At 49.1% G+C, this 52235-nt stretch overlaps 2 protein-coding genes across 3 annotated transcripts in view; one reads left to right on the forward strand and one right to left on the reverse strand.

The window, feature by feature from the left end:
- Nucleotides 1-2076: 2076 nt before the first annotated feature.
- DLGAP5 (DLG associated protein 5) lies at nucleotides 2077-46299 on the forward strand. 2 transcript variants are annotated; one of them, XM_048486947.1, is made up of 21 exons: nucleotides 2077-2128; nucleotides 3505-3565; nucleotides 5866-6110; nucleotides 8453-8649; nucleotides 9533-9625; nucleotides 13603-13702; nucleotides 14803-14892; nucleotides 16189-16278; nucleotides 17142-17206; nucleotides 21088-21383; nucleotides 23378-23517; nucleotides 25545-25674; nucleotides 26211-26296; nucleotides 27089-27249; nucleotides 29449-29544; nucleotides 33045-33261; nucleotides 35890-36106; nucleotides 42775-42835; nucleotides 43495-43741; nucleotides 44267-44316; nucleotides 45575-46299. In XM_048486947.1, exons 3-21 carry the CDS (start codon nucleotides 5867-5869, stop codon nucleotides 45692-45694), a joined length of 2700 nt encoding a protein of 899 aa, XP_048342904.1. In that variant the 5' UTR covers nucleotides 2077-2128; nucleotides 3505-3565; nucleotide 5866; the 3' UTR covers nucleotides 45695-46299. The 2 variants fall into 2 exon arrangements, with proteins under 2 accessions (XP_048342904.1, XP_048342903.1); XM_048486946.1 differs by having other exon boundaries at nucleotides 2090-2171.
- Nucleotides 46300-48339: 2040 nt separating this feature from the next.
- The window catches only part of LGALS3 (galectin 3), a 31048-nt gene continuing 27152 nt past the window's right edge, over nucleotides 48340-52235 (reverse strand). The window contains exons 4-6 of the mRNA XM_048485983.1: nucleotides 51507-51595; nucleotides 49951-50119; nucleotides 48340-48617 (exon numbers count right to left, since the gene is read on the reverse strand). Of these exons, the coding sequence (XP_048341940.1) occupies nucleotides 48462-48617; nucleotides 49951-50119; nucleotides 51507-51595 (414 nt within the window). The 3' untranslated portion in view covers nucleotides 48340-48461. The remainder of the gene's footprint in view (nucleotides 48618-49950; nucleotides 50120-51506; nucleotides 51596-52235) is intronic.

A 52235-nucleotide genomic window follows, 5' to 3' on the forward strand; every position in this document is an offset into this window, starting at 1 on the left:
CCTTGACACAGAGCAACTCACTAGTATCGGGTCTTTATTGGTAGCTGCCGAACTCTGCTAATAATGTATTTTGCTTATCCTGCAATATATAGATATAATGCATATTGCTTATATTGCAATATACTTATATTGCTCATATTGCACTATACATATAATTGCTTATATTGCAATATACATACAATTCATATAATGTAGATTGCATATATTGCAATACACTTCTATCTGTTGTGACACTTTTGCTGGGCACTTTCGGGACAAAGTTGCCCAGATCCGCAGGGGACTGGATGCCACCGTTGAGCAGTTTTCAGTTGGGGCATCATGTTGTGATGGATCGGTTTCAGTTTTTGTGGTCTGAGGATAGTGGACAGGTTGCTCGCAGGGATGCAGCCTACCACTAACCTCCTGGACCCATGCCCAGTGGTGGGATCCAAAAATTTTAGTAACAGGTTCCCATGATGGTGGGATTCAAACAGTGGTGTAGCGCCAATGGGACTGGGCGGGGCACGACGGGGGCGTGGCCGGGCATTCCGGGGGCGGGGCATTAATAATTTCTCTGATACTGTAAAAAACTCTTACTGTAAAAAACAAGTTCCTAATTTCCAGCTGGTATCTTTCTGTCCATAATTTAAACTCATTATAGCAAGTCCTCTCGTCTACTGCCAACAGAAACAACTACTTCTCCTCTCATTGACTGCCTGTCAAATACTTAATACTTTCAAATACGTAATTTTGTTTCTAGAAATCAAAAGAAGGAGACTTTCCTTAAACAAGGAACTTGACCATATTTCTAAAACATGTTTTTACAACAGCCCAACGGGGAGAATTATCCCGTTTTCTACCTTCGCTAACCAGCCACATAGGAAACAACAGGACTTTATGATTTTTGGACCTAATGGAATTTCTAACGGAAAAGCAGACCCAATTAGTAACCCCCTCTCGGCACACACAAATAATTAGCAACCCACTCTCGGGAACTGGTGAGAACCTGCTGGATCCCACCTCTGATTCTGATGCCTGGTTAAGACCTTCCTATTTACGCAGGCCTTCAATGTGTGACCCCCAGGGTCCCCCTCATCCATGCCAGCTGAAGGGTGGGGGGCGGGTGGGGATTTTCAATGGATGTTTTTATTGATTGTTTGACAGGATTGTTGAAGGCTTTCAAGGCTGGATTCAACTGGTTCTGATGGGTTTTCTGGGCTGTGTGGCCGTGGTCTGGTGGATCTTGTTCCTAACGTTTCGCCTGCATCTGTGGCTGGCATCTTCAGAGGTGTATCACAGAGGGATGTCTTTTACACTCTGTGTCCAGTCCTTTACATTTACACTGTGTCACAATGTGTAACAGACTTCCCTCTGTGATACACCTCTGAAGATGCCAGCCACTGATGCAGGCGAAATGTTAGGAACAAGATCCACCAGACCACGGCCACACAGCCCGAAAAACCCACCAGAACCAGTTTGACAGGATGTTTTTATGGCGGCTATTAATGTTTATGGTTTAACCCCATTATGTAAACCGCCCTGGGAATTTTGTGTAGGGTGGGGTATAAATGGAACAAATAAATAAAATATATTGCACCGGCCAGCATGGAGAGGAGGGAAGGTTTTGCAACAGAGTTTTGCTGTTGCAGATTTTTGCAACAGAGTTTTTGTTGTTGTTGTTGTTGTTGTAACCCGCCCTGAGCCCTTTGAGATAGGGCGGGATAGAAGTATGAAAAATAAATAAATAAAATAAACGAGCCTGTTGCAAATGAGTCATCCCGTCCAGTTCTGAAAGGGTTAAGAGTTCCTCTCCTACCCTTGCCACTAGTGGCCGGCAGGGGGCGCTCCGTAACGCCTCTCTCCCTCCCTCCTCCCATCACGTTTCCCCAACCTCAGCCCGTACAAACCGGCTCCTCCCCCCTTAACGCTTCTGCTCTAAGCCCCGCCTTTCCCCGCTGATAGCCAATAACACGGCAAAAGCGGAAGCGTTCCTCTTCGGCGATCCAATCCGCTCGGACTTAACACGCAGCCAATGAGAGGCGACGCTATCGGAGCTCGAGGACGGGGGCTAGCCAATGATCGGCCTCGGGTGGCTTCGGCGCGGCCAATCAGCGAGGGAAGTTGAAATTTGAACTTCTGTTGTGAGCAGGTGAGGCTTAGTCGGTCGCTGGGTCGGTCGTGAGCTGATTTGGGTGAGTTGGGGGGCAGAGGTCAGCCCCCCCCCCCGGGGAAGGCCCTCCAAAAAGGGGTGTCGGGGAGGGGGGAAAGGTGGGAGCTGCCTCCTCTTCAGGGTGGGTCTTTGACGGTGTCGTTTATGGGGATCTAACGCTGCTCACAACAACCCTGTGAGGTCGGCTGGGCTGAGAGTTTGTGACGAGCCCAGGGCCCCCAGCAAAGCTTGCGTGGCAGAGTGGGGATTCGAACCCGAGTCCCCCAGTTCTTAGTCCAGCACTGTAGCCCCTGTGGCATGTATTTTTGGGAAAGAATGTAGTTGAAAAGGGGTTCAGGGTAGGGCTTCTTCCTGTTGTGATTTAGAACAGAGGAGCAGCCAAAATGTAAAAAGGGAGGGGGGAAGGGTTGGGCTTGAATCCGGAGGTCCTGGGTTTGAATCTTTGCCTGCCTTGCAAGCTTGGGCCTGGGGGCAGTTGCTTCAGGCCTCAGGCACTTCACGAGGTTTATAAATCGTATTGTCAAACTCTCTCTGAAAGCGTTTTATGCCCATGATCATCACTACATCCTCTGGCAGTGAAGTCCATGTTTCAATAATTTGCTGTGTAAAGAAGTATTTCCTTTTGTCTCTCCTGAGTCTACTGCCCATTAGAAGAAGAGTTTGGATTTATACCCCCCCCCCTTTCTCTCCTGTAAGGAGACTCAAAGGGGTTTACAATCTCCATTTCCCTCCCATCCCCCAACAAATACCCTGTAAGGTGGGTGTGGCTCCTGCTGGGTGACCTTGGGCTAGTCCAGGGGTAGGGAACCTGCGGCTCTCCAATTGGCCATGCTGGTAGGGGCTGATGGGAATTGTAGTTCCTGAACATCTGGAGAGCCGCAGGTTCCCTACCCCTGGGCTAGTCAAAGTTCTTCAGAACTCTCTCAGCCCCACCTACCTCACAAGGTGTCTGTTGTGGGGAGAGGAAGGGAAAGGAGCTTGTAAGCCACCCTGAGTCTCATTATAGGAGAGAAAGGCGGGGTATAAATCCAAACCCTTCTTCATTGGATATCCTTGACTTTTACTATTGGTTAGGTATTTATATAGGTTATAATCTGACCACTGAAAAGGAACAGAAAGAGGAATCAGAAATGCAATGAGATGAATATGAACAAGTGGAGCTCTGTGTTATTAATCTGTGATCCCAAGCAGTTTAATCTGAGCGAGGCCCCGTTTCCTTGCTGCTACAGGGGAGCAAACATGCTTTTAGACCTTGTGGCTATTGAGAAATGAAGTGTATAGGCTAGATATTAGCACAAAACAGCTGTGGACTTTCTGCTTTAGCAGTATCTGTATCTATTTTCCTTCTTCTGCAGACTCTCCTTCGAAGAAGAAGAATAGGATTTACTTTTGGTTCTTGTTCCTTTATATTTTCAGGTAAGCATGCCTCTTTTCTTTGTTTCCCACTTGCAGAATATTGACACTGATGTTATACAGAAGTCCTGCAAATGACTATGCAGGATATAGTAACCGACAAATGTTTAACTGCTTATACAAAAATCCCAGCCATCTTATCTAAAATTATAGCCTAGCACCTAGCAAATGGTCTCTATTTTAGGAATTGTTGAAGGCTTTTACAGCCAGAATCAACCGGCTGTTGTGGGTTTTCTGGGTTGTGTGGCCGTGGGCTGGTGGGTTTTGCTCCTAACATTTCTCCCACATCTAAGGCCAGCATCTTCAAAGACATGTCACAGCAGGATCTGTTTTTCCCCATGGTGCAGGGAAACGCGTCTTACCATGACGTAAGATACTGGCCATAGATGCGAGTAAAACGTTAGGAGCTAAAACTACCAGAGAGAGCCAGCATGGCGTAGTGGTTAAGAGCTGGTGGATTCTAATCTGGACAACTGGGTTTGATTCTCCACTTCTCCACCTGAGTGGCAGAGGCTTATCTGGTGAACTAGATGTGTTTCTGCACTTGTACATTCCTGCTGGGTGACCTCGGGCCAGTCCCAGTTCTCTCTAAACTCTCTCAGAGGAAGGGAAAGGAGCTTGTAAGCCACTTTGAGTCTCCTTACAGGAGAGAAAAGTGGGATATAAATCCAAACTCCTCTTCTACCAGACCATGGCCATAGAACCCAGAAAACCCCAGTTTACAAATGCATTTCTCCTCTTCAAACGACTATGTTTCTTTTACAGTTAACTCAGTCTGGGATCTTTAAATGCTGATAACTTCACGTGCTACTGAATCCTTTTTAAAAGATTAGATGAAACCATAAAATAAAAGTCTCCACCGGGGCATCGAAGGCATCTCAGCTGCCTTCCTCTGGGTGTTTCCAGATACCCTTCTGAATGTTTATTTTCTTTGCTTGTCATGGGGGAAATCACCATTCTGGTCCATGACAGCAACTAGGTGGCAGAAATCACAGAGTGGGAAGGGGCCATATAAGCTGTCTAGTCCAATCTACTACTACTTCTTCCAAGAGTTGTCCCACTAATGCAGGGTCCGCTGCTTGGATTTTTAAACGCCACTTCTCCCGACCAAGCGCGATCTCTGGGTGCAGGCCTGTAACATTAAGATCTGCATTTAGGGTATCTTGCCGTTGTTGCTTTGGCCGTCCACGTGGCCGCTGACCAGGAACTTCAGTGTGATCGGGGATGCTGGCAACAGTGTCTGGCGCTACTCAATATTGGATTAGCCTAAGCAGGGGTGACCACCTTATGGCACTCCAGATGTTCATGGACTACAATTCCCATCAATTGGCCATGCTGGCAGCGGCTGATGGGAATTGTAGTCCATGAACATCTGGAGCACCACAGAACATAAGAACAAGCCAGCTGGATCAGACCAGAGTCCATCTAGTCCAGCACTCTGCTACTCGCAGTGGCCCACCAGGTGCCTTTGGGAGCTCACGTGCAGGATGTGAAAGCAATGGCCTTCTGTGGCTGCTGCTCCCGAGCACCTGGACTGTTAAGGCATTTGCAATCTCAGATCAAAGAGGATCAAGATTGGTAGCCATAGATCAACTTCTCCTCCATAAATCTGTCCAAGCCCTTTTTAAAGCTATCCAGGTTAGTGGCCATCACCACCTCCTGTGGCAGCATATTCCAAACACCAATCACCCGTTGCGTGAAGAAGTGTTTCCTTTTATTAGTCCTAATTCTTCCCCCCAACATTTTCCAATGTATGCCCCCCTGGTTCTAGTATTGTGATAGATCCATCTATCCATCCCCAAATCTGTTTGGAGAGATGATGAAGTAACCAATTCACATTTTTGGGCAACCCCAAACCTTGTACATACTCAGCCTTGCCATATAATCTCATCCTCCGCCTTCTCTTTTATAAGCTTCTCAAACACTCCCTTATTTCAATTACCTCCCCTATCAAACATTGGGGTTTGGGGTGTGAATTTGCACTTAATCTACATTTTGCCCTTAGAATCTACCGTGCCATCAGAATGCGGACCCTCTTTTATAAAGTTGATCACGCCCTTCAAAGTGGGCTCTTTCCCCATTTTAAATGAACTCCCCCCTCCCCCAATAACCTGCCCTCCCCCAGAACTGCCCTCTTTCTCACCCTGGAATCTTCACTCCCCAGCATGTACCATAGGTTGGCCACCCCCGGCCTAAAGCATCCTTGACAGCTGTTCATCCAGCTGTTGTGTGTAAACTCCCGTTTGCGAAAGAGGGATAAAACTCCTCTCACCTCCACGTTTCCGATTTCGTTTTGAATCTAGAATGAGCAAAACGACGACCAACTTTGCTGCTCGGTACAAAAAGGATCTGAGCACAGAGGCTCTCAAGGCCAAACTCGTCCACAGGAAGTCTGTTTTGCAGAAGGAGAGCCGGCACGATCACTTCAATAAGGGCCGGCAGTTTGGGCTGGCAGATGTCAATACCCAACATGCGAGAGACAAGGAACTTTCCCGTCTGGAGGAGACCGGCGAAGTGCACTCGGCAGCGAAGAGCACAGGAAAGCCAAGTGAGTCGTAAGGTTGTGGGGCCCAGGTTGAATAAAGCACCAGGTTTTCACTCTTCGCATCCCTCGCTAATAAGAGGAACAAAGTGCATGCTCACACACATACATGCTGCTAGAGAGCCAGCATGGTGTAGTGCAGTGGTGGCGAACCTATGGCACAGGTGCCAGAGGTGGCACTCAGAGACCTCTGTGGGCACGCGCAAACAGAGTGCCCCCCACACACATATAGGCCGGCATGGGCCTCTGGGCTTGATTATTAGCATTAAACCTAAGACCTAGTTTTGGGGAAGCAGTGTAGGAAACCCTGATAAGCGCTGTTAAATCCCACTGATTTTCATGCGAAGAACTAAAGCGTGATCCTTTACCTGGGAGTAAGCTCAGTTGCTGGCAACGGGGCCTGCTTTTGAGTAAACCCTCCTAGGGTCGTGATTCACCCGTTGGAAGAGTTGCACGGTTGCTTCAAAGCAAAGCCACCGACTACCACCAAGCTTACTCCCGAGTAACGCACGCCTCGGAGCCAACCGTTTTGTCTAAACTAAAACCTCAGTATTCAGGTGAAATTGCCGTGTTGGCACTTTGCGATAAATAAGTGGGTTTTGGGTTGCAGTTTGGGCACTCGGTCTCGAAAAGGTTCGCCATCACTGGTGAACTGGGTAAGATCAGGGGTCTCTAATCTGGAGAACCAGGTTTGATTCCCCACTCCTCCACATGAACGGTGGACTCTTATCTGATAAACTGGATTTGTTTCCCTGCTCCTGCACATGAAGCCTGCTGGGTGACCTCGGGCTAGTCATAGTTCTTGAATTCTCTCGGTCCCATCTATCTCACAAGGTGTCTATTGAGGGGAAGGGAAAGGAGTGTGAGAGCCACCTGCTGTAGTGTTTAAAAGCGGAGGGGCTCTAATGTGGAGAACCAGGTTTGATTCCCCACTTCTCTATGTGAGCGGCAGGACCTTATCTGGTGAACCGGATTTGTTTCCCCACTCCTGCTTTTCTGCTGGGTGACCTTAGGCTAGTCTCAGTTCTTTGGAACTCGCTAATCCCTACCTACTTCACAAGGTGGTGTCTGTTGTGGGGAGAGGAAGGGAAAGGAGTTTGTAAGCCCCTTTGAGTCTTTTTACAGGAGAGAAAGGCAGGGTATGAATCCAAATTCTTCTTCTTCCTCTTCTCCTTCTCCCAGTTTTCTCTCAAAGCTACAGCCATTCTTTCTTTAAAAAACTGTTCTTGGATCTCGCCGAACTGGAATGACTTTGGTTGATATTGTTGCTTAGGAGCAGCAGTGGCGTAGGAGGTTAAGAGCTCGTGTATCTAATCTGGAGGAACCGGGTTTGATTCCCAGCTCTGCCGCCTGAGCTGTGGAGGCTTATCTGGGGAATACAGATTAGCCTGTGCACTCCCACACACACCAGCTGGGTGACCTTGGGCTAGTCACAGCTTCTCGGAGCTCTCTCAGCCCCACCTGTTTGTTGTGAGGGGGGGAAGGGCAAGGAGATTGTCAGCCCCTTTGAGTCTCCTGCAGGAGAGAAAGGGGGGATATAAATCCAAACTCCTTCTTCTTCTTCTCCTCCTCCTCCTCCTCCTCTCACTCTGGGCCTCTTTATGGGAAAACTGCTTGCTCGCGTTCCACTCGCTTGGTGTAAGGATAATATAGCTCTCTCTGCCTTGAGAACCCAGCTTCGCCGTCATGTAAACATCCAATTATATTATACTGTCTGTTTTAACTGGTTCCACCTGGCACTGGAGAAAAGGGTGGGGAGGGGCTCTTATGCGCTTATCAGTGGGCAGCTTGTGATGGAGTGCCAGACCTGTCTGTGGTTCCCTACCTGCCAATATCCTGCTATAGTTCTGTACTAAAGGATATCACGCCCCAATTCTGAGTTCTTCAATTGAGACTATAGTCACAGGCCTTGGGTTTGCACGGCTAGAGGGTTTGCAAGAGCGCGTTTGCGTGGCTAAAACCATTCTGAGGTTGTGGTGGGGAAAAAAACGTACCTCCTTGTGTTTGTTCTCCATCTGCTGCTTTCCTTTGCCCGTCACCCTTCCCTGTGCCGGATTACCTTAAACAGACCAGATACAGCATTAAACGACTATACAAAGAACACCACACCAAAACAAACCCAAAATCAGGGAAACTACGCAAGTATTCCTTGGATGCAGAGCTCTCTCAGCCGCACCTACCTCACAGGGTGCTTGTTGTGAGGGGGGAAGGGCAAGGAGATTGTAAGCCCCTTTGAGTCTCCTGCAGGAGAGAAAGGGGGGATATAAATCCAAACTCTTCTTCTTATGTGGATAGGAGTGGACTTTTTAATACAGGAGGGGCTTTAATTATCCCTTTTTACCCCACAGAACAAATCACGAACGCTAAGGCTTGCGGGAAGGAGCGCTTGGAAATGCTGAAGCGTTACAAAACCGAAAAAGAACTGCGCAAGCTGAAAGAACAAAGAGAGAAGCCCGTGTTTAAGTGTGGGCGCTACAAGCCGGAAATGCCGTGCTTTCTTCCGCAACCATCGCAGATTCCTGTGCCGAACAAAGCAAAGGAGAAGGTAAAAAAAAATCCCGTGTGTTGTCTATATCCCATAACTTGAACTGATTTTGGAGGGGTTGTGCAAACTCCCATGCAGTGTTTCCCTTATACAGAAGTGAACCCGAGTAGGTGATAGAGTCTTAGAATTTGAAGTGGGACTAAGCACTTGATCTCCTGCAGCTGTTTGGGAGACTCACCTAGCAAAACAGGATTTATGCTTGTTGGGTACAGAAGTCACAGGTTGCTGGCGTTGTCTTTTGGAAGCTTAGACTTCTGTCTTAAGTGGTTCTGCTTATTAGAAGGCTCACACCAGTATAAGAACATAAGAACATAAGAACTAGCCTGCTGGATCAGACAGAGTCCATCTAGTCCAGCTCTCTGCTACTCGCAGTGGCCCACCAGGTGCCTTTGGGAGCTCACGTGCAGGAGGTGAAAGCAATGGCCTGCTGCTGCTGCTGCTCCTGAGCACCTGGTCTGCTAAGGCATTTGCAATCTGAGATCAAGGAGGGTCAAGATTGGTAGCCATAGATCGACTTCTCCTCCATAAATCTGTCCAAGCCCCTTTTAAAGCTATCCAGGTTAGTGGCCATCACTACCTCCTGTGGCAGCATATTCCAAACACCAATCACACGTTGCGTGAAGAAGTGTTTCCTTTGATTAGTCCTAATTCTTCCCCCCAGCATTTTCAATGAATGCCCCCTGGTTCTAGTATTGTGAGAAAGAGAGAAAAATTTCTCTCTGTCCACATTTTCTACCCCATGCAGAATTGTATAGACTTCAATCATATCCCCCCTCAGACGTCTCCTCTCCAAACTAATTGTGATGGTGAACAGTCAGTAGCCTGTACAGTCTTACCGCCAGCTTAAAATCTTCTCCCTCTCCTCTCTTTGGACCGTTCCTAGGCGTCGCTGCTTCCAGTGCGGGTAACAAGATCGAAGGCGAAGAACGCCTTGGAAGAGAACACAAACCCCTCTTTGAGACCCCCGGCTTCTATGGTTCGTCATAGTTTTCTTCTTTAAACTGCTAGACTCTAGAGTGTTAAATGCAACTGTGAAAAGCTAGAGCTACACTTGCAGGGTCTTTTTAAGAAGAGGAGCTTGGATTTATATCCCCTTTCCTGTAAGGAGACTCAAAGGGGCTTACAATCTCCTTTCCCTTCCTCCCCTCCCCACAACAAACACCCTGTGAGGTGGGTGGGGCTGAGAGAGCTCAGAAGAACTGTGGCTAGCCCAAGGTCACCCAGCTGGCATGTGTTGGAGTTCACAAGCTAATCTGGTTCACCAGATAAGCCTCCACAGCTCAAGTGGCAGAGCAGGGAATCAAACCCGGTTCTCCAGATTAGAGTGTACCTGCTCTTAACCACTGGCCCTTAAGTAGGATTAGACAGTGTGTTAGGGATTGGCTGTTTTTAAAAACATTGAATATTTTTTTCACTGCTCCCAAAGTTACAGATGTTTACCGATGAGCTGTGGTCACTCCTTGAAGTGAAGTGTGATAGAATAGAGATCTGTGTGTGTCAAGAACAGGTCCCCCCCCCCCCCCCAGTTTTTCTAATAATGTCTTTGTGGTCTGAAAGGCTGCATACCCTTCAGACCAGGGGAGTCCAGCCCTGGCCCTCCAGATGTTTGTGAACTACGATTGCTGGCAGGGGCTGATGAGAATCCTAATCCACAAACATCTGGAGGGCCAGGGTTGGATGTCCCTGCTTTAGACCATAGGTGTCAAACTCGCGGCCCTCCAGATGTTATGGACTACAGTTCCCATCATCCCCTGCCAGAATCATGCTGGCAGGGGGTGATGGGAACTGTAGTCCATAACATCTGGAGGGCCGCGAGTTTGACACCTGTGCTTTAGACCAGTGATGGCGAACCTGTGGCACGGGTGCCAGAGGTGGCACTCAGAGCCCTCTCTGTGGGCACGCACAAACAGAGTTCATCATGTGGGGGGTGGAAAATCACTCCCCCCCCCACACACACACATCTAGGCTGGCCTGGGCCGCTGGGCTCGATTATTAGCATTAAAGCTAAGACCTAGTTTTGGGGAAGCAGTGTAGGTAACCCTGTTAAGCGCTGTTAAACCCCACTGATTTTCATGCAAAGAACTAAAGCGCGATCCTTTACCTAGGAGTAAGCTCGGTTGCTGGCAATGGGGCTTGCTTCTGAGTAAACCCTCCTAGGGTCGTGATTCACCCGTTCGAAGAATTCCATGGTTGCTTCAAAGCAAAGCCACCAACTGCCACCAAACTTACTCCTGAGTATTGCGTGCCTTGGAGCCAACCGTTTTTTCTTTACTAAACCCTCAGTATTCAGGTTAAATTGCCATGTTGGCACTTGGCGATAAATAAGTGGGGTTTGGGTTGAAGTTTGGGCACTCGGTCTCAAAAAGGTTCGCCATCACTGCTTTAGACCAACAACATGTCAGAGGCAGGCAAGGGAATGCCTACTCCCAAAGTCTCTTGCATTGGAAATACTACAAAGCCACTGTACGTTGGCTCCGACTTGGATGGGAGACCACCAAGGAAGCTGAAGGACAATTATCCATGGAATTCTTACCTCGGGGCTCTTTGCAGCTCAGTGAGGTTATAGTGGGGTCTCCTCGTGTTTCTCTGTTTACGCGCAAGGAGGCACTCAACTGTCTACTGCGCAGCTTGCTTGCAGAATCCCAACAGAATGGAAGTGCTGCTAGTGAGTGGAAAGAGGGGTGTATAATTGCTCCGACCTTGTTTAACATATACTTAAGGGACTTACCATTGGAACTTAAGGATATTGATGGACACAGCCCCAAACTGGGGAATACGCATCTACCGGCGCTTCTTTATGCAGATGATACTATTATAATGTCGTACATTAGTAGTAATTAACATAAATCATATGGCAGAGTGTGGTATTTTTATTTGTGAGCACAACGGTAACAATACAATAATATTCACTGTTATCCCATGAATTATTTTTTTTTTTCATTCAATAATCCTAAACCTTTTTTCTTTTTTCATTGGTATCCACATAGTTCAATTCATATAATTAGTTCTTGCAAATTGATAACAAAGTTCAATATTGCAGTCTTCAATTCATTGCTGGCAGGAACGCATCGCGACGAATTGTGCCTTCATCAGTGTTTAATTTGCCATTTATTGTCAGCATGAGGTAATAGATAACGCTTTCCAAGAAGCTGTTAGATCCTACCACACCTTCCTCTGGTAGCTGACTCTCTCGTGCACGTAGCTTCAACCAGAGAGAGAGTCAGCTACCAGAGGAAGGTGTGGTAGGATCTAACAGCTTCTTGGAAAGCGTTTATTACCTATAGAACACCTCATGTACAAGTAAATGGCAAATTGGCACTGATGAAGGCACTCAAGAGCTTAATTTCGTGCGATGCGTTCCTGCCAGCAATGAATTGAAGACTGCAATATTTATGACTGAACTTTGTTATCAATTGCAAGAACTTGGATTTATATGAATTTGGATTTATATGAATGTGGATACACCTTTGAAAGGACTATTGAATGAAAAAAGAGAAAAGGTTTAGTTTAGATTATTGAATGAAAAAAGAGAAAAATAATTCATGGGATGATACAACAGTGAATTATATTATTGTATGTTATGAGCATTGTTCCTTATTATACAAATAAGAAATACCACACTTAAATTGGCTGCCAGTGGGTTACGTGGTTTGTATGTTAATGCTTATTTAGACGTTACCTACATCTTTGTACACTAGGGTAGGCCTGTTACGTTTAATGAACAGATGCTACAGCTACTGCAAATGAAACAAGTTGGAACTGAACTTTGATAAATCAGAAGCGATGGTGTCTGCTAGATCATGGAAAAAAACAACCCTGGAAAGTAGCGACCAAAGAAATTGAACAAGTCAAGAAATACAAATACTTAGGTATTTTGTTTGCTTATAATCTTTCTTGGACAGCCCACGTTAAAACGGCATCAGTAAAAGCTACTCCAACTGTAAACGCTTTAGTGAATTTCTTTTATACCAGAGGACACCAATACATTCCAGCAGTAATCAAGGCATCCAATGCAAAAAGTAGTTCCGCAGCTACTCTATGGCTCCCCAGTTCTTTTCTTAGCTCAAAACACCAGTCTAGACACTCTACACCAGCGATGGCGAACCTTTTCGAGACTGAGTGCCCAAATTGCAACTCCAAACCCACTTATTTATCGCAAAGTGCCAACACGGCAATTTAACCTGAATACTGAGGTTTTAGTTTAGAAAAAACGGTTGGCTCCGAGGCGTGAGTTACTCAGGAGTAAGCTTGGTGGTAGTCGGTGGCTTTGCTTTGAAGCAACCGTGCAACTCTTCCAACGGGTGAATCACGACCCTAGGAGGGTTTACTCAGAAGCAAGCCCCATTGCCAGCAACCGAGCTTACTCCCAGGTAAAGGATCGCGCTTTAGTTCTTCCCATGAAAATCAGTGGGGTTTAACAGCACCTAACAGGGTTACCCACACTGCTTCCCCAAAACTAGGTCTTAGGATTAATGCTAATAATCGAGCTCCGCGGCCCAGGCCAGCCTAGATGTGGGGGAGGGGGGCACTCTGTTTGCGCGTGCCCACAGAGAGGTCTCTGAGTGCCACCTCTGGCACCCGTGCCATAGGTTCGCCACCACTGCTCTACACTCTAGTGAGTGGAAAGTCAGCGGAGTGTAGTTGTTAAAAGCAGGCGGATTCTAATCTGGAGAACCGGGTTTGATTCCCCTCCACCTGAGTGGCAGAGGCTTATCTGATGAACCAGATGTATTTCTGCACTCTGCACTGTTTAGGGTGGCAGCGGGTTAGACCATCCCTTTTGTGGAGTATCGGACATGCTTGCAAGGGAGGGAATAGCTGTTAGTCCTCTCCTCCTATAATTGCTGAAGAGACTCAACAGAGTATGTTTCACATGAAAAGAATGCGCTGAACTTCAGGACGAAAGGCTGATGAAGGGTTTGTGCATTTAAAATGTTCCTGCTCTCTCTGCAGGTCTTGCCCAAGTGTACCAGTAAGAGCTCTCGTCTGGAACCCCCTCAACATAGACAGCAGCACATCTATGTGGACAAACCTACCAAAAAAGAGAGTAAAGGTATGTATGGTAGACCGTGTTAATGCTGAAGAGGTGTAGGGTTAGATCTGGATCCTTTTTATACCCATCATAAACAGATATGGTAAATCATAGTATCAGAGAGCTGGAAGAGACCCCAAAGGCCATCAAGTCCAACCCCCTGCAATGCAGGAACGCACAATCAAAACACTCCAGTCAGATGGCTATCCAGCCTCTCTTAAAAAACCTCCAAAGAAGGAGACTCCAGCACGCTCCGAGGCAGTGCATTCCACCGTTGAAGAGCTTTTACTATCAGGGTGTGTTTTCCTGATGTTTAGATGATGCAATCTCTTTTCCTTCACCTTGAGCCCATTACTCCTGGTCCCTGTCTCTGGAGCTGCAGAAAACAAGCTCTCTCCCTCACCAACATGACATCCCTTCAAATATCTAAACATGGCTATCATGTCACCTCTTCACTTTCTCTTCACCAAACTAAACATCCCTAGTTCCATAAGCCTCTCTTCATAGGCCGTGGATTCCTGACCTTTTATCATTTTGGTTGCCCTCCTCTGGACCTGTTCCAGCTTGTCAATATCCTTCCTGAATTACGGTGCCTAGAACTGTACACAGTGTTCCAGATGAGGTCTAACCCATGCAGAATAGAGAGGTACAATTAGATCCCTTGATCTAGACACTAAGGGTAAGGGGTACCTGTAGGCATCATATGTTTGTATATCTCACTTCTCCCCCCCCCCCCTTCCCCTAGGAAGAAAGGGAACGTCCAGCTGGCTCGACAGAGAAGGCCCAGTGGAACAGCTCTGTTTTCAGGCCCTAGGGAACTGAGGCAGACTCTGCAGGGCCCGGGTTTCACTAGGAAGAGTGTTTTGCCAGGGCCGCAAAAGCCCGGGCCATTGTTGAAGCCAGCCGGACAGTCCTACGATGAACCAAGGGTCCGATTCAGCGTAAGACAGCTCCGTTTGTCCACGCTCTCTACTGTTTCCTGTTCCCCTTGATCGAGCATCTTGCAGCAGCCTCTGTGTAATGTTTTCTTTAAGCTTGAAACACGTCACTCGGTTCTACCAACTGAGAATATGAAAGACTCCCAAGAGCACATCCCATTTGCTTTTGTGTTGTGTTTTTAGGGGCTCAGCCTGCAGTGCCCACTAACACCAACGGCAGAGTTACGAGAGCGACAGCAGCTGCCGCATCCAAGGGTCTGCCGGGGATGGCAGGTGAGAAATGGGGCAAAGCTGCCTCACTTGGGCAGGCTGGTGTCTAGAGAAGTTGGCCTGGGTGTAACTGCGTCAGTTTGATACCTGCCTAGCTAGAAATCACTTTCCCCTGTCTGTTCCTTTTGGAGGGCGCTTCTGAGGAATGTGTGTATATGTTGTGTCAAGTCGCATTTGACCTTTGGTGATGCTATGAATTAATGCCTTTACCGGGATAACCCAAGGCCAGCCCAATGTTATCAGATCCCAGAAGCTAAGCATGGTCATGGAAGAGATCCCAAAGGCCATCAAGTCCAACCGCCTGCAATGCAGGAACACACAATCAAAGCACTCCTGACAGATATCCATCGAGCCTCTCTTTAAAAACCTCCAAAGAAGGAGACTCCACCACCCTCCGAGGCAGTGCATTCCACTGTCGAACAGCCCTGACTGTCAGGAAGTTTTTCCTGATGTTTAGGTAGAATCTCTTTTCCCTCACCTTGGACCCATTACTCCTGGTCCTAGTCTCCAGAGATGCAGAAAACAAGTTTGCTCCCTCGCCAGCATGACATCCCTTCCAATATCTAAACATGGCTATCATGTCACCTCTTAACCTTCCCTCCACCAACTAAACATCCCCAGCTCCCTAAATCTCTCCTCGTAGGGCATGGATTCCAGACCTTTTATCATTTTGGTTGCTCTCCTCTGGACCTGTTCAAACTTGTCAATATCCTTCTTGAATTGCAGTGCCCAGAACTGTACACAATATTCCAGGTGAGGACTAACCAATGCAGAATAGAGAGGTACAGTTATATCCTTCGATCTAGACACTATCGCAAGACAGCTCCATTTGTCCACACGTTTCACTGTTTCCTGTTCCTGTTGATCGAACATCTTTTTCTTTGCAGCAGCCTCTGTGTAATGTTTTCTGTAAGCTTAAACACGTCAGCAGTGGCGTAGTGGCTAAGAGCAGGTGCACTCTGATCTGGAGGAACTGGGTTTGATTCCCAGCTCTGCCGCTTGAGCTGTGGAGGCTTATCTGGGGAATTCAGATTAGCCTGGGCACTCCCACACACGCCAGCTGGCTGACCTTGGGCTAGTCACAGTTCTTCGGAGCTCTCTCAGCCCCACCTGCCTCACAGGGTGTTTGTTGTGAGGGGGGAAGGGCAAGGAGATTGTCAGCCCCTTTGAGTCTCCTGCAGGAGAGAAAGGGGGGATATGAATCCAAACTCTTCTTCTTCTTCTTCACTCAGTTCTACCGACCGAGAATATAAAAGACTCCAAGAGCACGTCCCATTTGCTTTTGTTTTGTGTTTTTAGGGGCTCAGCCTGCAGTGCCCACGAACGCCAACGGCAGAGTTACAAGAGCGACAGCAGCTGCCGCATCCAAGGGTCTGCCGGGGACAGCAGGTGAGAAACGGGGCAAAGCTGCCTCACTTGGGCAGGCTGGTGTCTAGAGAAGTTGGCCTGGGTGTAACTGCATCAGTGTGACACCCACCTGTTGTTGTTGTTATTTATAAACCGCCCTCCCCGGAGGGCTCAGGGCGGTGGACAGAACATATAGATAGAGCACAAAATAAAATCAATAATATCAAATTAATTAAATAAATCATTAAGTAGTGGCTCTATACATGTTAAAAACCAAACCCCATTAAAATGCAGCATCCTAATATCAGATACATAGATGGCGTCCTACTAACAAATCCCCTAAGAAAAGGGGGGGAGGGGAAGGCAGGATCCACAGATGTTATAAAAAGGGGGGGCCCATCACCGGCCGGTCTCCCCAAGGGCCCGGTGGAACAGCTCAGTCTTGCAGGCCCTGCGAAATTCATGAAGATCCCACAGGGCCCGCGTAGCTGGAGGTAGAGCGTCTCTGCCTAGCAGGAAATCACTCCCCCTACCCTGTTTCCTTAAATATCCGGAGGGCGCTTCTGAGGAATGTGTGTGCAGGTTGTGTCAAGTCGCCTTTGACCTATGGTGATGCTGTGAGAATGCTCTGACCTGGATAGCCCAAGGCCCACTGCGAGTAGCAGAGAGCTGGACTAGATGGACCCGGGTCTGATCCAGCTGGCTTGTTCTTATGTTCTTATAAGGCTGGCCCACTCTTATCAGATCTCAGAAACTCAGGGTCAGCCCCTGTTAGTATTTTAGACGGGCGCACTTGTTTGCCTTTCTGCATCCAAGGAATACTTGCATAGTTTTCCTGATTTGGGGTTTGTTTTGGTGTGGTGTTCTTTGTATAGTCGTTTAATGCTGTATCTGGTCTGTTTAAGGTAATCCGGCACAGGAAAGGGTGACGGGCAAAGGAAAGCAGCAGACGGAGAACAAACACAAGGAGGTACGTTTTTTCCCACCACAACCTCAGAATGGTTTTAGCCACGCAAACACACTCTTGCAAACCCTCTAGCCGTGCAAACCCAAGGCCTGTGACTATAGTCTCAGTTGAAGAACTCAGAATTGGAGCGTGATATCCTTTAGTGCAGAACTATAGCAGGATATAGGCAGGTAGGGAACCACAGGTCTGGCACTCCATCACAAGCTGCCCACTGGGGGCGGGGAGGAGGAGGAGGAGTTTGGATTTATATCCCCCCTTTCTCTCCTGCAGGAGACTCAAAGGGGCTTACAATCTCCTTGCCCTTCCCCCCTCACAACAAACACCCTGTGAGGTAGGTGGGGCTGAGAGAGCTCCGAGAAGCTGTGACTAGCCCAAGGTCACCCAGCTGGCGTGTGTGGGAGTGCACAGGCTAATCTGAATTCCCCAGATAAGCCTCCACAGCTCAGGCTGCAGAGCGGAGAATCAAACCCGGTTCCTCCAGATTAGATATATGAGCTCTTAACCTCCTACGCCACTGCTGCGCATAAGAGCCCCCCCCCCCCGCCCTTTTCTCCAGTGCCAGGTGGAACCAGTTAAAACAGACAGTATAATATAATTGGATGTTTACATGACGGCGAAGCTGGGTTCTCAAGGCAGAGAGAGCTATGTTATCCTTGCACCAATCGAGTGGAACACGAGCAAGCAGTTTTCCCACAAAGGGGCCCAGAGTGAGATAAGGAAGTAAGTGCCCAAAAGAGCAGGCATATCCCACACACAGAGTACCAAGGTCAGTTCCCAAACTCCCAGCAGGGAGAGCAGCAAAGCAGAACCTCCAAAGAAGGAGACTCCACCACACTCCGAGGTAGTGCACTCCACTGTCAAACAGCCCTGACTGTCAGGAAGTTTTTCATGATGTTTAGGTGGAATCTCTTTTCCTTCTCCTTGAACCCATGAGTCCTGGTCTCTGGAGCAGCAGAAAACAAGCTTGCTCCCTCACCAACACGACATCCCTTCAAATATCTAAACATGGCTATCATGTCACCTCTTAACCTTCTTTTCATCAAACTAAACATCCCCAGCTCCCTAAGTCTCTCCTCGTAGGGCATGGACTCCAGACCTTTGACCATTTTGGTCACCCTCCTCTGGACCCATTTCAGCTTGTCAATATCCTTCTTGAATTGCGGTGCCCAGAACTGAACACGGTACCCTAGGTGAGGCCTGATCAGTGCAGAATAGAGAGGTACAATTACTTCCCTCGATCTAGACACTATACCAGCCATTCTCAACCAGGGTACCATGGTACCCTGGGGTGCCGTGAGCATGTCCCAGGGGTACCACGGCAACACTACCGCGCCCCCCCTCCCTCATTTTTGTGGTGTCTCCCACCAGCGCCAGCAAGGACATGAAGCTGGCCCATGGGGCAGGGCCTGCCGCAAGGTCAGCAGCCACCCCCCCCCAGTGCTTCCCTTCACCCTGGGAGGGGAAGGTGGGGTGTGTGGCAAGCAGGGGCAATGGGAGGGGAAGGTGGAGGGTGGCAGCAGGGGTACCCTGAGATATGAAGAGTGAGGTCAAGGGTACCCTGACCTCGAAAAGGTTGGGAAACACTGCACTATACCAGTGGTGGCGAACCTATGGCACGGGTGCCAGAGGTGGCACTCAGAGCCCTCTTTGTGGGCATGCGCAAACAGAGTGCCCCCCCACACATCTAGGCTGGCCTGGGCCGCTGGGCTCGATTATTAACATTAAACCTAAGACCTAATTTTGGGGAAGCAGTGTAGGTAACCCTGTTAAGCGCTGTTAAACCCCACTGATTTTCATGCAAAGAACTAAAGCGCGATCTTTACCTGGGAGTACTCTCGGTTGCTGGCAATGGGGCTTGCTTCTGAGTAAACCCTCCTAGGTTCGTGATTCACCCATTGGAAGAGTTGCACGGTTGCTTCAAAGCAAAGCCACCGACTACCACCAAGCTTACTCCTGAGTAACGCATGCCTCGGAGCCAACCGTTTTTTCTAAACTAAAACCTCAGTATTCAGGTTAAATTGCCATGTTGGCACTTTGCGATAAATAAGTGGGTTTTGGGTTGCAGTTTGGGCACTCGGTCACGAAAAAGGTTCGCTATCACTGCACTATACTCTTATTGATACATCCCAGAACTGCATTGGCTTTCTTGGCTGCTGCATCACACTGCTGACATCTGAAAGAGTTCTGTTGGGGACTCTGGACAGCAGCTTCCAGTCTTCAGGCTCCATCCCTGAAGACTGGAAGATGGCCAATGTCACACCAATCTTTAAGAAAGGATCTAGGGGGGACCTGGGAAATTACAGGCCAGTCAGTTTGACATCTGTTCCTGGTAAATTAGTAGAATCTATCATTAAAGATAAAATTATTAAACATGTAGAAAAGCAAGACCTGCTGAGAAAGAGTCAGCATGGCTTTTGCAGAGGCAAATCCTGTCTTACAAACTTACTAGAGTTCTTTGAGGGTGTAAACAGGCATGTGGACAGGGGTGAACCGGTGGACATTGTCTACTTGGATTTCCAAAAGGCTTTTGACAAAGTTCCTCACCAGAGACTGTTGAGAAAACTCAGCAATGAAGGAATAAGAGGGGAAGTCCTCCTATGGATTAAAAACTGGTTGAGGAACAGGAAACAAAGAGTGGGTATAAATGGGAAGTTCTCACAATGGAGAGATGTCGGGAGTGGTGTCCCCCAAGGATCCGTTTTGGGACCAGTGCTCTTTAACCTATTCATAAATGACCTGGAAGTAGGAGTGGGTAGCGTGGTGGCCAAGTTTGCAGATGATACCAAATTATGTAGGGTGGTGAGAACCACAAAGGATTGGGAAGAGCTCCAAGCGGACCTTGATAAATTAGGTGAGTGGGCTACGAAATGGCAAATGCAGTTCAATGTAGCAAAATGTAAAGTGATGCACATAGGGGCAAAAAATCCAAACTTCACATACACGCTTACAGGGGTCAGTGCTATCAGTCACAGACCAGGAAAGGGATTTAGGCGCCTTAGTTGATAGTTCCATGGGAATGTCAACTCAATGCATGGCAGCTGTGAAAAAGGCAAACTCTATGCTGGGGATCATTAGAAAAGGAATTGATAATAAAACTGCAAAGATTGTCATGCCCTTATATAAAGCAGTGGTGCGACCGCACTTGGAGTACTGTGTCCAGTTCTGGTCGCTGCATCTCAAAAAGGATATTGAGGAGATAGAAAAAGTGCAGAGAAGGGCAACAAGGATGATTGAGGGACTGGAGCACCTTCCCTATGAGGAGAGACTGCAGCGTTTGGGACTCTTTAGTTTGGAGAGGAGGCGGCTGAGGGGGGATATGATTGAAGTCTACAAAATTATGCATGGGGTAGAAAATGTTGACAGAGAGAAATTTTTCTCTCTTTCTCACAATACTAGAACCAGGGTGCATTCATTGAAAATACTGGGGGGAAGAATTAGGACTAATAAAAGGAAACACTTCTTCACGCAACGTGTGATTGGTGTTTGGAATATGCTGCCACAGGAGGTGGTGATGGCCACAAACCTTTATAGCTTTAAAAGGGGCTTGGACAGATTTATGGAGGAGAAGTCGATTTATGGCTACCAATCTTGATCCTCTTTGATCTTAGATTGCAAATGCCTTAACAGACCAGGTGATCGGGAGCAACAGCTGCAGAAGGCCATTGCGTTCACATCCTACATGTGAGCTCCCAAAGGCACCTGGTGGGCCACTGCGAGTAGCAGAGAGCTGGACTAGATGGACTTTGGTCTGATCCAGCTGGCTTGTTCTTATGTTCTTATGTTCTTATGCCAGTCTGAATTGCCAATGCTGACTTTGATGGCCCCAAGGCCTGACTCAGCGCAAGGCGACATCACGTATTTCCTAAATTTCTGTTATGCTGTAGGCGTTACTTGTTACAAAAGAGGACAGTCCAGGGAAGCCGCTAGAAGAGAGGGCTAACTTCCAACTTGCTCCAGCTGGAGACGCTGAGGAGGCCGAGGCCTTTCCGGAGAAGGAAAATACCCCGGCGCTTTGCATCCCGGCTGTTCCTTCAAGAAGAACGCGTTCGTTTGCCCCTCAGAACTTCGTCTTTCAACCTCTGGAGGGCGTGACGTCTTACAAGGTCTCCCCGATGACCCCTTCTAGGGCCAGCTCGTTCTTTTCCGCCGATCTGACTTGGATTCCCACCAAGACCAGCAGGTAAGAGCATCGTGGCACAAACCCCAGCGAGTCCCGGCAAACTGGATAAAACTTAAAAAGATCATCGTTTCAATGTATTGTCGAAGGCTTTCACAGCCGGAATCACTGGGGTGCTGTGCGGTTTCCGGGCTGTGTGGCCGTATTCGAGTAGCATCTTCTCCCGACGTTTTGCCTGCATCTGTGGCTGGCATCTTCTGAAGAAAGGAGAAAATGCTACTAGAGAATGGCCATACAGCCAAGAAACCGCACAACACCCCATAATCGTTTCAGTAACCTTTCTTTGGTAGCCTTCATTACGGGAGGCAGAACACATGTTGGGTGGGGGTCTCATTTTTGGATCCACAGAACCACCTCTTTCCTGTGCTTTCCCCCCTACTTCCTCGTAGTCTCCGTGCCTCAGATTTCTGCGCTCCTGTGCTATTCCTCATATCTTCCCTGTAGTGTAGTTTGAAGTAGGACGTATGCATGCCTGTTTTCAGGAACTAGTAATACATATCTTTGGTTCCTTGGGAGAGTGCTACCCAAGCCATTTGGTAGAAATATGAGCCCTAGGAACCTGGGTTTGGGGGGTAAAGTGCAGAGAAGAGCAACAAGGACGATTGAGGGATTGGAGCACCGTCCTAATGAGAAGAGGCTGCAGCATTTGGGACTCTTTAGTTTGGAGAGGAGACGTCTGAGGGGGGATATGATTGAAGTCTACAAAATTATGCATGGGGTAGAAAATGTTGACAGAGAGACATTTTTCTCTCTTTCTCACAATACTAGAACCAGGGGGCATTCATTGAAAATACTGGGGGGAAGAATTAGAAGAAGAAGAGTTTGGATTTATATCCCCCCATATCCCCCCTTTCTCTCCTGTAGGAGACTCAAAGGGGCTTACAGTCTCCTTGCCCTTCCCCCCTCACAACAAACACCCTGTGAGGTCACCCAGCTGGCGTGTGTGGGAGTGTACAGGCTAATCTGAATTCCCCAGATAAGCCTCCACAACTCAAGCGGCAGAGCTGGGAATCAAACCCGGTTCCTCCAGATCAGAGTGTACATGCTCTTAGCCACTACGCCACTGCTGCTCCCTTAGGACTAATAAAAGGAAACATTTTTTCACACAACATGTGATTGATGTTTGGAATATGCTGCCACAGGAGGTGGTGATGGCCACTCACCTGGATAGCTTTAAAAGGGGCTTGGACAGATTGATGGAGGAGAAGTCAATCTATGGCTACCAATCCTGATCCTCCTTGATCTCAGATTGCAAATGCCTTAGCAGACCAGGTGCTCAGCAGCAGCAGCAGAAGGCCATTGCTTTCACATCCTACATGTGAGCTCCCAAAGGCACCTGGTGGGCCACTGCAAGTAGCAGAGAGCTGGGCTAGGTAGACTCTGGTCTGATCCAGCAGGCTCCTTCTTATGTTCTTATAAAAAGTCTTTCAGTCAAACAGGTGTGGATTTGGATACAATGTTCAGTCTTCCACAGGACCTGAAATATGTGGCAGAGTGGAATTAAGGACATATAGTAAAAAAATTGTGACCAGGAAAACTTGTTTCAAAGTATCCCGCCTCGTGAGCAGAGTAGATTTTGTTCAGCTTGAAATTCAGTGCTGTTCTCTCTTCCATCCTTCGATACAATGTCTACACTCCATTCCAAAAAGACCCAGACTTCATACCAATGAAACTCTAAGCTTGTCTTTGGCCCCAGACACAGGCAATTATGTACATCTCTGGGCGCACTTATACCTTGGAACTTCAGACTTAGTATGATTGGCTTCTTGCCCAAAGAATTAAGTACCAGAAGGTCAAGTATATATTCACGTTAAGGGCCAAAAAAATTCAGTGGTGAAAATCATATAAATTATCCTATTATATAAAAGGCTAGCTGTGGTAGCGACGACTCACTCCCAGCCAATCCGCACACACTAATCACTTCCAGCCAAGCTATCCAAATGCTGCAATGTCACATCTGTTCAAGCTGGTAACCGGATAACAATTGTCCTTCCTAGTGATGTCCCTACAGATGGTGCACAGGAAACTACACCACAGGACTATCGTTCAGAAAGCGGACCTTTCCCTGCGGCAGAAGTGATCAAGAACGATCCCCCAGAATGTCCGTCTGCTGTGGATCCTCAGGAGGAAAAGATGGGTATGTAGGAGGCAGCGGATCTAAAATGGCTCCTGGCTGAGCTTTCCGAATCCGTTCCGCCCTTCAGCGCCCGCGAAAATCTGCAGTTCAATTCCGGAAGGGTTTGATTCCGTTTAGGACGGTCCTTTAAAGAGACTAAACTGTGAGCTGCTGTTCTCTCGCATCTCCACCCTCAGTACCGGTCTCCCTGCACAGATATTTGAAGCGTTCCTTTTTAGATCCGTGTGCTTCAGTGAATTATCCATGGGATGAATGTTAAATCGGCAGGGCTCAGAATCAAGTGAAAGGCCGCAGGGCAACAGGAGGTGATTGTGTTTTGAGCAGCAATAATATTAAAGGTGGCTTTTTCGACTTAACAAGTTGCATCTTAGAATCGTATCATTCAAGGGCCCCCAACGGTGTCCCCGTGGGCACAATGGGGCCTGCACCACCCCCAAGTGGAAGTGGGTATGACCCGGCATGGGTTCCGATTGACTACTGGAGATTTATTAATTTATGTTTATTTATGAATTAAACTTGTTATACCGCCCACCCCCGAAGAGCTCGGGGCAGAGGTGGGATCCAGCAGGTTCTCACAGGTTCCCGAGAGTAGGTTACTAATTATTTGTGTGTGCCGAGAGGGGGTTACTAATGGGTGATTTTGCCATGTGATTTTGGCCTTAGTTACGCCCCTCCTCTCAACAGTAGCGCGCAGAATTTGAAGCAGTCTAGCAGGAGGTGCACCGGCGTGCGTGACAGCCTGCGCCTGCGTGCATTCGTTTCCCGCCCAAGGGCCGGCGCAGCGGCTGCGTCCTTGCCACAGCCCGCCCAGGAACGCCCCACCCCCAGAATGCCTGGGCCACTCCCCTGTCGTGCCCCGTCCAGCCCCATTGGCGCTACGCCACAGTTTGAATCCCACCACCATGGGAACCTGTTACTAAAATTTTTGGATCCCACCACTGACTTGGGGGGGTGTGTGTGTACAGAAGACAAAATCATCAAAAGGCTATAATTACGATAGAATAATTAGAACCAAATAATTAAAGTCAGCGTCAAAACAGAAGCCTAACATCAGGTGGCAACTCGAAAAAGAACCTCCTATCCTCCTGGGAGGGGACTGGGCACAGCATGGGGGAATGGTGGGGGAGGCAATCAACAAACAGTCCCTTCCCCCCAAAAAGCCTGGTGTAACAACTCCGTTTTACAGGCCCTGTGGAAGATCGTTCCACCAGGCAGGGACCAGGGCAACAAAAGCCCTGGCCTGGGTAGAGGCTAGTTGCATCATTGAGGGGCCGGGGACCACCAGCAAATTTGCCTCCGAAGGTCACAGAGGCCGAGTAGGGACATAAGGGGAGATTTGATTGGCTGTCCAGATTTTTTTTTAATGTTGCTTTGGCAGCATTTTCCACCACAGTGCAAGGATCTCCACTGAGTGACTGAAGGCGCCGTGTTAAGACGCGGCAATCCTTTTGTGCCTGTCTCCACCCCCTGCAGCAGCCATATTGCTGCTGCGCCAACCGTGCCATGTCAGGATTTGAGCCCACGGGCTCAGGAAGGTCGGGCATCCCTGGTGTAACTTCTGTCCTGGGGCTTTTGTGACGTACAAATCTGGATCAAGACCCAGAAGGCAGACAACTGGCCAGCTGGAAGCTCTTTTTAAGTTAAGAGCCCGTGTATCTAATCTGGAGGAACCGGGTTTGATTCCCCGCTCTGCTGCCTGAGCTGTGGAGGCTTCTCTGGGGAATTCAGATTAGCCTGTGCACTCCCACACACGCCAGCTGGGTGACCTTGGGCTAGTCACAGCTTCTCGGAGCTCTCTCAGCCCCACCCACCTCACAGGGTGTTTGTTGTGAGGGGGGGAGGGCAAGGAGATTGTCAGCCCCTTTGAGTCTCCTGCAGGAGAGAAAGGGGGGATATAAATCCAAACTCTTCTTCTTCTTCTTAACGGACGGGCAGCCTTAAGACGGGACGGCGCTGCAGCTGGGCTTCTCCCCGGGGTGCCTGCAGAGTCCCGTGGCTTTTGACTGTTCGAATTCCCTCTTCCGTAGAACATGTGACGAAAGAAGAGGCCACGGGCGTTACCGGCGAGATGGAGATCGATCAGCGCCTTGCCGACCTTCCTGCACCTGAAACTTCGGAGCCAATGGGAGAGCCGCAACACGATGTGCCTTATTTCAGGTGAGCCCAAAAGTCCACCGCCTCAAAAACACCTCCTGGCCGCCATTTTATTGTTGTCCTGGGTTTGTTTGTTTGTTTTTAACTTCTTAGATTGGTAGCTGTGAAACTTCAAAGGCTTGTGCTGTGATTCTCTAGGGGTCGGGTCTATGTAGCTGTGTAGACATGATACACACACCCCACCAATTAAAAAAAAAAACCTGATGGAAATACAGCATGAGACAGCCGGCGCAAGCTCAGAAAATGGGGTCCATGAGGAAGTTCCAGGACTCCGGAGAGGCATGGGAAACGTTTTAAAGAGATCGCACAGCAAGTGAAAATGTTTTCAGTATGCTTTCGAAAAAGAATCGCTAGGGAACAGCACGGAATTAAAATGTTTTCAGGCAGGAGATGAAACTTTTGGGGCTAAAAACCATGCAGAGCTCCGTGGAGGAAATGTTTTTATTCCCTCCCTCAAAGCATTTTATTTGGCTCGTGCGGAAAGAGCCCCTGAGAAATCATAACAGAGCAGTATCTGCTTCTTTCTTTCTTCCCCAAAGAAACATTCTTCACTCCGAAACAGAGAGGCTGACCTCGTGTTGTCGCGAATGGGATGGAACAGCCGCAATGGACATCCCAGAGGACGGTAAGAGAAGAAACTGTAAGCGTTACAGCTGTCATTTTCTTCGACTGCGTTGGCCCAAAGGGGGCCTACTAAGCTGTGACGCTGATAAACAGACCTGCCTGGGGGTAGAGACTAACTCAAAAAGGATATCGAAGAGATAGAAAAAGTGCAGAGAAGGGCAATGAGGATGATTGAGGGACTGGAGCACCTTCCTTATGAGCAGAGGCTGCAGCGTTTGGGACTCTTTAGTTTGGAGAGGAGACGTCTGAGGGGGGATAGGATTGAAGTCTATAAAATTATGCATGGGGTAGAAAATGTGGACAGAGAGAAATCTTTCTCTCTTTCTCACAATACTAGAACCAGGGGGCATCCATTGAAAATGCTGGGGGGAAGAATTAGGACTAATAAAAGGAAACACTTCTTCACGCAACATGTGGTTGGTGTTTGGAATATGCTGCCACAGGAGGTGGTGATGGCCACTAACCTGGATAGCTTTAAAAAGGCCTTGGACAGATTTATGGAGAAGTCGATTTATGGCTACCAATCTTGATACTCTTTGATCTGAGGTTGCAAATGCCTTAGCAGACCAGGGGCTCAGGAGCAGCAGCAGCAGAAGGCCATTGGTTTCACCTCCTGCACCTGAGCTCCCAAAGGCACCTGGTGGGCCACTGCGAGTAGCAGAGTGCTGGACTAGATGGACTCTGGTCTGATCCAGCAGGCTCGTTCTTATGTTCTTAGAATACCTGGCACTTCAATAGCAGAGATCTTCCAGTTGAATGCTTTTCTCATGTAACAAAACGCATCTTTCTTCAGCTCAAGATCTTGTCCGCACAACCGTTGGGCAAACCAGGCTGCTCCTAGGGGAGAGGTTCAAACAGTTCGAAGGACTGGTGGATAACTGCGAGTTCAGGCGTGGCGAAAAGGAGACGACGTGCTCGGACCTGGACGGATTCTGGGACATGGTCGCCTTCCAGGTGAGAATTCTGAGTTTTCGTCTCTGGCGTCCGATTCAGGCTGGCCTTCCTTTCTCCCAGTCCGTTGCTTGTAGCTGAGGGGGCGCAGATTAGATGAAAATCTCGCCCTGTTGTATGTTGGTGAAGCATGCATTTGTGCCTTCGTTAGTCTAGGCCTGAAAGTTATTATTATTGTTATTATTATTGTTATTATTATATTGGTACAAAAACAGTTCTACACAGCAAACAAGATCAATATGCTGGATTTTGTATTACATCACACGTCGGACACTTCCCAAGCATCTAGGACTGTGTGACGTATCGACGAATAATGCGTGCAGAGCCGAGTAGGGCGGCCTTTTGCAGCTGACATATGGTGATTTTGTCAGCGCCGATTGTTTTTAAGTGCTATCCAAGGTCTTTAGGCACTGTACCCAGTGTGCCGATCGCCACTGGGACCACCTTTACTGGTTTGTGCCAGAGTCTTTGTAGTTCAATCCTTAAATCCTCGTATCCTGTAAGTTTTTCCAGTTGCTTCCCATCAATTCTGCTGTCACCATTATTAATTTATTTATTTATATTTATTTATTTAATATACCGCCCCATCCTTGTAGGGCTCTGGGCAGTGTACAACATAATATTATATCCTCGGGATGGGGCCTCCCTTAACAGCGAACGAGGGAACACCTGGCTCTAACTGTTTTGCACTGAGTAGGTATCAGGTTCTGCGGCTGAAGTCAATAAAGAGTCCTGGATGCTGGCTCAGAAACTTTATTGGAAGCAACCTCGCGTACCTGGCTTCCCCAAAGCAAGTTCTAATCGCTCTTGCAACTGTCCCCCTTTTATCCCTGTGCCCCAGCCCGGGCCCCCCTCCCCCCTTTCCCACGGAATGTGAGAGAGACAGAGAAGAGCGGAAAAGCCATTTGGGAGGCAAGCAGCCCCAAGGCCGGCATTGCTAGAGATTAGACCCCTGGCACCCCCCTGGGGTCAGTGGAGGGGCAACCTTGCTTCTCAATAGTTGCAGCATCAAAGCACAAGAAAGAAAGAAAGAACGAACGAACGAACATAAGAAAGAGCCTGCTGGATCAGACCAGAGTCCATCTAGTCCAGCACTCTGCTACTCGCAGTGGCCCACCCGGTGCCTTTGGGAGCTCACGTGCAGGATGTGAAAGCAAGGGCCTTCTGCGGCTTTTGCTCCCGAGCACCTGGTCTGCTAAGGCATTTGCAATCTGAGATCAAGGAGGATCAAGATTGGTAGCCATAAATCGACTTCTCCTCCATAAATCTATCCAAGCAAAGGCCTATTTGCATAGGAGGGGGTTCCCCTCCCCAGCTAGGTGTGAAAGGTTGCACTGAAAGGCATGCCTTTGATGGCAGGAGAAAACGCACCTTGACAGTAGGAGCCTGTGGATCGGATCTGCTAGCTGAGGGCCTTTCTCAGAACCGTTGCCTGATGTCAGGGGTTAGAAGGTCAGATCACCTGAGACGAGACTTATGTATTTTCTAAACACGTAAATCAGACTTCTTCCTGTTTCCACCGCAGGAAAGCATATCTGCTAGTGAAGCGGATCTGCATGGTCCAAATTCATCTTCCAGATCAGCAGACTTCTTGAGAGCCAGCGTGGCGTAGTGGTTAAGAGCAGGTGCACTCTAATCTGGAGAACCGGGTTTCATTCCCCGCTCTGCCACTTGAACTGTGGAGGCTTATCTGGTGAACCAGATTAGCCTGTGCACTCCCAACACGTACCAGTTGGGTGACCTTGGGCTAGTATCAGTTCTTCGGAGCTCTCTCAGCCCCACCCACCTCACAGGGTGTTTGTTGTCGGTGGGGGGGAGGGAAAGGAGTTTATAAGGCCCTTTAAGTCTCCTAACAAGAGAGAAAGGGGGGATATAAACTCCTACTTCTACTGCTCTTCTTTCTTCCTCTTCTTCTTCCTCTTCTTCTATTCTCATCAGCCATAGGTGGAGTAGCTCATCTGCCTCGGTGGAGCATGATTTTCTGGGGCATGACGCATGAAATAGAGAATTTGGAACCAAAACTGGCAGTTCTGTGCTGACAGAGCGCTACGCAGCCCTGTATTTACTGAGAAAGCCTGCTCTTGTGTGTGTCCGTGTCTGTTTCGTTTTCACCCAGAGTACCTCCAAGAAAAATGTGGCGTCGATGGACCGATGCCTAGCTGTGCAACCTTTTCATCTGTCTCCTCCCCCCCTCCTCAATAGGTAGAAGACGTGAACAAAAAATTTGAAAGCTTGAGAAAGCTTCAGGAGAACGAGTGGCAAACGGTAGAAGACCCTTGGCCCGAGCAGATCCCCAAGGTATGAACGGCTTCTGGAGTTCTGATTCTGGGCGGACGTTTGGCTGTGGGGCGAAGTTACTCTGGGCTGGGACGGTGGGTGGATTTGGACTTGTAACATATCCGGGTCCTGAAAATGGAGACCACCCGTTGTTCTCGTCATCTTGCTGGGCTCCCACCCACCGTCAACGGCCGACCCTCACCAGTGCTTGGGCATTTATGTACCTCCCACTTCTCACCTCCATTCAGCAACTCAAAGCAACATTTAGGACTCCACTACCCCTTCTTCTGTTTCCCCACAACAACGACCCTGTGAGGCCAGGCCCAGAGTTTGCGGCACGCTCAGGGTCACCCAACGAGCTTCCACATTAGAAGTGGGGATTCCAACCCGGATCGCCTGTAGTTCTAGTCTGCGTCTGCCCACTACACCGCACTGCCTCTCAAGAGCCCTTTGTTTGTTCAAGGGCTGGGTGGGTTAATGAGTTAATGTCATGGGCCCCGCAGTGATAGAACGGCAGCTGCTGTATGTCTGAAAGAGCTAGTGTGGTGTAGTGGTTAAGAACAGGTGGATTCTAATCTGGAGAACCGGGTTTGATTCCCCACTCCTCCACTTGAGTGGTGGAGGCTTATCTGGTGGGCCTGATGCGTTTCCGCACTCCTTCGTTCCTGCTGGGTGACCTTGGGCCAGTCACAGTTCTCTCAGGACTCTCTCAGCCCCACCTACCTCACAAGGTGTCTGTTGTGGGGAGAGGAAGGGGAAGGAGTTTACAGGAGAGAAAGGTGGGTATAAATACAAACCACTCCACTTTTCATGAGCAGAGCCTAGGTTATTCCTCCAGTTTTCCACCAGGGGGCTCTACAATACAGTGATGCCCCGAATCCTCTTCTTCTACAGCATAGGTGTCAAACTCGCAGCCCTCCAGGTGTCATGGACTACAGTTCCCATCATCCCCTGCCAGCATGATGCTGACAGGGGATTATGGGAACTGTAGTCCATGACACCTGGAGGGCCACAAGTTTGACATCTGTGTTCTACGGGGAAAATCCATTCAGGACTCTGATTGGAGTGAACCCCTTCTTCCACTGCTATATCTATGACATGTCAGTGTGGTGTTGTGGTCATGAGTGTTGAACTAGGATCCGGAGGAGCCGGGTTCAAATCCCCACTCTGCCGGGGAAGCTCGCCAGGTGACCTTGGACCAACCAACAGGCTCATCCTAACGGACTTTGCAAGGTGGTGGTTGGGGTAAAATAAAGGAAAAGAGAACAACGTAACCTGGACAGATTTATGGAGGAGAAGTCGATCTCTGGCTACCAATCTTGATCCTCCTTGATCTCAGATTGCAAAGGCCTTAGCAGACCAGGTGCTTGGGAGCAGCAGCAGCAGCAGAGGGCCATTGCTTTCACCTCCTGCACATGAGCTCCCAAAGGCACCTGGTGGGCCACTGCGAGTAGCAGAGAGCTGGACTAGATGGACTCTGGTCTGATCCAGCTGGCTCGTTCTTATGTTCTTATGCTTTGGGTCTGTGCTGAGGAGAAATTTGAATCTCTTGGCAAAAATCACTTTGGTGTACGGAACATTCAAAACAGATCCCAAACGTTATCGCGGCGATCCGTCCGACAACCCTGCAAAGTAGAAAACATCTGCTCTTGTGAGGAAGTGAAACCTATCCAGGAGGGCTTTCAGCCGTCATTCACAACCCTTACGGTCATTTGTTTTATTTATTTACTTCACTGTTACACCCGGCTTTCTCCCTGCGGGGACCCAAAGCATTTTACATCGTTTTATCTTCACAGCAACTCTGTGGGATAGGTTAGACGGAGACCAGGTGATTGGCCCAAGGTTACCCGGTCGACGTTGTTCTCTTTTCCTCCATTTTATCTGAACGAACACATTGCAAGGCAAGTTCGACCGAGCGTTCGTGACCGACTCAAGCTCCCCCAGCAAGCTTCCAAGGCAGGGTAAAAATTTGAACCCAAGACTCCCAGGTCCTAGTCTAACTAACTTCTGTACCACACTGGCTGTTGCCAGCCATCTGCCAGGGAGGTGGAGGAGTTTTGAGAGAGCCTGAAATAAACCAGGTAACCTTTTGTTTATAGTGGCGTAGGAGGTTAAGAGCTCGTGTATCTAATCTGGAGGAACCGGGTTTGATTCCCCGCTCTGCCACCTGAGCTGTGGAGGCTTATCTGGGGAATTCAGGTTAGCCTGTGCACTCCCACACATGCCAGCTGGGTGACCTTGGGCTAGTCACAGCTTCTCGGAGCTCTCTCAGCCCCACCCACCTCACAGGGTGTTTGTTGTGATGGGGGAAGGGCAAGGAGATTGTAAGCCCCTTTGAGTCTCCTGCAGGAGAGAAAGGGGGGATATAAATCCAAACTCCTCCTCCTCCTCCTCCTCTTCTTCTTCTTCTTCTTCTTCTTCTTCTTCTTCTTCTTCTTCTTCTTCTTCTTCTTCTTCTTCTTCTTCTTCTATATTTATATTTAAATTTATAGCCCCAGGGTGGCGAACAACAATAATAACCCATTAAACCAACATCGTCAACATGTTTCAGCATAAAAAGACTTTCAAACAGCTTAAAAACAAAAGCATTGACAAAGATGGCGCCTTCCCATCCCTTACACGTCCCCAGGAGGCCACGACTGATTTCAATTCAAATCCGGCTGGCACGATGTAAAAGCCCAGCGGAACAGCTCCTTTTTATAGGCCCTGTGGAAATCATTCAAGTACCGCAGGGCCCTGATCTCACTCGGGAGTTTGTTCCAGCAGGTAGGGGCAGTGGTGGGATCCAAAAATTTTCGTAACAGGTTCCCATGGTGGTGGGATTCAAACAGTGGTGTAGCGCCAGTGGGGCTGGGTGGGGCACGACGGGGGCGTGGCGTTAATAATTTCTCTGTTACTGTAAAAAACTCTTACTGTAAAAAAAAGTTCCTGATTTCCAGCTGGTATCTTTCTGTCCATCATTTAAACTCATTATAGCAAGTCCTATCGTCTACTGCCAACAGAAACAACTACTTCTCTTCTACTTGACTGCCTGTCAAATACTTAATACTTTCAAATACTTAATTTTGTTTCTAGAAATCAAAAGAAGGAGACTTTCCTTAAACAAGGAACTTTACCATATTACTAAAACATGTTTTTAAACCAGCCCAACGGGGAGAATTATCCCGTTTTCTACCTTCGCTAACCAGCCACATAGGAAACAACAGGACTTTATGATTTTTGGACCAAATGGAATTTCTAACGGAAAAGCAGATTAGTAACCCCCTCTCGGCACACACCAATAATTAGTAACCCACTCTTGGGAACTGGTGAGAACCTGCTGGATCCCACCTCTGGGTAGGGGCCAGGGCTGGAAAGGTGGTGGCCAGGGCCCTCTTGGTGGCCAGCCGGATGTCTTTCGGGCCCGGAACCATTTTTTAAAAATCCAGCCTTCTTCTCCGTACATGGATGTTTGATTTGCGCCGAGTAGCATTAAGCTCTGGAGGAACAACCCTGAGTCCTACCCTTTCCTTGACTTTCAGAAGAAGACAACTTCCCAAAGGCCCAGCAAAGCAACGAGCCGGTCTGCCGGAAAGGCCGCTGCCCGAAAACGCCTCGCGACCATCAAGGCGATGATGAAGAATAAGATGAAACCCGAGGGGCTGGCGGCGAGCCGAGAAACACCCGAGGAGGAGGAAGGGAAAGTTTTCTTTGACGGAGGGTTTTTCCAGGTCGAGTCTCCTGCTAAACCTTTCCCAGGTTGGTTCAGTTTCCTTTGAGCAGCAGTGGCGTAGGAGGTTAGGAGCTCGTGTCTCTAATCTGGAGGAACTGGGTTTGATTCCCAGCTCTGCCTCCTGAGCTGTGGAGGCTTATCTGGGGAATTCAGATTAGCCTGTGCACTCCCACACATGCCAGCTGGGTGACCTTGGGCTAGTCACAGCTTCTCGGAGCTCTCTCAGCCCCACCCACCTCACAGGGTGTTTGTTGTGATGGGGGAAGGGCAAGGAGATTGTAAGCCCCTTTGAGTCTCCTGCAGGAGAGAAAGGGGGGATATAAATCCAAACTGTTCTTCTTCTTTGTATGGGATCTATCGGCGAAAGAGGCCTCTCTGTTTCAGAGAGAAGAAATAGAGGGCCACCCAGTCCAAACCCCTGCCATGCTGGAACACACAATCAAAGCACTCCTGACAGATGGCCATCCAGCCTCTCTTTAAAAACTTCCAAAAAAGGAGACACTCCCCCCTCACCCAAAAACAAAGCAGCACATTTTACTGTCAAACAGCCCTTACCGTCAGGAAGTTTTTCCTGATGTTTAGGAGGAGAAAGAAAGAGGAGTAGAAGTAAAAGTCTGGATTTATATCCCACCTTTCTCTCCTTGTTAGGAGACCCAAAGGGCCTTACAAACTCCTTTCCCTCTCCCCCCGCCCCACTCAACAAACACCCTTTGAGGTGAGTGGGGCTGAGAGAGCTCCGAAGAACTGTGACTAGCCCAAGGTCACTTGTACCTTGAATCCACTACTCCTGGTCCTAGTCCCGTGGTGGTGAACCTTTGGCACTCCAGATGTTATGGACTACAATTCCCATCAGCCCCAGCCAATTGGCCATGCTGGCAGGGGTTGATGGGAATTGTAGTCCATAACATCTGGAGTGCCAAAGGTTCGCGACCACTGTGACCTAGTCTCTGGAGCAGCAGGAAACCAGCTTGCTCCCTCTTCAAGATGACGTCCCTTCAAATATTTAAACGGGACTGTCACGCCACCCCTTAACCTTCTCTCCTTAACTGTCACATAAGGCCCACCTAACAAAGGCTGTCACATAAGGCCTAAGGAAGTCAACTGATGCAACGTTAAGGCTAATACACAATCACAGAACGCGTTGCATCCGCCGCTTTTTTGTTTATGCACTTTTTATGCACATAAAAAGGGGTGGATGCAACGCGTTCTGTGATTGTGTATTATGTCACATAAGGCCACCTAACCTGTCACATAAGGCCCACCTGACACCCCTGCTGTAAGGTGTTCAAGGCAAGAAACTTCCATCACCATCCCACTAACAAAGCAAGCCAAACATGCGAACTACACTCCAAAGGCAACCTAAATAATTTGGTCTTGCATGGGTGGCCTAAATAAGTCCAGCAGGACGCGGTGTCATGACAGAATGCACTCCGCGGGGTAGGGGCTACAACTGAGAAACCCTTTCCCCTAGGGCAGTGGTGGCGAACTTATGGCACGGGTGCCAGAGGTGGCACTCAGAGCCCTGTCTGTGGGCACGCGTGTACAGAGTTCGTCATGTGATAATAGTGTAATTATTTCAGGGTGATTATTAGCATTAAACCTAAGATCTAGTTTTGGGGAAGCAGTGTAGATAACCCTGTTAAGCACTGTTAAACCCTACTGATTTTCATGGGAAGAACGAAAGCGTAATCCTTTACCTGGGAGTAAGGTCGGTTGCTGACAATGGGGTTTGCTTCTGAGTAAACCCTCCTAGGGTCGTGATTCACCTGTTAGAAGCGTTGCACAGTTGCTTCAAAGCAAAGTCACTGACTACCACCAAGCTTACTCCCGAGTAACACGCACCTTGGAGCCAACTGTTTTTCTATACTAAAACCTCAGTATTCAGGTTAAATTGCCATGTTGGCACTTTGCAATAAATAAGTGGGTTTTGGGTTGCAGTTTGGGCACTCGGTCTCAAACAAGTTCGCCATCAATGCCCTAGGGCCGTGGTGGCGAACCTTTGGCACTCCAGATGTTATGGACTACAATTCCCATCAGCCCCTGCCAGCATGGCCAATTGGCTATGCTGGAAGGGGCTGATGGGAATTGTAGTCCATAACATCTGGAGTGCCAAAGGTTCGCCACCACAGCCCTAGGGGCAGCTAACCAAGCCATCCTGGGGCCATGTGCCTGCAAGAGACCCTTAGGGGATTGTAACTATCATGCGTGGTGTGGTGGTCAAGAGGAGGTGCGCTCTAATCTGGAGAACCGGGTTTGATTCCCCGCTCTGTCACTTAAGCTGCGGAGGCTTATCAGGGGAACTAGATTAGCTTGTGCACTCCCATACATACCAGTTGGGTGACCTTGGGCTGGTCACAGTTCTTTGGAGCTCTCTCAGCCCCACCCACCTCACAGGGTGTTTGTTGTGGGGAAGGGGGGGAAAGGGAAAGGAGATGGTCAGCCCCTTTGAGTCTCCTTACAGGAGAGAAAGGGCGGATATAAATCCAGTCTCCTCTTCTTGGTTGCCCTACCTTTGAGCAATGTTTTTCACTTTGTGCCCCAAAAATCTTTCCAACAACATAACGAAGGATTCAGATTTCTCTTTGGCGTGGCCGTTGTAAAGATCAAATCAAAAGTGCCGTTGTTCTTTCTTTTCCCTCCCCGACTCATTCCAGGCCACACCCCTAAATTGGCAAGCAGATCTTCCTGGCGGCCTTCCGGACAGGCAACCCCAAGATCTGCCAGCCGGGCCTTTCTTCGGAGTTGCGTGGATACCTGCGTGGCAAGACTCGGCACGCCAGAGGCACCCAGAAGTTGCCTTCCTTCGCCTTACCTGACTCCGTCGGCGGGCCCTTCTCAAATCAATCTCCTCAGCTGCGTTCCTGATCAAAGGTACACAGTCGGATCAAACTGGGGCTGGCCTGGCTGCTGCAGAAATTACCATCCATGCCTGGCAATGGCGTAGCTGCCACAGGGACATCTAGGGACAAATGCCCCGGGCGCACTCATGGGAGTCACGTGGAGGGGCGGAAAAATCACCCCCACACTTCCGGGAAGGAAGATGTAAGGAATTCCATAGAAGCAGAAATAAAAGGCTTTTTGGATGTAAAAGTCCGTTTATTAAGACATCTTAGAAAGCTCACGTACACGTAGTGGCAGGAATGACACTTCCCGCCAGAAGCACAGGTTATAACACCATTCACCCCATCCCCCCTCCTGCTTCCCATGGGAACGGAGTCTTCATCTCCCGCGCAAAGATAAAGTCTCCGCCGATGAAGCTGGCCCATCGCCCGGGCTGTGGAATGCACTCAAGGTTACTTCACCATCAACACTATTGAATCCTTTACACTCTGCCTCCCTTAAAGAAGACCCCTCCCCCCCAGGTTTATGCGGAAAGGCGCGGTGGAAAGCAGAAATAAGGGTGGGGGCGTCAATATTTTCGGAATAAACCCATTGATTATACCCAGAGGAATATCCCACCCACGAGACTAAATATTGCAAGCGTTTGCGACTAAAGCGAGAGTCCAGGATAGCGTCAATTTCGTAGTGCTTGTGACCATCAATAATAGTCGGTGGGGAGCCTCTCCGGCTGGTCGTGCCAGGCATCGGAAGCGGGAGCCTCCTTGAGCAAGCTGGAATGGAAGACAGGATGAATGTTACTAAGAGAGTTAGGCAAATCTAAGCGGGCAGTGACATCATTAATCACTTTAGTAATCTGAAAAGGTCCCACGAATCTTTTGCCAAGTTTGGAAAATTTATGCACGTCTCTAAGATTTTTTGTAGATAAATACACCCAAGAGCCCACACGCAGAGGGACCCCCCGGCGGTGTTTAACCGCTTTCAGCTTTTGGGAGGCCTTAGCTTGTTGTAAGGCGGTCTGGACCGTTTTCCCTCCCTCGGCTAGGGATGAAATCCATTGTTGAAACTCTGGAGGGTCCAAAGCTGCAGCGGGTAGTTGTGGCAACGGCGGGAAGGAGCGACCAGACACAATTTCAAAGGGGGTTTTCTTTGTACCGCTATGAACCGGCATTGTTATAGGCTTACTGCGAAAGCGGAATAAGCTCGCACCAATTGTCTTGGTGGTAGTTGGTGTAACAACGTAAATACTGCTCTAGGGTTCTGTTCGTTCTCTCCGTCTCGCCGTCACTTTGAACGTGGTAGGGGCGGCGACGGCCGGGGCGGCCCCCAACAACCCCAAAAGCGCCTGCCAGAACTTTGAGATGAATTGGGGTCAGCGGTCGGAGACCACCTTAACGGGCGGAATGGAGACGGTAAACATGTTGAATGAACAGTCGTACAACTTAGGAGCGGAGGGGATGGAAGCACATGGAATAAAATGGGCTTGTTTAGAAAATAAGTCCACCACCACCCACAAAACCGTGTTGCCATGACTTTCGGGCAAATCCGTAATAAAATCCATGGAGATGACTTCCCAAGAGGCGGGAGGCCACCGGGAGAGGTTTCAACAGTCCATGGGCTTTCCCGGGATGGTTTTGGCTTCTGCACAAACCGAAAGCAGCCCTTAATGTATGCCTCAATGTCCTTGCGATTGCGCGTCACCGGAACAGTCAACGGGCCAAATGCAGAGTTTTCAAAAAGCCAAAATGTCCAGCCGAAGCGGGCATCGTGGCAAGCTTCAAGAACTTGCTTGCGGAGGGGGGGAGGCACGCACCAACATTCCCCCCTCCGCCAAACTCCATTCTCCAAACGCAATTGGGAGTCACCTTCTTCCGCTGGAGGCTCGTGCAGCCCCGCCTCCTCGAAGTTCCCGCAGGGAAAGGAGAGACGAGACTAGGAATGGGGTGAAGGAGGAGTGGACGTTTGAGATCGGGTGACAGCCAGCCCCAACTGGGAGGGGGAGAGAACAGTGCGTGGAATGTCTCGTGAAGGCAGCTCCACCCCCTCCCCGGGTAGGAGCGAGAGCTGCGTCAGCCAGTTTATTGGTTTTTCCGGGGAAAAAATGGACTGTACACAAGAAACGTCAAAAGATGTCGGTCCAACGAAGTTGTTTTGCGGTCATCTTTAGCGCGGTGGAAAGAGCTGCCAGATTTTTGTGATCCGACCAAACCTGAAAGGGGTGTTTAGCCCCCTCCAGCCAGTGGCGCCAAGTGGAGAGTGCTACTTTAATGGCCGCAGTCTCTTTATCCCCTACAGTCCAGTTGAGTTCAGCACCAGAGAATTTCTTAGACAAATAAGCACACGGGACCAGCCTACCATCTTTATTTTTCTGCAACAGGGCTGCGCCAAGTGCTTTGTCCGAGGCATCTACGTGAACCACAAACGGGAGATCTGGGTCAGGGTGCTTTAGGATAGGTTCGGTGGTAAACGCAGACTTTAAGAGTTGAAAGGCTGTTTGACACTCCTCGGACCAGGAAAGGGGGGCCCCGGGCTTGGCGGACAGTGGATCTTTACCCTTAGTGCGTAAGAGGTCTGTGAGAGGGAGAGTCAGCTCAGCGAATTGGGGTATAAAGTCACGATAGAAATTAGCAAAACCAAGAAAAGATTGGAGCTCTTTGCGGTTGGTGGGGGCAGGCCATTGGAGGACTGCGTCAATCTTAGCAGGATCCATTTTCAAGCCCTCGGGCGAGATCCGGTAACCCAAATAGTCAATGGAGGTCTGGTGAAAACAGCATTTGGAGAGTTTGGCAAAGAGAGAATTGTCGAGCAAGCGTTTCAATACCTCTCGAACCAATGTTTCATGCTCTTCTATGGTTTGTGAGTAAATCAAAACGTCATCTAAGTATACCACAACTCCCTTGTACAATAAATCATGGAGAACTTCGTTGATAAGGGCCATAAAAGCTCCGGGGGCCCCACTTAACCCGAATGGCATTATCAAGTATTCAAACTGTCCAAACTTTGTGTTAAACGCAGTCAAGTGTTCATAGCCTTCAGCAATTCTGACCCTGTAGTAAGCTTCTCTTAAGTCCAATTTAGTAAAAATGAGCCTTTGCCGAGTGCATCTAAAAGGTCCTTGATCAAAGGCAAAGGATATTTATTGGACAGAGAGACCGCATTGAGACCTCGATAATCTGTGCAAAGCCGTAAAGACCCATCTTTCTTTTACAAACAAAACGGGAGCAGCGTGTGTGTGTTTGGTAACCCGCCGTGATGAACCTCGCGAGCGAGGTTCTTGTCCAAGAAGGCACGAAGTTCCTTCTCCTCATTGGGACTCATGCGGTAGATCCTACCTTTGGGCAGTTGCGCCCCTGGTTGTATAACGATTTTGCAGTCAGTGTCTCTGTGGGTGGCAACTGATCGCATTCCTGCTCCTGAAAACTCTGGCTAAATCATGATACGCAGGTGGGATGCCAATAGAATCAGGAGCAATCGCTGAAGAAGCCAGGGAGGGTGTGTCAGGAGAAGTTGGGTTTTCCCCCCAATTCATGTGTTCACCGCAGGGAGGGTCAGTGAATTCCAAGATCCGTTCTTTCCAAATGAACTTTGGTTCATGTAACAATAACCATGGCATGCCCAAAACTATGGAGTGTTTGGCCACTGGCGCCAAAATAAAACTAATTTTCTCCCAATGGTCGGCGCAACAGAGGAGAACCGGCTGTGTTTTGAACTGGGCCGGTCCTTCGTTCCCGAGGGCTGCCGTCCATTTGGGTGAATGGTATGGGCTTAGCCAGGGGAATGTGGTCCAGACCCAGCTCCGCTGCCACCCAAATGGGGCCGCATTAAACAGTGGGAGCAGCCAGAATCCACAAGGGCCGAGGCTATAATGCGAGTGTGTTTAGCGGGGTTGGCCAGAAACGCTTGGACAGTAATGGGAGCGCTGCCTTCACTCACCGCATCAGGAGTCGGGCCCATGTCCATGGGGGGGCTGAAGAAAGGCAAACAGCTGCTTCCCTCCTCTGGGTCGCCTTCGATGACCACTTTAGACGAGCCCGTCCGGAGGCGGCCCCGATCTCATGCGTGGTGGCTTGGCAGATGGAGTCGCGGCGTAGCTGGAGCGGTTGGTTTTGTTTCTTGGGACAGTTGGCGGCTAGATGACCTGGCCCTCCGCGAGTAAAGACACAACCCCAGTCGGCGACGGCGTTCAGAGGTGGTTTCGGTAGGGGCGGCTGGGCTTGGCTTGGTGGGCACAGTGGCGGGTTTTGGCGCGTGGGCGACCTCCGGCACGAGCGTATTCCAAACAGGACGCCACCTGGGACCCCAACTGGATCCAATCTGCAATAGTACGAGGAACCCGAATTAAAACACCGCTTTCAATGCAGCTTGCCGTCCACAGCATCCGAGAAGTATTCGCATTTCATGCGTTCAGGCCACTCAGGGAGGAAGTCGAGCAGCCGCCGCGACGAAATTCACGGGCAAATTCTGCAAACGGGCGGTTGCCTTGCTGGATAGTTTTGATGGTGCGGATAGCTTCATTCTCGGCGCCTGGATCTTGGAAGCGCGCTCTTAAGGCTTGGAGGAATGCGGGCACCGTCGCGAGAGTCTTCATCTTGCAAATCCAAAAGAGTCACGAACCAATCGGCTGCTGCCCCATCCAGGACTGAGCCGATGTCCCGTATTTTTTTCAGCTCAGACCGGTATAAATCATCATAGTCTTCCAAGTGGGCATTGAGTTGCAAAATGAAGTAGGAAGTTTGGAAGCGGTCCCATCAAAACGGGCTGGTATCGGGGTCCGAGAGTAGCCCCGTTCCTCGGGTGTTGGTGCCTGCTGGGGCGGGGGTTGCGCGGTTTGAGCAGGTTGGGCAGGCGGCTGTTGTACGGGGGCCGGAATCGGGGGCGCTGGCGGTGCCGCTGGCGTTTGGGTGGCAGGACCCAGGTACGTGGCCCCCCCTGGCGCCGGCGTGGTCAGTAACAGCATAAACTCCAACTTGGGGCTTCCTGATCTGCTGCCTCCTTAGCTCCCTCTCCAACGCAGCCAGCTCCCTTTCCTTGCGGGTCAATGCATCCTGGTGCGCATGCAGAGCAGCTTTTTCTCGTTCCAATTTAGCCAGTTCGTCCCGTTTAAGAGCTTCAGTGAGCTCGCTTTGCGTGCGCAGAGCCTGAACGCTTTCGCGTTGCCGTTGTAAATCCAGTCTGGAGTGTTCCAGGACTTTATCATGGACCGACAGATTCTGGGCATATTGTCGTTGGAGCGCATCTTTGGCACGGTCCAACTCGAGTTGGACTTCTTTGCATTGCCGTTCCCGGTCCCTCTGCAGGTTTTCGCGCTCTTGCTGCAACTGTGCCCGCCCCTCCTCCCATAGCTGACGTTCACGGTTCCATGCTTCTTGGGCATCCCGCAGTCGCCCCACTTCTTCATCCCAGGTCTCCTTCGATGGGAGAGGGAACAGATCCGGCTGGGAGTGCAGGCTTTCTTCGGACTCTTCGTCATCTGGAAGCGAGACATCGGAGACACCATAGCCACCGGTGGCTCCCCGGGGCACCTCAGGTGCGGTCGCTGGCCCGGGATCAGGGGGGTCCGGTTGGAAGACGGTACGGATACCCCTCCCAATCCCAGGTTTAGTCCCAGTATCCTTCGGACGGGCCCCAGTGCTGTGCCACGGTGGTTCTTTGGGAGCATCACCAAAATACGAGTCCAGGAATCGTTCAATGGATTCCTGGGTTGCCGCATGAAAGGTGGTCAAGCCCGTCTCCTCCATGACAGGTTGCATCTGAGGTTTGTAATCCACACGAAAACGGGTAGAGATCCGATCCACAGGCGCTCGATCCATAGACGGCTCATGGAAGTCCCCATGGTCGTCGTCACGTCCCTCGTTCCAACGGAGTAAAGGAAGACTCGTGCTGATACGAGGACGGGAAAGAGTCACCAGCGAGGCCCGTTCTCCTGCCGGTTCCTCCAGATCCAGAAGGGAAAGGTCGGAGCCCTCTTTGGGGGCTACCGCACCTCCCGCAGTAACATTCAACCTCTCCATGTCAAGACACCAGAGGTCCACTGCACTAGGAATATAGATGAATTAAAGATTCCTGCCACAATGTAAGGAATTCCATAGAAGCAGAAATAAAAGGCTTTTTGGATGTAAAAGTCCGTTTATTAAGACATCTTAGAAAGCTCACGTACACGTAGTGGCAGGAATGACACTTCCCGCCAGAAGCACAGGTTATAACACCATTCACCCCATCCCCCCTCCTGCTTCCCATGGGAACGGAGTCTTCATCTCCCGCGCAAAGATAAAGTCTCCGCCGATGAAGCTGGCCCATCGCCCGGGCTGTGGAATGCACTCAAGGTTACTTCACCATCAACACTATTGAATCCTTTACAGAAGAAGGGCATGGCTGGTCCTCGGCACGACATGCCCACATCGCCCGGGCCAAGGCCTGCCCAGACGATGTGCGCACGTCGCGCTGAGGCCCAGCCATGCCCTCCTTCCCAGAAGTGGCTGGGATCTCCTAGGTCCTAGTCCAGTACTCTAACCTCTATCCTATAGGCGTCTTCTGTTAGTTCATCCCCCATATTGGATGCTGACATAATGGATGAGAAACGGTTCAAGTCTTCTGACAGGGCATCGCAAGCACCAGTCCAAGATAAATGCTGCAGGAAGCGTGAACAAGAGAGGCTGTTTGTAAAACTACACACATCCCGTTGTCTTTGTTTTGTTTTGCAGTCACACAGATGCTGCAGAGGGATCTGGTGCCGTAGCGGACAGCGTAGCTGAAGAAACCGACGTAAGACGCCTCATCTTTGTTTAAATACACCACTGCCCTTAATATTTGGCAATTCCAAATAAAAAATAAGAAATATAACAAATATCATGACAATAGATAAACTAACATGGAAATTGAGAGGATACAGAAAAATTAGACGAAACATGGTGTTTACTTGTAAAGTATATGAACAAATGAGATAGATCTTTTGATGACTCATCTAGCATAGAATTTATTCCTTTAGATACAACATTAACATACGAAGATGAAATTACGTACTTATTTGTCAGTCAGTAGTTTTATTGTTCAGTTATTAGGTGTAAGTATGTTTGTAATAACTACATATAGCATATTGTTATGATTAATTTACAGAGTTTTACATTTAAAATGGTAAGAGAAGGTAAAATGGTAAGAGAAGGGATTGTAATTATTGTTATTTACATTAAGTGCTAAATTTCTTGTTAATTGTAAAATTTGAAAATCAACAAAATATGAATTAAAAAAAATATTTGGCAATTCTCGAGAGGGAGCAAAATAGCCCATCTGTTATTAGCGCTACTGTGGTTTTGCCCAAAACTTCTGTGGTTTTCTTTTGTCAACTTCCCCCAACCCACCACCAGAAAAACACCCTGCTTCTCATCTTGATAGTCCTCAAACATGTATTTCTTCTCCCGCTGCAGGAAACACAAACAGCCTCTGCTGGCAGTACCTCTTTCTCTAGTGATCTGACGGACTCGGTTTCCATGGATTCCCTGGAGGCAGAAAGTCCCGACTGTAAAAAGGAAGCCCCCGGTGTTGTAGAAGAGGTTCAGCAGGCGGCTACAGGCGTGGGAGACGAGGGTGTGTTGTGCAGCCCCGAGAAAGATTCCCTCTTTGAACAGGCTTCCTCTCAAGGTGAAGAGCAGCGTACACCAGAATGCCAGACAGGTAAGACTTGCCCGCGATGCCTTTTCCTTGGAGTCCCCAACGTTGTGGGTGGGGCTTTGGCCCAGCATGGCTTCTGATTGGCCATTGAAGATCGGATTGGCTGTACTGGTGCATAAAAGCACTGCTTTGGCCACGGCTGCCACCACAGCACTAAAATCTTCACAGTGCTACGGAGCCGATGCTGCAGCAGCCATTTTGTGACAGGCTCCGTTTCCTGTTTTGGGATGCGCCCCCCCGTAATATTAGAATTTCCGTAAGCTTCTGGCGCCTCAGTCAGGTTGCCTTCAACCAGCTGGTGGAGCCCAGAAGCTGCCCTTCTAGATGCATACATTTTGAAGGAAACACTATTGCAATGTGTGACACAGACCTCCTAGTTCTAGGGTTTTTCGGGTTGGCACAACTGTAGTACGTCCATAAAGAAGTGTGGTTGAAATCTCCCTTGCAGATGCACGGCAGCAAAGCATTTCATATTTCAAAAATCCCAAATCATGTTAAAACTCATGGAAATCTAATCTTACTTTCTAGGCAGTCTTCTCGGCGACTTCTCCTGCGATGGCGGAACCCAAGAGGGCGAGGTGAGTTGGTTTGGAAGAGTCTTTATCAGGTGTGGGATTTTCTGAATGAATCATAGAGTTGGAACACCGACCTCAGTGGACTGAGGATCTGATTCAGTCTGAGGCTCCATGTGTGTACTCTAAATAGAAACCAGTGTTTGTGCCAGGTGGGAGCTAAATATTATCTATGATTGTTGTCAAGATTCTCAATACCTGGTAGGCTGGTGGGTGCTTGGCCCAACAGGTTGGGTGTCGAAAGCTTGGCAATCCTCCCTGTGGCAGGCCTTTTAAGCACAAAGACGGACTGAAGTTTACTCCTTCAGCAGGGCCATCTGTACCTGGCATTGCGGATTAAGAAGAGGAGTAGTAGTTTGGATTTACACCCCACCTTTCTCTCCTGTAAGGAGACTCAAGGTGGCTTACAAGCTCCTTTCCCTACAACGGACACCTTGTGAGGCACATGGAGCTGAGAGAGTCCTGGGAGAACTGTGACTAGCCCAAGGTCACCCAGCAGGAATGTAGGAGTACAAAAACACATCTGGTTCACCGGATAAGCCTCCGCCACTCAGGTGGAGGAGTGGCGACTCAAACCCGGTTCTCCAGATTAGAATCCACCTGCTCTTCAACACTACACCACGCTGGCGCAAACTTCAAGGGAAGAGTGTTTTTTGAAAGCGGGCCCTGAACTGCAAATTTAATTGTATGATTTTTAGTAGGTGTGCCCTCCTCTAAGCAACCGCCCTTCAAATACTTAAAGAGCAATCATGTCTCCCTTTCCCGTCCCTTCCTCTTTGCCGGACTGAACATTCCCAAGTATCTCAGCCTAGGAGCAGCAGTGGCGTAGGAGGTTAAGAGCTTGTGTATCTAATCTGGAGGAACCGGGTTTGATTCCCCGCTCTGCCACCTGAGCTGTGGAGGCTTATCTGGGGAATTCAGATTAGCCTTTGGACTCCCACCCACGCCAGCTGGGTGACCTTGGGCTAGTCACAGCTTCTCGGAGCTCTCTCAGCCCCACCCGCCTCACAGGGTGTTTGTTGCGAGGGGGGAAGGGCAAGGAGATTGTCAGCCCCTTTGAGTCTCCTGCAGGAGAGAAAGGGGGGATATAAATCCAAACTCTTCTTCTTCTTCCCTTTCCTGCCCCTTCCACTTTACCGGACTGAACATTCCCAAGTCTCTCAGCCTTGTAGAGTTTGGTCTCAATGCCCATTCAGTCTGGATTTTGTGGTTGCGGCCTGAACTCTCACAGCTGTTTTCACCCCACTTCTTTGTTTCCCCACAGCCAAATCTGGACTGCAGTCTTTTCTTCACTCCTCTGAAGAACGGAGCCCAGACGTTTGCAGCAGCTGCTTCTGACGATAACCTCATCGCGTTTTCCCCCCTCCCAGCTGGGGAAAAATGAGGGACTTTTCTTTCTTTTTTCTTCAATGTCGCTCTCTTGGGATATGGTCTAATGGACAACGGGTACATCTAAGAGCTGACTAAATCAGGGGTGGCCAACCTATGGGGCTCCAGATGTACATGGACTACAATTCCCATCAGCCCTGGCCATGCTGGCAAGGGGTGATGGGAACTGTAATCCGTGAACGTCTGGAGCCCCATAGGCTGGCCACCCCTAGACTTAATGGATCTCCCAACTTTATAAATTCTAGCTTGTTACCAAATTTACACTGCAGCGTTCTAAAGAAGAGGTTTCCACTTTAAAGTGTATAATGCAGAGTTTAACTGGCTTAGCTGGCCACACTGAAGTGTCCGCAGTAGGAACTGATGGGAAATAGAAATGCTAAGATTCCCAGGCATCTGAATGTGAACCCGTTTAATTTTTATTTTGGCTGTTTAAACAGGCAGCTTGCAGTGTAAGTTTCTCATATTTCTGTCTCTGCTGATCATTCTTTGTCTTCCAATGTGGGCACTCGAAAAAAATATTAAAAAATGGTTTTAGAGAGTGGTTCCCCCCCCCCCTTTGGCATACTTCAACTGCATTATTATTAAAGTTATTTTAACCCACTTAGTCCTCGGTGTGTATTTCTTAGCAGTCCTCCAAATCACCTTTTGAGGCCTTTTTTCAGTTCCCGACCTGGCTGCCAACAACACCACTATATTTTGTTTTAGTTTGGGTCCGATCCAACCAGCTTTTATACGGGTGAAAAAGGAGGACTGGGATCCTCTGTGATCACCAAAAAGCCTCTGCGTGGGACCTCCTCCACGGCTGTAGTGCAGAAGAGAAATAGAGCATTAAAACTGGCTGGTTCCAACCAGTTATCCGGCAGTTGGTTTCCACCTCGCTTGGGTTTGAACTGCCAGCCCGCTACCCTGTTCCTGGCCTCCATTGGTATAAGGCAGTGAAGGCGAACCTTTTCAAGACCGAGTGCCCAAATTGCAACCCAAAACCTGGTTATTTATCACAAAGTGTCAACACAGCAATTTAACCTGAATACTGAGGTTTTAGTTTAGGAAAAAAGTTGGCTCTAAGGCACACGTTACTTGGGAGTAAGCTTGGTGAAGCAACCGTGCAACACTTTGAATGGGTGAATCATGACCCTAGGAGGGTTTACTCAGAAGCAAGCCCCATTGCCAGCAACCGAGCTTACTCCCAGGTAAAGGATTGGGCCCAGGCTAGCCTAGATGTGTGTATGTGGGGGGTGATTTTCCACATCCCCCCCCCCACATGATGAAGTCTGTGTACGTGTGCCCACAGAAAGGGCTCTGAGTGCCACCTCTGGCACCCGTGCCAGAGGTTCGCCACCACTGGTATAAGGAGACCTGAAACTGTTGTTTGACACCCCCCCACCCTTGGCAGCCACATCCCATATCCCCCCCCCCCTCCCAGTTTTCAAATCTAATCTTGTCTTGGCAAGTGCAGGTGAATGCTATGGTAGGCTCGTTCCGCACATGCAGAATAATGCACTTTCAAACTGCTTTCAGTGCTCTTTGAAGCTGTGCGGAATGGCAAAATTCACTTGCAAACAGTTGTGAAAGTGGTTTGAAAACGCATTATTTTGCATGTGCGGAAGGGGCCATAATAGAGGTAGTTTGCGGCCCAGTCTTCCTTTTAAGACTGGGGTAGATTCTTCAATTAAATATTTTCAAAAAGAACATGGGTCAAAACTGCTGGTGTGCAGAAAAGAGCGGAAGAAGTCAAGCTGTGCTTAACAAATTGGGGGGGGGGAGTGTCTGGAAGTGTTGCTTGGTGCATGGGAACCACCCCATTGTTGGAAACGGGCAGTTTGGGCTCAAATGGCTTTGTTAGCTCCCTGCGAGAAACCTGCCAGACTGCTTCTCGTATCCTTTCTACTCCAGGCCCACATTCCATAATCAGCTACTGAGCGCATCGGGATGCAGAGGCGTATCTAGGAGAAACGTAGCCGGGTGCAAAATCTGAGTTATCCTCCTCCCCCCCCCCCTCCCCGGTATGGGCGGCCCCCTCCCCCACCATGACCAAACAACTTTTTTTGCACCAGGTCTTCAATTCAGCCTGGGGACATTTGACCCTATATGTCCCCCAGGGTGGTATGCCCCTGTCTAGACGTTAGCTGGAAGCAGACTGCCTTTGAGCAACCCAGCTTTTGTGACTTATATCAACCCATGCAAATTAAACCGGTTTGCTTTTTTCCAATTTCCTCCTCAACAGGCGGGCCAAACAGTTGGCATGACAATACGGCCTAGTCTTCTAGAAGAAGAGTTGGATTTATATCCCTCCTTTCACTCCTCAAAGGGGGCTGACAATCTACTCCCCTTCCCCAACAGACATCCTGTGAGGTGGGTGGGGCTGAGAGAGCTCAGAAGAACTGTGACTAGCCCAGGGTCACCCAGCTGGCATGTGTTGGGAGTGCACAGGCTAATCTAGTTCACCAGATAAGCCTCCACAGCTCAAGTGGCAGAGCAGGGAATCAAATCCGGTTACTCCAGATTAGAGTGCACCTGCTCTTAACCACTACTTCATGTCTTGCATTCACCTTTTTAAAGCTTTACGCCCAATGACGACTAGAAACTTGCTTTCCAAAACAAAAGAAGCAGATACAAGGAATGAAGGTGGCGAGACGCTTGTTGTAGCATAAAACAATGTGTATTTATGATTTTTGTGTACAAACTTAACGGGGCAGGGAGATTTCGCAGAGGGCGCTGCTTTAATGCACAGGCCCGAGCACAGAACTGTAGGATGCCGGAAGTTAAATCATGTTAGTGGTGACGCCGGTCAAGCTGATGTCACCAGCAATGCACAGCTTGGTAATTTGGTTCAGCTCTCTGATGCGGTGCTTGTACTGCAACAGGTGGGCATCGTTGACAGCAACCTTCAAATGGTCGGCTTCACACAAGATCTGGATCTGGAAGAGAAGACCGGTGTTCAATAGCAAGAAACACACATAACATTCGTCTGGATGCTGTATAGATGGTGTCCATGTTGCCAAGAGCCAGAGTAGTGTAGTGATTAAGAGCAGGTGCACTCTAATCTGGGGAACCGGGTTTGATTCCCCACTCGGCCACTTGAGCTGTGGAGGCTTATCTGGTAAACTAGATTAGCTTGTGCACTCCAACACACGCCAACTGGGTGACCTTGGGCTATTCACCGTTCTTTGGAGCTCTCTCAGTCCCACCTACCTCACAAACTGTTTGTTGTGAGGGGGAGAGGGAAAGGAGTTTGTAAGCCCCTTTAAGTCTCCTTACAGGAGAGGAAGGGGAGATATAAATCCAACTCTTCTTCAAGACAGTGCAGGAGCTATGGGGCTTCTACATGGCGGATTTCCCTAACAGTATTTTCTCTCTTCCCCTGGGCCTTGGTTTTTTAAACCCATTTGAAAAGATCGATATACCATCATAACAAATGCAGCAGTTTCTGTTAATTCACAGGTTTTTAAAAAATCTCTAGTCCCTGCTGTTGCAGAGAGATACCTTTCCCCTTATATCTCCACAACAAAATGGCTATTTAAAAAATTAAAGGGATTATAATGGTATATCAATATAGAATATGGCATTCACAACTTTTTAAAAGTCCTCAGGGAGGCGTGGGGGAGAAGAAATGGCCACCATGTAAACAGGGTCACAGAAAATGGCTTCCATCTTGGCTTGATTAGGACCTTGGTTTTATTGTTATTGTAATAGGGTATGTTATAATCCGCTTTGAACATGGCTATAGAAAGGCTGGGTATAAATATCTATATATATAAAAAGCTAACCGTGCGTTTGTTCCTCACTGTCTAACTCAGGAACTGCTGGAGCAAATGCCCTGAAACTTTCAGGGAATGCTGCTCATCTGTGTGAGCATGTTTTCCACTCCTTGGAGGCCTCAGGTACCACACCTGAGGCAGGTAAATCCGATAGGCAGGGGTGGCATCCGGTGTGCATGCGCGACTCCTCTGAGCCGTTGGAGACAGCCAGGGGCCTGCCGCAGCAGGAAGGCACGGGTGGAGCGCCGGAAGGAGGAAGCGAGCCGGCCGCCGTGGGAAGACGCGGAGGCCTAGGCGATTGGACCCGGTCCCGAACTGAGTGGCGCCGGGGGAGGGGGGAGAGATCTGAAAGGTCAGGTGGCCGCCGCTGGAGGGAAGCGCGGCCGGAGGGGCGGAAGGAGGAAGCGACCCGGTCCTCCTCGGGAAACGCAGAGGTAAATCTGAGCCACAGCAACGCGTGGCCAGGTACGCTAGTTTTAAATAAATAAATAACCTTGAAAGGTTTCCCGGCCTCGAAAGGAAACAAGGGTGCGTTCCGCTCTTCCTTCCCCCAGTTGTTCTGAAGCATGGAGTTGCACACGATGACTTTCCTGTTGTTCTCGTTGAAGCGGGGGTTAAAGTGGAAAGCGATGTCGGGGCCTTTCTTCAAGTCCACCTGGAACCTGGAACAAAAGGCAGGACAGCTCTGGTCAACACCCTGATGTACCTAAAGCGCCGGGCAGCATCTTGACATTTTATAAAGGCCAAACACCACGCAGCGTGACCTTTAAACAGCGATACAAGCAAGACCAAAGTCTGGAGGAACTTTGGCCCCTGGTAGCAGCTTTGCCCCCTCGGTTGCCAACTCTGGGTTGGAAAATTTCTGGAGATTTGGGGATTGGAGTCTCGGAGGGCAGGGTATAATGGCATTGAATCCACCCTCTGAAGCAGCCATTTTATCTGGGCAAACTGATCTCTTGAGTGTAATTCTGGGGCATCTCCAGCCACTGCCTAGAGGTTCGCAACCCATAGCCAGGTCTCCCCATAGGGTTGCCAACTGCATCCTGGGAAATTCCTGGTGATTTGGGGGAGGGATTTCATCTTGAATATATGGTATACCGTGGAGTTTGGCCTCTGAAGCCGCCATTTTCTCCAGGGGAACTGATAGGTCAGTGGTGGCGAACCTATGGCACGGGTGCCAGAGGTGGCACTCAGAGCCCTCTCTGTGGGCACGCGCAAACAGAGTGCCCCCCCCCCCACATTTAGGCTGGCCTGGGCCGCTGAGCTCAATTATTAGCATTAAACTATTAGCATTAAAGTCCAGGGTTGCTTCGTAGAGGCAGGCAATGGCAAACCACCTCTGTTTGTCAGACTTGACCTGGATGACCTAGGCTAGCCCGATCTCGTGAGGTCTTGGAAGCTAAACAGGACCAGACCTGGATAGTACTTGGATGGGAAATCACCAAGAAAGTCCAGGGTTGCTTTGTAGAGGCAGGGAATGGCAAACCACCTTCCAACATGTGTCCAAAACATCCGCCCTAGATTGATCTCATCAGATCTCAGAAGTTAAGCTGGGCTGGCCATGGTTAGTACTTGGGTGGAAGAACCTCCAAAGAATATCGGAGTTGTTATGCAGAGGAAGGCAATCGCAAACCATCTGTTCGTTGTCAGGGAGATTCTGCACAGAAGCCCACTCAAGCAGGGGTGTCAAACTCGCGGCCCTCCAGATGTTCATGAACGACAATTCCCATCAGTCCCTCCCAACATGAGCATTGGCTATACTGGCAAGGGCTGATGGGAATTGTCGTCCACGAACATCTGGAGGGCCGCAAGTTTGACACCTGTGAACTATAGTTACAGGTAAGTGCAACTCTGTATTTAGTCAAGTTGTCTTGAAAACTCTACTGGGGTTTTCCACGAGTCAACTATGACTTGATTGCACTTTACACACACAAGAAGGGAATGCGGAAGGAACTGTTCTGGAATGGCAGACAGAAGGTTGAATTCTGCTGCGTTCACCCTCTCCCATTACAGGAACCACCTGCTGACGATCCTTCTTCGCCTCCTTACCTGTTCGGATTTTTATTCGGGATCCCGCTAATAGTCATTAGCAAGCGAGGCACGAGCCCCGTTTGCAGAGGATACTCGTAGGGGACTTTCTGCAAGAAAACAAAACAGATTGTTTGCATGCGACGCAGACCTGCCCCTAAGCAGGCCAATAGCGATTCGAATTTTGTTTACTGGTTGGATTATTAAAAATATTTCATGTCCTCCAGATTAGAGGCCACCTGCTCTTAACCACTACGCCACTGCTGCTCTTTTCTGGACATTTTCTGGACATTTCACACAACGCTCTAACTCTCTGGCCTCCCTGCTCTCCTTTGACGCCCCCCCCTCCCCACCAATAGCCTTTCCAATCCCTGAGTCCCATGTCAAGATTGCCTCTACCCTCCTCCTCCTCTGCCCCACAGCGTCTCCCCCCCTCTTCTATCTCCTTCACATGTAGTTTGCTCTCCGATGTTTCACCTGTGCACCACCAAAGGGATTTACTGGAGCCCTGGTGAACCAGGTAGGATTTGCAATTAAAACCCCATTCAACAGGTAAGGGGAGAAAATTCAAGGCTGCGCACTGGCAAAATTGTCATGATTTGTTTCATTTTGGTCAAGTCAAGTTCAACCTTTATTAGGCATAGATATCAAAACAATTGAAGAAGAAGAAGAAAAGTTTGGATTTCTATCCCCCCTTTCTCTCCTGCAGGAGACTCAAAGGGGCTGACAATCTCCTTGCCCTCCCCCCCT

The sequence above is a fragment of the Sphaerodactylus townsendi genome, linkage group LG02, assembly GCF_021028975.2.
Source record: "Sphaerodactylus townsendi isolate TG3544 linkage group LG02, MPM_Stown_v2.3, whole genome shotgun sequence".
NCBI lineage: Eukaryota > Metazoa > Chordata > Lepidosauria > Squamata > Sphaerodactylidae > Sphaerodactylus > Sphaerodactylus townsendi.

Coding starts and splice junctions, on each gene's coding strand:
- DLGAP5 (XM_048486947.1), top strand. CDS start 5,867: ATGAGCAAAACGACGACCAACTTTGCTGCTCGGTACAAAAAGGATCTG. Junction 8,650..9,532: donor CGAACAAAGCAAAGGAGAAG/GTAAAAAAAAAT, acceptor GACCGTTCCTAG/GCGTCGCTGCTTCCAGTGCG. Junction 25,675..26,210: donor CACGATGTGCCTTATTTCAG/GTGAGCCCAAAA, acceptor TCTTCCCCAAAG/AAACATTCTTCACTCCGAAA.